Source organism: Chiloscyllium plagiosum, unplaced genomic scaffold (genome assembly GCF_037043375.1).
Source record: "Chiloscyllium plagiosum isolate Xiang-an unplaced genomic scaffold, Cpla_swu_hap1 HiC_scaffold_22, whole genome shotgun sequence".
In the NCBI taxonomy this organism is placed as follows: domain Eukaryota; kingdom Metazoa; phylum Chordata; class Chondrichthyes; order Orectolobiformes; family Hemiscylliidae; genus Chiloscyllium; species Chiloscyllium plagiosum.
This window is the reverse complement of record NW_028270160.1, coordinates 15330795-15402883: the sequence shown is the minus strand read 5'-3', so window position 1 is coordinate 15402883 and position 72089 is coordinate 15330795. Positions and strand designations below refer to the sequence as shown.

General features: G+C 43.2%; 2 protein-coding genes and 1 long non-coding RNA gene across 3 annotated transcripts; all 3 read left to right on the top strand.

Moving 5' to 3' along the window:
• The first annotated feature begins 25794 nt into the window (after positions 1-25794).
• LOC122560980 (uncharacterized) lies at positions 25795-27064 on the top strand. Its single transcript, XM_043712225.2, has one exon. It carries the CDS (start codon positions 25863-25865, stop codon positions 26838-26840), a length of 978 nt encoding a protein of 325 aa, XP_043568160.2. The 5' UTR covers positions 25795-25862; the 3' UTR covers positions 26841-27064.
• Positions 27065-27833: 769 nt separating this feature from the next.
• Positions 27834-30368, top strand: LOC148145938 (uncharacterized). The gene has a single exon (XM_087999184.1). The coding sequence runs from the start codon at positions 28923-28925 to the stop codon at positions 29922-29924; it is 1002 nt and encodes a 333-aa protein (XP_087855310.1). The 5' UTR covers positions 27834-28922; the 3' UTR covers positions 29925-30368.
• Positions 30369-33851: 3483 nt separating this feature from the next.
• LOC148145937 (uncharacterized) lies at positions 33852-41778 on the top strand. The gene is made up of 2 exons (XR_015760877.1): positions 33852-34114; positions 38531-41778. It is a non-coding gene; the product is annotated as an uncharacterized LOC148145937 (long non-coding RNA).
• The last annotated feature ends 30311 nt before the right edge of the window (positions 41779-72089 follow it).

The following is a 72089-nucleotide window of genomic DNA, read 5'->3' as shown; positions in this document are numbered from 1 at the left end:
AGGCAGGTAGGACAAGTCATGGGGACTGTGCTAAGCTGGAAGTTTGGAACTGGGGTGAGGTGGGGAAAGGGGAAATGAGGAAACTGTTGAAGTCCACATTGATGCCCTGGGGTTGAAGTGTTCTGAGGTGGAAGATGAGGCGTTCTTCCTCCAGGCGTCTGGTGGTGAGGGAGTGGCAGTGAAGGAGGCCTAGGACCTCCATGTCCTCGGCAGAGTGGGAGGGGGAGTTGAAATGTTGGGCCACAGGACGGTGTGGTTGATTGGTGCGGGTGTCCCAGAGATGTTCCCTAAAGCGCTCTGCTAGGAGGCGTCCAATCTCCCCAATGTAGGGAGCAACGGATACAATAAATGATATTGGAGACAGGAGTGTTCCCTCCCAGTAGGAGAACACTTAAGCCGTCTGGGACATTCGCCCTCAGAGCTTCGGGTGACCGTCCTCTCAGGCAGACTTCGGGACAGGTAACAATGCAAAGTGGCTGAGCAGATAGCCAGGTTCTGTACCATGGGGATGGCCTAAACCAGGACCTTGGGTTCATGTCACACTACAGGTGACCTCATTGCACTACACACCACACAGATGCACACATACACACTCCTACAGACCCATACACTCATGTAGACCTTCTCTCATACATTCATATATACACTCCCACACTCACGCACACATGCACCCTCTCACAGACTTACACCCCCTTACACTCTCTCTCTCTCTCACACACACACACACTCTCTCATAACCCCCCCAAACACATATAAGGTTGTGGGGTGAATTTGTACTTGGAGAATTACATTTTATTTTGCTCCATGTAAGATTCTATAAATCAGTTTTTCAGATTAGAATTAGTCTGAACATTGTGGCACAGACAGACTCACATAGGGTACTCACACCTTAAATGCAGTGTCTGAGCCGACATGACACGAATTGTTAAAAGTTCACTTGAGAATGTAACTTTAAAAACGTTCTGCGATTTACAAATGAAAGAACTGAAACCAACATGTTCATTCTAAAAGATGAGAGACTTAACAAACAATCCAGGTCTTTTTCAATATATAATTTCAGTTACATCACACTGTAAACTTTTGCTATAAATTCTGTCTTACCATCTTATACTCGACAACCACCTGATGAAGGAGCAGCGCTCCGAAAGCTAGTGCTTCCAAATCAACCGGTTGGTGTGTTAATTTTAAACTTTGTACACCCCAGTCCAACATCGGCATCTCCAAATCATTCCTGTTTTAAGACACTCTTTTGATCGCCCCGTTATGAGGCTCTGCCATATTTCTTATAATGCCTCTTTAAATCAAATTAGAAAATGCTACCATATTTAATCCACTACGAAAATAGACTTTATTGTTCAAAATCATGAGGCTTTTGATAACGTAAATAAGGAGAAAATATTTCCACACTTTCCTTTTTATGTATAAATAGTAATAATGCTCTGAAACGTCCAAGCTGTTTCATAGGAAATGTACAAAATAAAGTTGGTGCATTGGAAAGAGTAAGGACTAATTGGATAGCTGTCAAACAGCATGATGAATCGAAAGGTCCCCATCTATACGGTGTAATTCTATATTTCTTTGTTTATACTTATGGAGCTTTCTCCAAATTCCAACAGAAGTACATTAACTGATTTCAATTATGAGCGATGCAGCTTGGAAGGCCACACGCAAAGTGGAGGAACAAAACCTCATATTCCGCTTCGGAAGCTTACAGTCCAATGGCCTTAACATTGCGTTCACCAGCTTCAAAATTTCCCCGCGCCCAACCTCATGTCCAGCTTTCCGTCTCCCCTCACCACCACACCCCACACCACCTCCTTGACCTGACCTAATCCGTCCATCTTCCTTCTCACCTTCTCACCCATTACCATCCCGCCTACCATTCCCCCAACCCCACCCTCACCCTGTATTTATTTCTGAGCGCCCTTCCCGGTCCTGCTGAAGGGTCCCGACACGAAAAGTCGACCTTCCTGCTCCTCCGACACTAACCTACTGCGCCTTTCCAGTCCCACTTTTTATCGACTCGGAAGGCTATATTGGCCTCGAGGTTAGAAGTGTGTCGACTCATCAAAATGATACTCTAACTAGAAGGTTGGTTTATGAAAGTAGGTTGCATAAGCTTGACCTTGCATTCTCTTGTGTAGATAAAATTGAAGGGTGACCTGCTTTAAGTGTTTACAACATCAACATGATTTCATATGACAAAATGAAACCAGTTCCCTCTGTGAGGATGCGGTGGGTGCGGGGGGGACTACTACATAATACTAAAACAAAACTGAGAACACAATACTTTCCACAACCCTCGGAGTTTAACTTTGCAGTTGCATTGATATAATCACGGGGTCGTGAATATCTGGAACTCCATTGAATGGGCTACAGAACCCCATTCACCTATTGTACTTTTTACTACCTTCTCCCCACCTCCACCCCCATTTATCTCTCCATCCTGGAAGCTCCCCGCCTCCATTCCTGATGAAGGGCTTGTGCCCGAAACGTCGATTTTCCTGCTCCTCGGATGCTGCCTGGCCTGCTGTGCTTTTCCAGCACCACTCCAGTCTAGACTATAGATTAAAAGAGTGTTGCAGTTTTCGAGCCTGTGATGGGTGGAGTTTTGCTGGATAGGATGTGTAGACGTGTGGCGGGGAGGTGGATTTCTATCACCGAATTAAATAGTGGAGCAGGTCAGGCAGGCTGACTGAAGTGGATAAAAACAATGACTGCAGATGCTGGAAACCAAATTCTGGATTACTGGTGCTGGAAGAGCACAGCAGTTCAGGCAGCATCCGAGGAGCAGCAAAATCGACGTTTCGGGCAAAAGCCCTTCATCAGGAATAAAGGCAGAGTGCCTGAAGCGTGGAGAGATAAGCCAGAGGAAGGTGGGGGTGGGGAGAAAGTAGCATGGAGTACAATAGGTGAGTGGATGAAGGTGATAGGTCAGTGAGGGAGGGTGGAGTGGATAGGTGGAAAAGAAGATAGGCAGGTAGGACAAGTCTTGGGGACAGTGCTCCGATGCAGTCTCCTCTACATTGGGGAGACTGGGCGTCTCCTAGCAGAGTGCTTTAGGGAACATTTCCGGGACACCCGCACCAATCAACCACACCGCCCTGTGGCCCAACATTTCAACTCCCCCTCCCACTCTGCCGAGGACATGGAGGTCCTGGGCCTCCTTCACCGCCACTCCCTCACCACCAGACGCCTGGAGGAAGAACGCCTCATCTTCCGCCTCGGAACACTTCAACCCCAGGGCATCAATGAGGACTTCAACAGTTTCCTCTTTACCCCTTCCCCCAGCTCAGCACTGTCCCCATAACTTGTCTGGACTTGTCCTACCTGCCTATCTTCTTTTCCACCAATCCACCCTCCTCCCTGACCTATCACCTTCATCCCCTCCCCCACTCACCCATTGTACTCTATGCTACTTTCTTCCCACCCCCACCCTCCTCTAGCTTATCTCTCCACGCTTCAGGCTCTCTGCTTTTGCCCGAAACGTCGATTTTGCTGCTCCTCGGATGCTGCTTGAACTGCTGTGCTCTTCCAGCACTACTAATCCAGGCTGACTGAAGTGATTAGATTAGATTTACAGTGTGGAAACAGGCCCTTCGGCCCGCCGAAGCGCGACCCACCCATTCCCCTATATTTACCCCTTTACCTAACACTACGGGCAATTTAGCATGGCCAATTCACCTGACCTGCACATCTTTGTGACTGTGGGAGGAAACCGGAGCACCCGGAGGAAACCCATGCAGACACGGGGAGAACGTGCAAACTCCACACAGTCAGTCGCCTGAGTCGGGAATTGAACCCGGGTCTCTGGTGCTGTGAGGCAGCAGTGCTAACCACTGTGCCACCGTGCCGCCCGAATGCAAACCCAATGTTAAACTCTCGTCATTGTCCACACGGGAAATGGTCTCGAGTTTGATTTCCACCAACGACCGGTAGTATTGAACTTGAGTGTATAGCTAGTGTAAAACTCCAATAAAATAACTAACCCTTATTACAAACTACACACTGTGCTTTTTTTAGTTCACAAACTGACCATTCACTCCATTATGTACTCGATGGTTCTTTGCAAACTTTATAATCTATGCTTTATGTGACACTACAACAGGGAAGATTTGAAGTTAAACATGAAAGCACTGCACCTCTGGTAGCAGCTGTCAGTTTTCACCGATTGCACCTATCCACTGGATAGGTGTGGTGAACACAGGCTCATTAAATGCTTCCATTTGATGTTGTGAAAGTCAAAATGTCATTTGACATGATTTGATACACGCAGTTGTGTCAAACAGTTGAGTTATCCAGTGCCTCCTGTTTGCTCTAGATTGCAGCCAGGACTAATGAACGTTCAATTGTACTCTATATGTATTCCCAGTCACTATGTTTCCGGGTTGGTTAAGTGTTGAGCAACTCTGTGCAAAACACAATCCTGTACAAGTTAAAGAAAAGGAAGACCGAAACACACCAGAGCCAGTTGATTGAAATGATCTTCGGCTATTTGACAGAATAACACGATAATACCATAACACTAAATTCACCATCAATAGATAATCAGAAGTGCAATATATGGATTTGATACACACACAACCTCCTCGGACTTCTTCACTTGGCGTGACCTATAGTTCAAGGTCTTCTTATTGCTTTTCCTTCAGAATCTTTGGATGATCCCATTCAGTTTGACAATTTGTTAACAGAGTACAAATAACATTTTTGATAACCTTATAAGCTGCTGGCCTATGCAATGTTTCAAACAGCTCCTCCCAAAGTGATTTATAGCTTCTAATTCTAGCACACAAGAGGGAGTTGGGTCATTTTGAACAGAGATAAGGGTGTAGCTATGGGTATAAAAATTAGATTCTCGGGATGATCAAGAGCAAGAATCTCAGGGACCAACGCGCAAATGAGGAATCCTGAGTCAGGGACTCAGTGCCAGAATCAAGATCGATCAACTTGGCTGGATATGGATAATACTGTATTTGAATTGTGAGGTTTGCATATTCTCTGTAACTGGCTTGTTACGTGATTCATTAATAAAACATATTGTCCTCAGCATTGGTATTTGAAACATTTGCTGCTTTTCCCTGTTGGCTCTTAAGGAACATATAGGTATCTCCTACATTTCGGCCGTTCCCCTCCGCTTCCCCTTCCGCCCTGCCCCCTTTCCGCCTTCCCGACCCCTCCCTCCCTTTGCTCCCGCAACAGCGACAGTGACCCCCTTGTCCTTATCTACTATCCCACCTGCATCCACATTCAGAGAATCATTAGCTTCCACTTCTGACACCTCCAACCAGGTACCACCACCAGATACATATATATTTCCTTTCTGCCCCCGTCAGCCTTCTGCAGGGCCCGTTCCCATCTGGAGTCCCTGATCCACTCTTACTTCCCACAGCCCTGCGGCATCTTTCCCTGCAGCCACAGAAGGTGTAACGCTTGTTCGTTTATTTTCTCCCTTCTCAGTATCCAAGGGCCCAATCACACCTTTGCCTGCACTTCGCACAATCTAGTCTACTGCATTTGCGTAGACTTGGTGACACTATTGCGGAACACCTACATTCTGTCCGCAAAAAAAGACCCTGAGCTTCCAGTTTCCTGCCACTTCAACACACCACCCTGCTCCCTGGCCAATATTTCTATCTCAGCTGAAAATGTGTTGCTGGAAAAGCGCAGCAGGTCAGGCAGCATCCAGGGAACAGGAGAATCGACGTTTCGGGCATAAGCCCTTCTTCCTGAAGAAGGGCTTATGCCCGAAACGTCGATTCTCCTGTTCCCTGGATGCTGCCTGACCTGCTGCGCTTTTCCAGCAACACATTTTCAGCTCTGATCTCCAGCATCTGGAGACCTCACTTTCTCCTCAAATATTTCTATCTCAGGCTTGCTGCAGTGCTCCAGTTAAGATGAGCAAAAACTGAAAAAACAGCACCTCATTTTCTGCTTGGGAATTCAATGGCCTTCTGGACGCAATATCGAGTCCAACAGTTTTAGGGCAAAAGTTCTTCCTATGTCCTTACCCAACCCCGACACACCAGGTTTTGTTGTCACCTGGTCTACGATTAAACACAACCCTTGTCAACCACTAATTGTACCCATTAGCAGCTATTCATTCTCCTAGGCTGATTCTTATTCACTCCTTTGTCTGTCAGACTGATCTCTCTTTGGGCTCTGTCTCCACCTGTCATTTACTCTTTACCATCACCACCACCACTCCCCGCCCATCACTGGTCCCGAAACGTTAATTCTGTCTTCTCTCCACAGATATTGTCAGACGTGCCGAGCATTTCCATCAATTTCTGTTTTTGTTTTTGATTCCCAGCATCTGCAGATCTTTTGGTTTTTATTAAGTGGTATTATGATGTTTGTATTCAAATCTTTGCAATTGTGATTATAAAGTTTGTAAACCTTCACCTCCCAATGTGTTGAAATGCACATTTTTGAGCTGTAAACATGCAGTTTGTAAGGTTTATTATTCTGTCTGGTTTTGGAGTGGTACACAATGTAACTGACAATGATTACACCGTTCAGGGAACCTAACTGAATAATAGCTCTGTAAACTGGGAAACGCCACACATTGTCAGAGATAATTTAGGACTAAGACTTAGATTGGATGAGCACTCAGTGCAGGTCACAGACCTTAATCCAATGTATACTTCATGTACATGAGAAATATTTATGGGCTATATGTTTAATATAGTGATAATAAACGCTTTCCGTTTCTTGAGAAAGGAAAACAATAAGGGCAGGACTCATTGTGTTTCAAAACCTGGGCTCTACTAAACAATTAAAGAGGGATTGTGGTTACCGGAAATAAATTAACAAGTGTAGACCAATGAGAATGACAGAACAGAATCAGCTGCTACCATTGAGTTGGTGAGGTTTTGTAAATCTCTGCTGAAACCTTGAGTGAAAAATAAGAACTCAATGATTGGATTGTGGAACAAAAACAGGATTTCCTAGCAAAGCATGGCAGCATCTGTGGGGAGAAAGCAGAGTTAACATTTTGAGAATGGTGGCTCTTCATTAGAAATGATAGTAACCACAAAAAAGTGCTATTTATGCTGAAGATGAGGTTGGGGTAGTGGGGAAGGAGTGTGCGGATAGCTGGGGGATGGAGCCCAGAGAAAGAGAGGTAGGAAAGAAGTAGGCAAAGGATTGAATTATTAAAAACAAAAATCCCAATTTTCTGCATTTGTCCCGTATCCTTGAATGTTATGATAGTTCAAGTGCTCATTTGTGTACATTTTAAAAATTGTAAGAGTTCACCTCTAATGCCCTCCCAGGCAGTTCATTCCAGATTCCTACCACGTATTGGGTAAAAAAAAAAATTCCTCTAACCCCTAGAAACCTCCTGCTCTTCACCTTCAAATAATGCCCCCTCATTACTGACCTTTCGACTAAGGAGAACAAATGCTTCCTATCCATCCTGTCCAGGCCCCTCATAATCTGATTCACCTCAATCAAGTCCCCCCTCAACCTTCTATTCTCTAAAGAAAACAACCCAAGCCTAACCAGCCTTTCTTTATAGCTAACATGCTCAAATACAGTGTCCCGGTGAAACTCCTTTACAGGTCATTCAATTCAAAATTTCTCTGTTCCACTGAGTTTCCTCATGTCTTGCCATTCATTGGGTACTCCTTTTTCTTGTTACTTATTAGAAAATGCTTCATGTCACACTTTTCTGGGTTAAATTCCACCTGCCACTGATCTGCCCACATGACCAATCTTGTCCATATCTTCCTGTAACCTTAGGCCTTTTTCACTATTAACGATCTGGCTAATCTTCATGTCAATCGCATAATTACTCAACATTACCCCCGTATTATTAGCAATATCATTTATGTATATAATGATCAATAAGGGACCCAGTATTGATCACTGTGGCACGCCACTTGATAGCAGCCTACAATTAGACAAGTAGCCTTTTACCACCACTCTCTGTTTATACAGTCATAGAGTTATAGAGATGTACAGCATGGAAACAAGGTCCTTCAGTCCAACTTGTCCATGCCAACCAGATATCCTAACTCAATCTAGTCCCACCTGCCAGCACGCAGCCCATAATCCCTTCCTATTCCTATACCCATCCTTTTAAATGTTGCAATCATACTAGCCTCCACCACTTCCTTTGGCAGCTCATTCCATACATGTCCACCCTCAAAATGAAAAAGTTGCCTCTTAGGTCTCTTTTATATCTTTCCCCTCTCACCCAAAACCTATGCCCTCTAGTTCTGGACTCCCCCACTACAGGGGAAAGACTTTGTCTATTTATCCTATCCATGCCCCTCATGATTTTATAAACCTCTATAAGGTGACCCCTCAGCCTCTGAAGCTCCAGGGAAAACAAACCAGCCTATTCAATCTCTCTCGATAGCTCAAATCCTCCAACCCTGGCAAGATCCTTGTAAATCTTTTCTGAACCCTTTCAAGTATCACAACATCCTTTCAATAGGAAGGAGACCAGAATTGCACACAGTATTCCAAAAGTGGCCTAACCAACGTCCTGTACAGTCGCAATATGACCTCCCAACTCTTACACTCAATACTCAGAACAAAAAAGGAAAGCACACCAAATGCCGCCTTCACTATCCTATCTACCTGTGACTTCACTTTCAAGGAATGATTCTGGGTAATCCAAGATGGAAGACGGGAAGCATTTCTGGCTTAACAGCTGCTCCTTTTTTGAGGTATTTTAGCTGCTGCAGGTGATTTCCTCGAATTCCAGGAGCAGCAATTACTGTTTCATTTCCTGTTGCATTGTCTTGGAATTTTGGAAAAAAAAGTCAAAAAAACAGTTTTAAAAGGGAGAAGAACAGACAAAGGGAGCACATGGTGAGGTCATTGCAGGAGAGAGAGAGAGAGATGCATCTGGGAAAATTAACAAACAGTGAAATTCATAACTGATCTTGGAGGAACTGTTAGGCGAAGTTCACAGCACAGAATCAGATAAGTTAATTATTGTTTTAAGTGTGGCCTACAGAGATTCTGCAGTAGTGAGTAGAGTGGGTTCTTTCTTGACTATGTTTTTGGAGATATATCTCTTAATTAAACTTAAAATATAAGCCATAACTATTCATTTAACCTGAGGCAGTGTTTGTAGAGGAATAAGACGGTGTTAATATCTGTGTCTGTAGATTGTGAAGGAGCAAAAATGACCTTTAATAGAATGATATGTACTTCTTGTCAGATGTGGGAGTTTAAAGAGAGTTTAAGTGTTACTGTGGATTACATCTGCCATAAATGCTGTTGGATGTGAATCGTATCAGACCGAATGAATCGGTTAGAGAGACAGTTAGAAGCAATGAGAAATTTGCAACAGCAACAGTATGTGATAGATCGCAATTATAGGAAGGAGGGAAAATCTCAGATACAGTCACATAGATGGGTTAACTCCAGGAAAGGTAGTGCAGCTGGTGCAGGAGTCTTTTGTGGATATACCCATTTAAAACAGGTATGCTGCTTTGGAAAATGTAGGGGCTGGTGGATTCTCAGGGGAATGTAGCACGAACAGCCAAGTTTCTGGTATTGAGACTGGCTCTAATGCAACGAGGGGTACGTTGGGTTCCAAGAGATCAATTGTGTTAGGAGATTCTCTAGTCCAAGGTACAGACAGACGTTTCTGTGGCCAGCAGAGAAAAAGCAGAATGGTGTTGTGCTTCCCTGGTGCCAGTATCAAGGATGTCTCAGAGAGAGTGCAGAATGTTCTCACAGGGGAGAGGGGCCAGCAAGAGGTCATTGTCCACATTGGAACCAACGACATAGGAAGGGAAAAGGTTGAGATTCTGGAGATTACAGAGAGTTAGGCAGAAATTTAAAAAGGAGGTCCTCGAGAGTAGTAATATCTGTATTGCTCCCGGGGCTATGAGCTAGTGAGGACTGGAATAGGAGGACAGAGTAGATGAATGCATGGCTGAGGAGCTGGTGTATGGGAGAAGGATTCACATTTTTGGATCACTTTTGGGGTAGTAGTGACCTGTACAAGAAGGACGGCTTGCACCTAAATTAGAAGGGGACTAATACTTGCTCGGGAGGGTGTGTGTGTGTGTGCCTATCCCCCAGGGAGATAGTGCGGAAAGACATCAACCTGAAACTGCTACAGTTGAGAACAGAAGCGAGTCAAACGGTCAGGGCAGGCAGGGACAAGATAGGACTAATAAATTAAACTGCATTTATTTCAATGCAGGAGGCCTAACAGGGAAGGCAGATTAACTCAGGGCATGGTTAGGAACATAGGACTGGGATATCATAGCAATTACAGAAACGTGGCTCAGGGATGGGCAGGACTGGCAGCTTAATGTTCCAGGATAAAAATGCTACAGGAAGAATAGAAAGGGAGGCAAGAGAGGATGGGGTTGGCATTTTTGATAAGGGATGACATTACAGCTGTGCTGAGGGAGGATATTCCCGGAAATACATCCAGGGCAGTTATTTGGGTGGAACTGAGAAAAAGGAAAGGGATGATAACCTTATTGGGATTGTATTATAGACCCCGCAATAGTCAGAGGGAAATTGAGAAATAAACTTGTAAGGACATCTCAGCTATCTGTAAGAATAATTAGTTGGTTATGGTAGAGGATTTTAACTTTCCAAACACAGACTGGTACTGCCATAGTGTTAAGGGTTTAGATGGAGAGGAATTTGTTAAGTGTGTACAAGTAAATTTTCTGATTCAGTATGTGGATGTACCTACTAGAGAAGGTGCAAAACTTGACCTACTCTTGGGAAATAAGGCAGGGCAGGTGACTCAGATGTCAGTAGGGGAGCACTTTGGGCCTAACGGCCATGATTGTATTAGATTTAAAATAATGATTGAGAAGGATAGACCAGATCTAAAAGTTGAAGTTCTAAATTGGAGAAAGGCCAATTTTGACAGTATTAGGCAAGAACATTCGAAAGCTGATTGGGGGCAGATGTTCGCAGGTAAAGGGACGGCTGGAAAATGGGAAGCCTTCAGAAATGAGATAATGAGAATCCAGAGAAAGTATGTTCCTATTAGGGTGAAAGGAAAGGCTGGTAGGTATAGGGAATGCTGGATGACGAAAGAAATTGAGGATTTGGTTTCGAAAAAGGAAGCATAGACAGGATAGATCGAGTGAAACCTTAAGCATACTCCTCCTTCCTTTATACTCGAAGAGGGTAAGCAGGAGGGCAAAAAGGGGACATGAGATAGCTTTGGCAAATAGAATTAAGGAGAATCCAAAGAGTTTTTACCAATACATTAAGGACAAAAGGGTAACTAGGGAGAGAATAGGGCCCAAAGATCAGCAAGGTAGCATTTGTGTGGAGCCGCAGAAAATGGGGGAGATACTAAATGAGTATTTTGCATCAGTATTTACTGTGAAAAAGGATATGGAAGATATAGACTGTAGGGAATTAGATGGTGACATCTTGAAAAACGTCCGTATTACAGAGGAGGAAGTGCTGAAGGTCTTGAAATGGGTAAAGGTGGATATATCCCCAGGACCTGATCAGGTGTACCCGAGAAGTCTGTGGGAAGCTAGAGAAGCGATTGCTGGGCCTCTTGCTGAGATATTTGTATCATCGATAGTCACAAGTGGGGTGCCGGAAGACTGGAGGTTGGCTAACATGGTGCCACTGTTTAAGAAGGGTGGTAAGGACAAGCCAGGGAACTATAGACCAGTGAACCTGACGTTGGTGGTGGGCAAGTTGTTGGAGGGAATCCTGAGGGACAGGATGTACATGTATTTGGAAAGGCAAGGACTGATTAGGGATAGTCAACATGGCTTTGTGCGTGGGAAATCATATCTCACAAACTTGATTGAGTTTTTTTGAGGAAGTAACAAAGAGGATTGATGAGGGCAGAGTGGTAGATGTGATCTATGTGGACTTCAGTAAGGCGTTCAACAAGGTTCCCCATGGAAGACTGATTAGCAAGGTTAGATCTCACGGAATACAGGGAGAACTAGCCATTTGGATACAGAACTGGCTCAAAGATAGAAGACAGAGGGTGGTGGTGGAGGGTTGTTTTTCAGACTGGAGGCCTGTGACCAGTGGAGTGCCACAAGGATCGGTGCTGGGTCCTCTACTTTTCGTCATTAACATAAATAATTTGGATGCGAGCATAAGAGGTACAGTTAGTAAGTTTGCAGATGACACCAAAATTGGAGTTGTAGTGGACAGCAAAGAGGGTTACCTCAGATTACAACAGGATCTTGACCGGATGGGCCAATGGGATGAGAAGTAGCAGATGGAGTTTAATTCAGATAAACGCGAGGTGCTGCATTTTGGGAAAGCAAATCTTAGCAGAACTTATACACTTAATGGTAAGATCCTAAGGAGTGTTGCTGAACAAAGGGACCTTGGAATGCAGGTTCATGGCTCCTTGAAAGTGGAGTCACAGGTAGATAGGACAGTGAAGAAGGCATTTGGTATGCTTTCCTTTATTGGTCAGAGTATTGAGTACAGGAGTTGGGAGGTTATGTTGCGGCTATACAGGACATTAGTCAGATCACTGTTGGAATATTGCTCCTTCCTATCGGAAAGACGTTGTGAAACTTGAAAGAGTTCAGAGAAGATTTATAAGGATGTTGCCAGGGTTGGATGATTTGAGCTATAGGGAGAGGCTGAACAGGCTGGACTGTTTTCCCTGGAGCTTTGGAGGCTGAGGGGTGATCTTAGAGGTTTACAAAATTATGAGAGGCATGGATAGGGTAAATAGGCAATGTCTTTTCCTTGGGGTCGGGGAGTCCAGAACTTTAGGGTGAGATATAAAAGAGACCTACGGGGCAACTTTTCACACAGAGGTTAGTACGTGTGTGGGATGAGCTGTTAGAGGAAGTAGTGGAGGCTGGTACAATTGCAACATTTAATAGGCATTTGGATGGGTATAGGAATAGGAAGGGGCTGGAGGGATATGGGCTGGGTGCTGGCAGGTGGGTCTAGAGTGGGTTGGGATATCTGGTTGGCATGGAGGCGTTGGACCGAACTGTCTGTTTCCATGCTGTACATCTCTAGACTCGCTATGAGCTATCAACCTCCACTCCAAGGTCTCTTTGTTCAGCATCTCTCCCTAGGACCTGACCATTAAGCGTACAAGTCCTGCTAAAATTTGTTTTCCCAAAATGCAGCACCTTGCACTTATCTAAATGAAACTCCATCTGCCACTTCTCAGCCCATTAGCCCATCTGGTCAAGATCCTGTGCTAATCTGAGGTAACCTTCTTCACTGTTAACTACACCTCCAATTTTGGTGTCATCTGCAAACGTACTAACTATACCTCTAATGCTCACATCCAAATCATTTATATAAATGACGAAAAGTAGTGGACCCAGCACTAAGCCTTGTGGCACTCCACTGGTCATAGGCCTCCAGTCTGAAAAACAACCCTCCACCACCACCCTCTGTCTTCTATCTTTGAGCCAGTTCTGTGTCCAAATGGCTAGTTTTTCCTGTATTCCATGAGATCTAGTCTTACTAACCAGTCTCCCATGAGGAATCTTGTCAAATGCCCTACTGAAGTCCATATAGATCACGTCCACTGCTCTGCCCTCATCCATCCTCTTTGTTACTTCAAAAAACTCAATCAAGTTTGTGAGATATGATTTCCCACACACAAAGCCATGTTGACTATCCCTAATCTGTCCTTGCCTTTCCAAATACATGTACATCCTGTTTCTCAGGATTCCCTCCAACAACTTGCCCACCACCGATGTCAGGCTCTCTGGTCTATAGTTCCCTTGCTTGTCCTTACCACCCTTCTTAAACAGTGTCACCATGTTAGCCAACCTCCAGTTTTCTGGCACCTCACCTGTGACTATCGATGATACAAATACCGCAGCAAGGGGCCCAGCAATCACTTCCCTAGCTTCCCACAGAGTTCTTGGGTACACCTGATCAAGTTCTGGGGATTTATCCACTTTTATGTGTTTCAAGACCTCCAGCACTTCCTCCTCTGTAATATGGACATTTTTCAAGATGTCACCATCTGTTTCCCTATATTCTATATCTTCCATTTCATTTTCTACAGTAAACACTGATGCAAAATATTAATTTAGTATCTCCCCCATCACACACAACTCCACACAATGGCAGGCTTGCTGATCTTTGTGGGGCCCTATTCACTCCCCAGTTACCCTTTTGTCCTTAATGTATTTGTGAAGATCCTCTGGATGCTCCTTAACTCTATTTGCCAAAGCTATCTCATGTCCCCTTTTTGCCCTCCTGCTTACTCTCTTAAGTGTACTCCTACTGCCTTTGTACTCTTCTAAGGATTCACTTGATCTATCTTGTCCATTCCTGACATATGCTTCCTGCTTTTTCTTACCCAACCTCAATTTCTTTATTCATCCAGCATTTCGTATACCAACCAGCCTTTCCTTTCACCTTAACAGGAATATACTGTCCCTGGACACTCGTTATCTCATTTCTGAAGGCTTCCCATTTTCCAGCCGTCCCTTTACCTGGGAACATCTGCCTCAATCAGCTTTTGAAAGTTCTTGCCTAATGCCGTCAAAATTAACCTTTCTCCAATTTAGAACTCCAACTTTCAGATGTGGTCTATCCTTTTCCATCACTATTTTAAAACTAATGGAATTATGGTTGCTAGCCTCAAAGTGCTCCCCCACTGACACCTCAGTCACCTGCCCTGCCTTATTTCCCAAGAGTAGGTCAAGTTTTGCACCTTGAGCTAATGAAGGGCTTTTGCCCACAACATCGATTTTCCGGCTTCCCAGATGCTGCACGACCTGCTGTGCTCTTCCAGCACCACACTCTTGACTCTTACCTCCAGCATCTGCAGTCCTCACTTTTGCCAAATTTTGCACCTCCTCTAGTGGGTACAAATTAGAAAATTTTCTTATACACTCTTAACAAATTCCTCTCCATCTAAATCCTTAACACTATGGCAGTCCAAGTCTATGTTTGGAAAGTTAGAATTCCTTACTATAACCACCCTATTATTCTTACAGATAACTGAGCTCTCCTTCCAAATCTGTTTCTCAATTTCCCTCTAACTATTAAGGGATCTATAATACAATCCCAGTATAGTGATCATCCCTTTCTTATTTCTCAGTTCAAACCAAATAACTTCCCTGGATGTATTTCCAGGAATATACTCCCTCAGTACAGCTGTAATGCTTTCCCTTATCAAGAATGCCCCTTTCCTGCCCTTGCCTCTCTTTCTGTCCTTCCTATAGCATTTCTATCCTGGAACATTAAGCTGCCAGTTCTGTCCATTTCTGTCCATCCCTGAGCCACGTTTCTGTAATTGCTATGATATTCCGGTCCCATGTTCCTAACCATTCCCTGAGTTCATCTGCCTGCCTCATCTGTTAGGCCTTTTGCATTGAAGTAAATGCAGTGTAATTTATCAGTTCTACCTTGTTCTCTGCTTTGTCCCTGACTGTTTGTTTGACTTGCTTCTTTTTTTAGATTACATTACAGTGTGGAAACAGGCCCTTCGACCCAACAAGTCCACACCGACCCGCCAAAGCGAAACCCACCCATACCCCTACATTTACCCCTTACCTAACACTGCGGGCAATTTAGCAAGGCCAATTCACCTGACCTGCACATCTTTGGACTGTGGGAGGAAACCGGAGCACCCGGAGGAAACCCACACAGACACGGGGAGAATGTGCAAACTCCACACAGTCAGTCGCCTGAGGCGGGAATTGAACCCGGGTCTCCGGCGCTGTGAGGCAGCAGTGCTAACCACTGTGCCACCGTGCTGCCCACAACTGTACCAGTCTCAACTTTTCTCAACTGTACCAGTCTCAGACTGATCCCTTTCCTCACTATCTCCCTTGGTTCCAACACCTGCCCCCCCACCCCCCGACCTTAATAGTTTAAATCCTCCTGAGCAGCTCAAACAAATCTCCCCGCCAGTATATTAGTCCCCTTCCAATTCAGGTGCAATCCATCCTTCTTGTACAGGTCACTTCTTCCCCAGAAGAGATTCCAATGATCCAAAAATGTGATTCATTCTCCCATACACCAGCTCCTCAGCCATGCATTCATCTGCTTTATCCTCCTATTCCTACCCTCACAAGCTCGCATCACCTGGAGTAATCCAGATATTACTACTCTCGAGGATCTCCTTTTTAAATTCCTGCCTAACTCTCTATCTTCTCCTTTCAGAATCTCATCCTTTTCCCTTCCTATGTCAATGGTTCCAATGTGTACAATGACCTCCTACTGGTCCCTCTCCCCTTTGAGAACATTCTGCACCCTCTCTGAGACATCCTTGATACTGGCACCAGGGAAGCAACACACCATTCTGATTTTTTGCTGCTGGCCACAGAAATGTCCATTTGGGCCTCAGACTATAGAGTCCCCTAACACAAGTGATCTCTTGGAACCTGACACATTAGAACCAGTCTCAATACCAGAAACTTGGCTGTTCATGCTACGTTCCCCTGATAATCCATCACCTCGTACATTTTCCAAAACAACACACTTGTTTGGGGATAGCCGCAGAAGACTTCTGCACTACCTGCCTACCTCTCTTACCTTTCCTGGAGTTAATCCATCTATGTGACTACCTGCAACTTTTCTCCGTTCCTCTTACTGACATCTATCACATCCCCTTGCTCTTGTATATTCCTCATTGCCTCTAACCGTCTCTCCAACTGATCCATTCAATCTGATAGGATTCACAACCAATGGCCTTTATTGCAGATATAATCCTCAGTAACATGTAAACTCTCCCGAAACTCAAAAGAGCATATCACTCTACTAAAGGCCATTTTTGCTTCTTCCAGTCTACAGACCCAGAAAGTAGCACTGCTATCCCTTCTACCAGGGAGAAGGCAATGCTGGATCCGGTGTTGTGTAACAAACCGGATTTGATCAGGGACCTTGAAGTAAAGGAGCCATTAGGAGGTAGTGACCATAATATGGTGAGATTTAATCTGCAATTTGAGAGGGAGAAGGGAGAATCGGAAGTGTCAGTATTGCAGTTGAACAAAGGGAACTATGGAGGTATGAGGGAGGAGCTGGCCAAAGTTCCATGGTTCAATAGCCTAGCAGGGATGGCAGTGGAACAACAATAGCAGGTATTTCTGAATATAATGCAGAAGGTGCAGGATCAGTTCATTCCAAAGAGGAAGAAAGATCCTAAAGGGAGGCAGGAGTGGCCATGGCTGACGAGGGAAGTTAGGGACTGTATAAAGATAAAAGAGAAGGATCATAACACAGCAAAGATGAGCAGGAAGCCGGAGGACAGGTAAATTTTTTAAGACCAACAGAGGATAACTAAAAAGGCAATATGCAGAGAAAAAATGAGGTACGAAAGCAAACTGGCCAAAAATATAAAGGAGGATAGTAAAAGCTTTTTTAGGTATGTGAAAAGAAAAAAATGGTTAAGACTAAAATTGGGCCCTTGAAGACAGAAACGGGTGAATTTATTATGGAGATCAAGGAAATGGCAGAATAGTTGAATAGGTACTTTGGATCTGTCTTCACTGGGGAAATCACAAGCAATCTCCCAGATGTAATAGTGGCTGAAGGACCTAGGGTAATGGATGAACTGAAGGGAATTTATATTAGGCAGGAAATGGTGTTGGATAGACTGCCAAGTCTGAAGGCTGGGACCTGATGGTCTGCATCTCAGGGTACTTAAGGAGATGGCTCTAGAAATTGTGGATGTATTGGTAATCATTTTCCAATGTTCTAGAGATTCAGGATCAGTTCCTGCGGATTGGAGAGTGGCTAATGTTGTCCCACTTTTCAAGAAATGAGGGAGAGAGAAAACAAGGAATTATAGATCAGTTAGCCTGACGTCAATGGTGGGAAAGATGCTGGAGTCAATTACAAAAGATGAAATTACGTCTCATTTGGAAAGCAGTAACAGGATAGGTCAGAGTCAGCATGGATTTACAAAGGGGAAATCATGCTTGACTAATCTTCTAGAATGTTTTGAGGATGTAGCTATGAAGATGGACAAGGGCGAGCCAGTGGATGTAGTGTACCTGGACTTTCAGAAAGCCTTTGATAAAATCTCACATAGGAGATTAGTGAGCAAAATTAGGGCACATGGTATTGGGGGCAAAGAGTAGTTATAAATGGGTCCCTTTCGGAATGGCATGCAGTGACCAGTGAGGTCTACATTAATGATATAGATGAAGGCATTAAAAGTAATATTAGCAAATTTGCTGATGACACAAAGCTGGGTGGCAGGGTGAATTGTGTGGAGAATGTTATGAGAATACAGGGTGACTTGGACAGACTAGGTTAGTGGACGGATGCATGGCAGATGCAGTTTAATGTGGATAAATGTGTGGTTATCCACTTTGGTGGCAAATACAGGAAGGCAGATTACTATTTAAATGGAATCAAGTTACGTAAAGGGGAAGTACAATGAGATCTAGGTGTGATTGTACATCAGGAGAAAGTGAGGACTGCAGATGCTGGAGATCAGAGCTGAAAATGTGTTGCTGGAAATGCGCAGCAGGTCAGGCAGCATCCAAGGAGCAGGAGAATCGACGTTTCGGGCATGAGGAAAGTGTGCCAAGCAGGCTAAGATAAAAGGTAGGGAGGAGGGACTTGGGGGAGGGGTGTTGGAAATGCGATAGGTGGAAGGAGATTAAGGTGAGGGTGATAAGGTGAGGGTGATAGGCCGGAGTGGGGGTGGGGGCAGAGAGGTACGGAAGAAGATTGCAGGTTAGGAAGGTGGTGCTGAGTTTGAGGGTTGGGACAGAGACAAGGTGGGGGGAGGGGAAATGAGGAAACTGGAGAAATCTGAATTCATTCCTTGTGGTTGGAAGGTTCCTAGGCGGAAGATGAGGCACTCTTCCTCCAGCTGTCGTGTTGTTATGGTCTGGCGATGGAGGAGTCCAAGGACCTGCATGTCCTTGGTGGATTGGGAGGGGGAGTTGAAGTGTTGAGCCACGGGGTGTTTGGGTTGGTTGGTCCGGGTGTCCCAGAGGTGTTCTCTGAAACGCTCCGCAAGTAGGCGGCCTGTCTCCCCATATTGAGGAGGCCACATCGGGTGCAGCAGATGCAGTAAATTATGTGTGTGGAGGTGCAAGTGAATTTGTGACGGATATGGAAGGATCCCTTGGGGCCTTGGAGGGAAGTAAGGGGGGTAGGTGTGGGCGCAAGTTTTGCATTTCTTCCGGTTGCAGGGAAGGTGCCGGGAGTGGAGGTTGGGTTGGTGGAGGATGTGGACCTGACGAGGGAGTCACGGAGGGAGTGGTCTTTTCGGAACGCTGATAGGGGAGGGGAGGGAAATATATCCCTAGTGGTGGGGTCCGTTTGGAGGTGGCGGAAATGACGATGGATGATACGATGTATATGAGGTTGGTGGGGTGGTAGGTGAGGACCAGTGGGGTTCTGTCCTGGTGGCGATTGGAGGGGCAGGGCTCAAGGGCAGAGGAGCGGGAAGTGGAGGAGATGCGGTGGAGAGCATCGTTGACCATGTCTGGGGGGAAATTGCGGTCTTTGAAGAAAGAGGCCATCTGGGTTGTTCGGTATTGGAACTGGTCCTCCTGGGAGCAGATGCGGCGGAGACGAAGGAATTGGGAATATGGGATGGCGTTTTTACAGGGGGCAGGGTGGGAGGAGGTGTAGTCTAGGTAGCTGTGGGAGTCAGTCGGTTTATAGTAAATATCCGTGTTGATTCAGTCGCCTGAGATAGAAATGGAGAGGTCTAGGAGGGGAGGGAGGAGTCCGAGACAGTCTAGGTAAATTTGAGGTCGGGGTGGAAGGTGTTAGTAAAGTGGATGAACTGTTCAACCTCTTCATGGGAGCACGAGGCAGCGCCGATACAGTCATCGATGTAGCGGAGGAAAAGGTGGGGGGGGGGGTGGTGCTAGTGCAGCTGCGGAAGATGGACTGTTCCACATATCCGACGAAGAGGCAGGCATAGCTGGGGCCCATGCGGATGCCTATCTCTACTCCTTTGGTTTGGAGAAAGTAGGAGGATTGGAAAGACAAGTTGTTCAGAGTGAGGACCAGTTCAGTCAGTCGAAGGAGGGTGTCAGTGGAAGGGTACTGGTTGGTACGGCGGGAAAGGAAGAAGCGGAGGGCTTTGAGGCCTTCGTGATGGGGGATGGAGGTGTACAGGGACTGGATGTCCATGGTGAAGATAAGGTGTTGGGGACCGGGGAAGCAAAATCAGTCAATGTACATCAGTCAACGAAAGCAAGCATGCAGGTACAGCAGGCAGTGAAGAAAGCTGATGGCATACTGGCCTTCATAACAAGAGGGATTGAGTATAGGAGCAAAGAGGTCCTTCTGCTGCTGTACAGGGCCCTGGTGAGACTTCACCTAGAGTATTGTGTGCAGTTTTGGTCTCCAAATTTGAGGAAGAACATTCTGGCTATTGAGGGAGTGCAGTGTAGGTTCACAAGAATGGTAAGACTATCATATGTTGACAGATTGGAGAGACTGGGCTTGTATACACTTGAGTTTAGAAGGATGAGAGGGGATCTGATTGAGACGTATAAGATTATTAAAGGATTGGACACTCTGGAGGCAAGGAGCATGTTTCCACTTATGGATGAATCTAGAACCAGAGGACACAGTTTAAAAATAAGGGGTAGGCCATTTAGAATAGAGCTGAGGAGAAACTTTTTCACCCAGAGAGTGGTGGATATATGGAATTCTCTGCCCCAGAAGGCAGTGGAGCCAAGACTTTGGATACTTTCAAGAAAGAGATGGATAGAGCTCTGAAAGATAGTGGAATCACAGGTTATGGGGACAAGGCAGGAACAGGATACTGATTGTGGATAATCAGCCATGATCATAATGAATGGTGGTGCTGGCTCGAAGGGCTGAATGGCCTACTCCTGCGCATACTGTCTATTGTCTATTAAGGATAAAAAACCTGCCCATACACTATCCCCCTCACCTCCATCCATGGCCCCAAAAAGTCCTTCCAGGTGAGACAGAGGGTCACCTTCCTCTCTTCCCACCTCGTTTATTGCATCAGGTGCTCCCGATGTGGTCTTGTCTAAATCGGGGAGGCTGAATGTAAATTTAGGGAATGGTTCACCGAGTATCGCAGCTGGACCCGCGGGGCCGACTGGATCTCCCAGTCACTGCCCATTTCAACTCCCCTAACCACTCTTTCTGACATGACCATCTTGGCCTTCTCAATTGTCAAAACGAACCACAGCACAAATTGGAGGAACAACACCTCATCTTCCGTCTGGGCAGCCTACAGCCCAGAGGACTCAACATTGATTTCTACAATTTCAAATAACCTCCTCTGCATCCCCGGATTCCCTTTCCAGCCCCTCCCCATCCCTTCCACTGCTCCCTGCCACCAACCGGATTCATTCCTCCCATTGATCAACCAAGTTGTGCCCTCTATCTGTCTTCACCGATCTCCCTTCACCACCCTGTCCCAACCACCCCCTTTATGTGCAGCTCCGCCCACACCCACCCCCAATCCTGAAGAAGGGTTACACCTGAAACATTGACTTTCCACCTCCTCATGCTGCCTGGCTTGCTGTGTTCTTCCAGCCTCCTGCCTGTCAAATTTCCACATGTCAACATAAACCTGGATACTGCCTAGGTCATATTTCATTTGGACATGGACTACAGATTCTAAGGAGTGGTGAATGGTGCTGATTATGCAATCATTGATGAACATCCCTACTTCTGAACTTATGATGGAAGGAAGATCATTGATGAAGCAGCTGAAGATGGTTGAGCCTAGGACAATACCCTGAGGAACTCCTGCAGTGATGTCCTGGATTTGAGATGACCAAACTCAACTACCTCAACCAAACAACCACAACCACCTTCCTATGGGTCAAGTATGACTGTAATCAATATGCTTTTAAAAAATATATACCCAACTCCTTTACCAACTTTAAACAGTGGTAAAGTCAAATAGAATACCTGCAAAAAATATTTCCATTAACAGTATAGATGTATGGGTGTACAATAGAGATCACAGATATCAAATAGTGACTTTTTGTTTTTTTTATTTATTTTTCTTTTCCATTCATTCCAGTTTTATAAGGGCCCCTTAATGCTATGCTCAGTCAAATGTGGCCTCGATCAATGGCTGTCACTTCCATCCAATTCTCTGGAATTCAGCTCTTTTTTTTCCATGTTTGAACCAAGGCTGTAATGAGATTAGGAGCTGAGTGGTCCTAGCAGAAACCACACTGGGATCAGTAAGCAGGTTGTTGCAAGACACTATTGATGACACCTTCTGTCACTTTACGGATGATTGAGAATAAACTGATGGGGTAGTAATTGGCTGGATTGGATTTGTCCTGCTTCTTGTGTGTAGGATATACTTGGGCAATTTTCTGCACTGTCGGGTAGATGCCAGTGTTGTAGCTGTACTGGAACATTGGCTGGGCATGCAGCAAATTCGGGAACACAAGTACTATTGCTGGAATGTTTTCAGCACCCATAGGCTTTTTAGCATCCAGTGCCTTCAACCATTTCTTGATATCACATGGAGTGAATTGAATTGGCCAAAGATTGGCATCTGTGATGGTGGAGACCACTAGCGATGGCAGAATGGCTCATCCATTCAGCACTCCTGGCCACAGATTGTTGCAAATGCTTCAGCTTATCTTTTGCACTGATATGTTGGGCTTTTCCATCAGTGACAATGTTTAAAATCACACAACACCAACAGATTTATTTGGAAGTACTAGCTTTTGGAGCGCTGCTCCTTTGTCAGGTAGCTCGTGCTAACATGAGGGTATTTGTGGAGCCTCCACCTTCAGTGAGTTGTTTAATTGACTGTTACCATTTATGACTGGATATGGCGGGATTGCAGGGCTTAGATCTGATCCGTTGGTTGTAGGATTGCTAAACTCTGCCATCATTTGCTGTTTATGCTGTTTGGCATGCAGATGTTCTCTTTGATAGCTTCTCCAGGTTGACACCTTAGTTTTAGATGTATGGTGCTGCTACTGTATGGTCTCTTGCACTGTCCATTGAACCAGGGCTGATCCCTTCCACAGTGAAGGAGGGGTGACCTGATTGAAGTTTATAAGATTGTGAATGGCATGGACAGAGTGAGAAATGAGTATTTTTCCCGGGAAGAAAGTGTCAATTATTAGGAGACACAGGTTCAAGGTGGGGTGGGGGGGGGGCAGAGTTTAGAGATGTGACAGGCTGGTTTTTCATGCAAAGGGTGGTGATTGCCTGGAATATGCTGTCACAGGAGGTGATGGAAGCAGACAGAATAGCAGCATTGAAGAAGCACCTGGATGAATACATAAACAGGAAAAAGGAATTTGGATCCTGTGAATAAAAACCGTTTTAGTATGGAAGGGCAAAATGTGTTGGTGCAGGCTTGGAAGACCGAAAGGTACTGCTCCTGTGCTGTATTGTTCTTCGTTCTCTTTGTTCTTATGGTAATGATTGAGTGGGGAATGTGCCAGGTCATGAGGTTGCAGATGGTGTTGGGTGTACAATTCTGCTGCTGTTGATGGTTCACAGCACCCAGTCTTAAGTTGCTAGATCTGGTCAAAGTTTGTTCCATTTAGCATGGTGATATTGTCATGTAAACATTGGAGGGTATTCTCAATGTAAAGGTGGAACTTGATCTACACAAAAACCGTGCAGTGGTCTGTTTTATCAATACTGCAATAAACAGATGCATCTGCAGCAGGCAGATTTTAGAGGATGAGGTCACGTATGTTTTTCCTTGTTGTTGGCTCCAATACCACCTGCCAGTGACCCAGCATGGCAACTATGTAATTTAGGACCTAACTAGCCTGATCAGCAATGCTGCTGCCCGGCCACTCTTGGTGGTAGACATTGAAGTCCCAACCCAGAGTAAATTTTGTGCTTTTGCCACCCTGAGTGCTTCCTCCAAGTGTTGTTCAACATGGTGGTACAGATTCACTAGCTGAGGAAGGACTGTATGTGGCAATCGGCAGGTTTCCTTGCTCATGTTAAATCTGATAATATGAAATTTCATGGGGTTCACAGCCAATGTTGAGGACTTCAATGGCAACTTCCTCCTGATTGTATACCATTGTGCCACCAACTATGCTGATAAGACAGGATATATCCAGGTATGGTGATGTCTAGGACATTATAAGGTATGATTCTTTGATTATGATTATGTCAGGTTATTACTTGACTAGTCTATGAGACAATTGCTCCAATTTTGGCACTAGCACACAAATATTAGTAAGGAGGACATTGCAGGGTCAGCAAGGCTGTTTTTGCCATTGCCGTTTGCAATGCCTACATTGATGCCAGCTGGTCCATCTTCATTGAGACGGGATCATGATTAAAACAATTGTGTGGCTTCTAGGCCATTTCTGAAGGCAGTTGAGAGTCAACCATATTGGCATGGTCTTGAATTACATGTAGGTCAGACCAGGTTAGGATGGCATATTTCCTTTCTTGAAGGGAATTAATAGATTTTTCTCACAAGTGTCAGTTGGTTATGGTTATCATTAGATTTTTAATTCTAGAAATTATGTTGAATTCAAATTCCACTCTCTACCATGGCAAGATTTGAACTTGGATCTCTGAAAGATTTTTCTTTCTGGTATAAATTTCATTATTCCGCTTAAATAATAGACATTTATGCTTTCATGATAGCTTCCTTCTTCAGTTTTGGCAACTGGTGCTTGATTTAGTTTCTAATGTTCTAGGTCTTCATGACTTTGTAGCAATCAAAGTTATCATTTGGCTCCGTTTGCATGTGCTTTAAATTTCATTGTCCAAGGGGTGGCTACCCTTTTCCTAATGATTCTTCTAATTTACTCAAGCAGCTTTTACAAACTTGCGACAAACACCATGCCAGATTTGAATCTTGAAGTCAGTAAGTTGCATTCATTTAAATGGCATTCTCTGTCATTTGACTTCACTGCAAGGTCCATCCACTACTGTTATCTTCTGGTCAATAATATTGGTAATTACCACCAGTTGGCTTGTAGACCATTGCGGCTGTCGACCAGCACTGTCTAGCAGTATTATTATTGCCATCGCCAAATGTTAGGGCTTTCTCGTAGCAAAGTTTAGATCAGAGTGGTGCTGGAAAAGCACAGCAGGTCAGGCAGCACTACAACCCCCAGGTCATCTCTTCCTGCCTCTATTCCTGATGAAGGGCTTTTGCCCGAAACCTCGATTTTCATGCTCCTCGGATGCTGCTTGACCTGCTGTGCTTTTCCAACACCACTCTGATCTAAACTCTGGTTTCCAGCATCTGCAGTCCTCACTTTTGCCTAGGTGATTTTAACCTTACTGCAAATCCTCTTGCAAGGATGCCTACCTTGAAGAAGTTCTCCTCCTCTCTCCACAAGAATCTCAGTGAGTCTCTCTCTCTCACTGCAACCCCCAGGTCATCTCTTCCTGCTTCTATTCCTGATGAAGGGCTTTTGCCCGAAACGTCGATTTTCCTGCTCCTTGGATGCTGCCTGACCTGCTGTGCTTTTCCAGCACCACTCGAATCTAAACTCTGGTTTCCAGCATCTGCAGTCCTCACTTTTGCCTTTCTCGTTCCAAGTACAATCCAAGTATGGGTTGGGGAAGGGGAGAATAGGATATGAAAGCAGTGTTTTAATATATAAATAAAGGCTTTTCGACTTTCTGTTTCATTTTCGGCTATTCTGGGGCAGCATTAGTGAGACTTCTGCTTAAATACAACCAATCACCTGCCACATTTCTGGCAGCTGCGGTGGTCACCTAGGATCAACTTCAATGGAATACTGCCGGGATCTGTAAATAATCGAACCCAAACCCATGCAAGATCGCCGACACGCCTTATTTCTTACCACTTCCCAATGACACTACACATAAAAAAAATGCTGTGAGTTGCTTGGATGTTTCCATATTAGAACAACAGTGTACGTGATGTAAGGAGATGGCGGACTGCCAATTCCGCCCATTTGTGGCACAAACAAACCTTGAGTTTGTTATTGGGTTGCACACAGAGTTCGATTTCACTTGTTGCTCTTTCTACGCAATAAACCATGTTCACTGCTCGAGAATGGCAGCGAATTAAGTCTGGGTATCGTGGGCCTGAAGACTTCTACCCATTGAGACATGTCGGCATCCGTGAATGGGGCAGGGGCTTCACTCTTCCGGACTCCGCTGTCTTGGGTGCAAATATCGACGTTCTCCAACCGGGGAGGCATACTGAGTTCTCCATCACAAATCTCATTCATGTCACCGATTCAAATGGAGCCCAAGGTATTCTCAACGATCAATGCTTGAAGAAAGCAAAGGTAAAGCAGATTGGAGAAGAGCTCAAGGTTCTCTTCTCGTGGTGGAGCATCCAAGTCAGCCCGCAAGAAGTGGACAGGGAAAAGGAAGTTAGGAGAAATATTATTGAAGAACAGCTGAGGCAAACCATCCAGGAGCCTCTACCCCAAAATGTAAGATGTTTGCAGGAAACCCTTTTGAAGCAATATATCAGCTCTCCCGCTTTCTTGGAACAATCCTATTACGGAAATTTCAAATTCACCTACAATATCAATGATCTAATCGGTGAATATAAAAAATCGGTTTGTCAGGGTAAAGATCCCGTGTTCAGCGTATTGGGAACTTTCAGATATAACATCGAAATCATGCACACCGTGGCAGTCCATCCTCCCGGTGTCAGAATATTTGAGCAATGCCCTCACCTCCCTTCTGAAGTGATTTCCCAGGAAGGTACCAAATGGGTCTGGAGACCAGAATCCACAGGTTCTGAAATCCGAGTGCTCAAGCAGAATGACAGTGGGAGCTGGTGGGTCGATGAGTGTTATCCAGACTGCCGGCGGTGGGAATTCGTGAGCTTTGCTTTCTACCTGCCAGATGAGAATCCGGAGTTCCCGGTCCGGCTGGAGTTCAAACACCTCACTGTCTGCGATATGGAGGAAAGTCAACGATTTCGGCCGCCTCATACGTACATGACCCGGGAAGAAGCGGAGAATCAGTTATTGCGCTGGCGTATTAGACAGCTGTAAGCAGCCTTTATCTAAATATTATATTTCTGTCTGTACCGGTTACATTGAATACTTTTACTTTTTTGGAAACGTGATAAATAAATGTTGAATCTAAAATCTAATCGGGAATACAGGGAATTGTGATTATGTCGCACTCCATTTTGAGTTGATAGATTATGAATGATAATGTCGCCAATGAATGTATCTTCAATGAACTGGAGTACAAATAAACAAATATAATCTGATCTGTGCATTTTTAAAATATGTGACGTAAAAATGAATATTTTTGAAAAGCAGTGTTTGCTGACATTCGCAACTGTGGCAACTACGCATGTACGCTAATCTGGAAACGCGCATCCTCACGATAAAAAATACTGCATTCTGGTGGGAGCAAAACCGGCGCTAACAATATGAAGGATCAAAAGTAAAAAGGACATCAACACAGTGAAAATATTCAGTGACTTGCTAGCTACATAGGATAGATTAACATTACTCTCCTTGTCAAAATCGTATGAGAAGGACTCTATATTCTAAATTTATAACGCAGAAAGAATCATGTTGTTAATTGGCAACTACTTGTTAAGCCATGTCACCCTCTGGATAGATTCAAGTTCAGGCTTGACAGATAATCCAACTGCAGTGTAGACTATAAGACATAGGGACAGAAACAGGCTATTCAGCCCATCGAGTCAGCTCTGCCATTCAAATAGATCATGAGTCAAAAGAAATACTGGAATAGATATTGGAATCCAAAGTAGACAAACAGACAAACTAGAAGAACACAGCAAGCCTGGCAGGATCAGGAGGTTGAGAAGTCAATGTTTCGGTTATAACCCTTCTTCAGGAATGGAGGTGAGGTTGGGGGGTGGGGAGAGGGGGGCAATGGTGAGGTGGTGATAGGTGAGCACAGGTGTGTTCGATGGGAGGAATGAATCCGGTTGGAAGCTGAAAGGAAGGGTCGGTAGGTGCAATGGAAGGGAGGAGGCAGGGCTGGAAAAAAGTCAAAGACTCGCTTTAAAATCGTCGGCAGAGACATGGTGGGCCAAAGAGCCTGTTCTGCCGTAGAATATGATCAATACCTCCGTCGCAGGGATCTGGATAATGGTCAATGGATTAACAATTAGCTACAATAAAGTCCCCTCTTCTTTCGGCTGCTCCTGTTTTACTTAGGGTTCGACACAATGCGAGTTGATTCACTCTTGTCTACCTCGTCTTGTCAATCACATTCAAATTATATAGTGTAACACCGCTTAGATCCATTATTCGCTATTGTGAAGAGTGACGGATTCATCGTCAAATGTCTTCAATGATTCCTTCGCAACGCCCTATAGTGTCGCCTCAGCGTGGCGACTGCCTAATAGTGTTATCTGTAGACTATTAATCCAGAGACTCGGCTAATGTTTTGGAAACTCAGGTTCAAATCCTGCCATGGCAGATGGTGGAATCAGAATTCAGTAAATAGCTGGAATTAAGAGTCGAGTGATGACCATGAATCAATTTCTGATTGTTGGAAAAACCCAACTGGTTCACTAATGCCCTTATTGGGTGGCTCAGTGGTTAGCACCACTGCCTTACAGGGTCAGGGACCCAGGTTCAATTTCACCTTGAGGCGTCTGTCTATGTGGAGTTTGCACATTCTCCCCTGGTCTGCGTGGGTTTCCTCCCACAGTCCAAAGATGTACAGGTTTGGTTTACTGGCTATTCTAAATTGCCTATAGAGTCCAGGGGTATAGAAGGTGGGATGTTCTTCGGAGAATTGGTCTGGACTCGATGGGTTAAATGGCCTACGATTCTGGTAGAACTATTTCTAGTAATAGAATTCACAGAATTCAGCCCTACCAATTCTCAAAGCCACTCCCTCTCCAAATCTGTAGAAATACTTTCGTTTAAAGCTGCCATTTAAGGGCATCTTCATCAGCTTGTGGTGAGATGATGAAAATTGATTGGCTCTACCCATGCCTTCGAACCATACAAGGATTACTATTGGAGTTGGCTTGCTCCAGAGAGCAGAGATTCAAACCAAGCAGAAGTGAGACATTCCACCTTTCCTGTCTGTTTCTCCACTTGATACGTTGCCCCTTACCTCTTCGGCTGGAGTAAGCCATGTACACTGCGCAGAAATGGCATCGGATTAACGTGGGGTACGGCGGTCCTGAAGATTTCTACCCCTTGAAACATGTGAGTCACAAAAAATGGGGCAGGGTCTTCACTTTTCCCGACAATGCTTTACCTGATGTAAAAGTTAATGATCTCCAAGATAGCGAACGTAGCTCGTTCTTCATTACAAACGTTACCCATGTCACTAACTCCGATGGAGCCAAAGGCATCCTCGCTGACCAATGCATGAAGAAAGCTAACCCAAAGAACATAGGAGAAAATTTGAACGTCCGGTTCTCGTGGTGGCATGTCGAAGTGAACCAGAGGGAAAAAGAGGAACAGAAGGAGAAATACAAAGAAGACACGGAAAGGTGGCTAACAAAAAGAACAGGACAGCAGCCCCAATATGTACGGAATTTACGGGACGCCCTGTTGGAGCAATACATCAGCTCTCCTGCTTTTCTGGAAGTATCCAATTACGGTAATTTTAAATTCACTTATAATATCAATGATCTAATCGATGAATATAAGAAATCAGTCTGTCGGGGTGAAGATCCCGAGTTCAGAGTGTTGGGAACTTTTAGATATGATCTCGAGTTGATGCACGCTGTGGCTGTCCACACTCCCGATGTCAAGATATTCGAGCAATGCCCTCCCGTCCCGTCTGAAGTGATTTCCCGGGAAGGTACCAAATGGATATGGAGACCAGAATCTACAGGTTCTGAAATCCGAGTGCTCAGTGATGGTGGTGAAGGGAATTGGATGGTCGATAATTGTTACCCAGACAATCGTTCCTGGGAGTACCTGAGCTTTGCTTTCTATCTGCCAGATGAGAAACCGGAGTTCCCGGTTCCACTGGAGTGCAAACACCTCACTGTCTGCGAAATGGACAAGAGTCAAAGATTCCGCAAAGTGTATCTAACCCGGGATAAAGCGGAGGAGATCTACAGATCTCTCTGTCCCTCGAACAGAAGAGGAACTGTGGCGAAAGAAACAACTCGGAATTGAATAGACTGTCTTTATCTTGCTGGAATATTTGCGCACCGCTTGGTAATTTAAAATATTGTCTTTAAAAATATTAGACACTGTATTTCTCTTTTTGGTATTTTACTGACTTATTAACCACTGTCGTGTCCTGCAGACTCTCTGCAGTGTCAGGACAGTTTATTTAAAGGGTTAAATGTTTTGAGAAGTGAACGAAGTATATGTTCTGTTTTTCGGCCCGATAAGCGGCGTTTCGGCAGCACTTTCAGTATCAGAGCTCCAACATCGCAGTTCTTTGTTTTACTTCAGTTTTATTTAAAGGTGGCTCCTCGGATGCTGTGGTTTTCCAGCACCACACTTTTCGACTCATATATATAAGTACTGGGGCGTGGGACAGCATATTTCAGTTTACTTAATTTGCAAATATTAAATTCACTGAAATAAAGTTAAATAAAAAAATTCAACCTGCTTGATTCTATTAGACATTTCGTAAAGCGGCGATGTTTAAGCATTAAGTTAAAAATCACAACACGAGGTTATAGTCCAACAGGTTTAATTGGAAGCACACGAGCTTTCGGCCAGCCGTTCCTTCATCAGGACGTTGAGGGCACAAGCGGGGCGTCTGAGGAGAGTTGTAGCTGGGTGTTTGTGAGATAAGCACGTTAACTAATAAATACTCGTTAATCTCGAAATTTATCCAACTTTTCCTGAATAACTACTGTATTGAATTTGATCGGAACCATCTCCGCGTCCAAATTAAACAGAAACTTTCGGAGGGTTGCAAGCACAGTGGAACTGGCCATGGAAAATTAAATTTCATGCTAAAACGGCAGATCCGCACGGACCCATATGCAAACCTAACTGCGCTGGTCTGGACAGCAGAAAATCGAGGCCAATGAGCTCGTTTACCGTTAAAGGAAAGAATAGCATCAAGCCGTGATGCTCATTTAGGGAGTCGCTGCAGAACTGGTAGGCTGAAATGACTCATTCTACACTTAAAAATCACACACCACCAGGTTACAGTCCAGCAGGTTTATCTGGAAGTACAAGCTTTCGAAGCGCTGCTCCTGTTTGCATTCCAAGCTTGCGACAAACTACTTCTATTTCCAAAGTAGAAATTTATAAAATGTCACATGGGCTGACTGCCAACAGATTGCGTGCTTTTTGAACAAAATACAATGTATCTGCAAATACAAATCTACCCCATATAAATGTTGACTGTGAGTATTCAGATCTAGATGCTTTGACACAGAGGTAGTGATATTATCACTGATGCAGTGGCCACCCTTTTGTGGGATGTATAGCTGAAGCCAAATTCTTATCCTCATGCCCAAAATTCTCCTTGAACTCTTCTCTCCATGTCTCTGCAACTGTCTCCAACTGCACAGCATTCCAAAAACTTTGAATTCCTCAACTCTAAATCCTTTCCGCCAAAGCTTCATTCAGCTGATCATTAAAGGGCATACCTTCAGTTGCCTAAGTCCTAAACTCCAGATCAATTTCCCCAAATATTCCTCTTCCTGTAAGAAATTCCCACTGTTCAAGGAGGTTTTGGTCATCTGCCACAATGTCTCATCTCTTTTAGCTCTGCGTCAATATTTGTTTTATTGCACCTCTGGGAAACATCTTGGGAAGTTTTACAAAATTAAAGATGACCTATAAATAATGTTAGAATAACAGATTCACTTGGTTGGACAATAATTATCGGTATAAAGAAAGTGGTACATAAGTGTTATGGACCAGTCATCCACAAAATATTTTAATAAGGTAACTGAGACCCTAACTTTTTCTTATATTAAAGGCAAATAGAAGTGCAATGTTCTAGATGCAATGCCACTGGTCAAACTCCTCGATATTAAGCAAAAACATATTTTATTTAAAGATTATAGTTAAAATACAAAGAAAGAACTTAGAATAACTTTATTGGAAAATTTAACCAAATAATAGATACAGTAACATTAATAATTTACTGTTCCAATATAATATAATCCCATAAACACATCCCTTGGCAAAAAGGCAAATTCAGACAGATTCTCACACGCAGTTCTCTAATCCAGGAGAAAAAGACATCAAGACATAATTCAGAGAGAGTAATAGCCAGGAGACGCTTACTGAACCTTCCAACTCCTTTGAGACCTCAACATCTTCTGGATCTTGAAAACCAAAACCCAAAAATCCTGATCTGAGAGAGTTGGTTACACCCATTCAGGCTCTTAAACAAAAACCCAAGGCCTTCCAATGTGTTTATTCAATTGGTTTTGGTACACTGCTGGGTGCCTGTACCTTACAACCGCTCTTCAACAAAACAAAACCAGGTTAAAATAACCTCTTAAAGCCACAGCATTGTCACATAATAGGCATATAGAACTGGACTACAAATGCTTAGTTGCTGTTGGATAGGAACTCAGTAACTGAATTCATAACTTACAAAATTGCTTTGAAGCTCTTCAGTAGACATGTCAATGGTTACATATGCCTATAGGTAGCTGCAGTAATCAAGACAGAATTAGTCCAGGTTTTAGCAGAGAGCTGGAAACTGGATCTATATCCGAAGGTAAAAAGACATTGAAGGGCCAGGAGGCCTGGGTTCAAGCCCTATGTGCTCTGGGGGTGTCACCTAACACAGCTGATTTTTAAAAAAAAAGACACTTATTTTCTCCACGTCAGTATAATTTTTGGCCTTGCAACTGAAAAGTGATCAAAATCAGTAAAACACGGAATAAAGAATTCACAAAAATTATTGCAGTAAAGGGCACGTGAGCTTTCCCTGCAAAATGATGATACCGACACCATTGGCCGAATGGTCTCCCCCACTGCTGCGACTATCCTTTGATTCCGTGCTAACTTTGACCATTTACCAGATTTCAACTGTAGGAGAAAATGACAAAACGCATCAAAGTTTCAAGCCTCACCAGGTTCCACAGTTTGAGGCCGGGAAGAGAGCCGCAATGTTCGTGAATTTTAACTTCGTGCGAAAAACCTGCGTTCCTCGACCGTCACCGCGACTTACTGCCGACACCTGACATTAAAAGAGCTTCCAGAACATTCGCGCGGGAACCCGAGGGAAGTTCGAGAACTTTGTCGCTGGGGTTTCCAATCAGGAGGGTCCGAGGAAGGGATAAGATGGAGCTGAGGAGAATTGCATAACTTTCACAAAACTGAAGTGTTGTGATTTGCAAAGTCACCGCTGTTCCCTCAGAAAACGGGACGAAAATTATCGAAGAAATTAAATTCTAACAGACACGGCCGGCAGTGACGTCATTACGTAGTCCGTGTACGTCATGCATCATACGCAGCGTCCGCTCTGCGTGCCGCCATTGAAACGCACTGAGCGATGGAGTGGGGACTGCCGCGGAGAGACAGACAGATAGACAGGACAGGGCAGGGCCTCGGTTGCTGCGACACGTTTTATCCTCGCCACCCCCACCCCCGATCCGGCACCCGCTTCCTCTCCCCAGTCCGACCTCTTTCCCCAACCCTCTTCACGGACCGATCCCTTCCCCTCCGTCCCGATCTCTTTGCCTTCACCAGTCCGATCCCTTCCCCCACTCCTCCCCGATCCCCACTCCCTTCCCCATCCCGATCTCCCCTCCCCACTCCTCCCCCAAACCCCTCCCCTACCCCGAAACCCACTCGCCTCCCCCACCCAGCTCCCCACTCCTCCCCGATCCCCTCCCCCACCTAGATCCCCTCTCCTCTCCGAACTCCTCCCCATCCCAGATCCTCTCCCCCACCCAGGTCCCCACTCCTCTCCGAACCCCTCCCCATCCCCCACTACTTCCCGGTCCCCGCCCGATCCCCACTCCTCTCCGTCCCCACGCCTTCCGAATCCCTTCCCGTCCCCTGAAGCTTTTCCCCACACCTCCCCCCCCCCCCCCCACCCAGATCCCCACTCCTCCCCCACCCCCCGAAACTTTTCCCTTCCCCAACGCCGTACCCAACCTGATGACTTCCCCACCGTCGCCGGCCAGATGCCCTCATCCTCTCCAGTCCGATCCCTTACCCCACCATTCCCGGGTCGATCTCTTCACATCCTCCTCTTTCATGGCTGCATCCGTTAAATGCGCATGCGCCAAAACGTTCAGCGTGCTCAGCCCATTTGGTGTAGGTGCCCATTTGGTGTAGGTGTAGACGTTGGAGATAGTGCCATGTTGTTCAGAATCTTCGTTAGCGACTGTAAAGGAACGCTGATATATTTCCAGAATGTTTTGCAGGTCTGCTGTCATTGTCTTTCTTGATTGTCTAGGTTGCATGTTGGAAGGTTCTGCGGAATCAACGTGCGTCAGTTGCGGTGCATTTGTAACCGTCAATTGGTGATGGGAGTGAATGTCGAAGGTCGTAGATGGGGTATCAATGATGTGGGCTGCTTTGGTTTGAGTGGTGTCAAGCACCCCCAATATTGCTGGATTTCTACTGATCAGATCAGCCATGATTTAATTGTAGGGCAGAAGAGACTGGATGGGACAAATGGCCTACTTCTGCTTCTACATTTATGGTCTTAGTGACACTCTGGGTTCAACCATTATGCAGTTGAAGTGGAGAAAGCGAGGACTGCAGATGCTGGAAAGCAGTGTGGTGCTGAATAAACACAGAAGGTCAGGCAGCATCGGAGGAGCAGGAGAATCGACGTTTCGGGCATAAGCTCTTCTTCCTGAAAAGGGCTTATGCCTGAAACATTGATTCTCCTGCTCCTCCGATGCTGCCTGGTTTGCTGTGTTCTTCCAGCACCACATTTTTCAACTGGGATACTAACACCCAATCGAGTTTGGATTTATTGTTTTGCCAATAAAACAATTAGACGATCTGATGTTGGGGGGGGGGGGGGGCGGGGTGAGTTATAAAGTGCAGACATTTTGAAAATTGGTCAGAGAGCAACTGCTGTAGTGAGAGAAACTCATGGAGAACTGACATGTTGCTCTCAAAGAAATGAGAAACATTGTCTATCAAAGGTACCTTTTTCATGTGAAACATATTCACAATAAAAAGAAAGAAGACAACCCAGGGAGATCCTAATCTGGAAGAATGAAGACACAGAAGAAGACAGCAGCTGTATGGTTTTGAAATTAAGTGGATGTAATTTTAATAAGTGTCTTATTGGAACAGCGTATTGTCATCTGCAGACAATAAACAGTTAAGAGAAAAGGGGGCTTAGAGTTATGAATAGTTGTTGAATATTCACTGTTAAATAATAAATTGATGTTATTTTCTTTAAATTTTGGAATTTGGGAACTCTGTCACTGGTATTTTAACAGATTTCAACATGAGCTTTTCTGGACGGTTGGTTTAATTGACAGTGGTGTTCATCTCTGTGTCATCACGCAACCAAGACCACTGAGCTCCAGAACTCAGTACAGCCTTGGTCCAAACATTTGAAAAAGAAGCGCACTCCAGAGGAGAAAGAACATAGGACAGTGGTCTGAATGGCCTCTCTCAGCTGTATGATTCTAAGGAGAGGATTCCAGTCAAGTGGTGTGGATGAGTGAATCAGACCAAGCTACTAAGAAACTAAATTTAACATTTAAATTATATAGCTGTGTGTTGAGATTTTTGCCTTTTGTAAAGACACTCAGATTTTGAGCACTATAAATTCACATCATCACGACAGTATCTGCCCATTGTTGTTAAGATATCAAACTACAGGGTGCAGGATTTCGCATCCAAAGACCTGCTGGAATATGGATCCCAAACAATCTATTTTGGCTGAGTGTGACCAGCCAGTCTTGAGCATGCAGAGGACTCCAACTCAGCAGCCTTCCATAATCTGTCTGTGGTCTGTGATTTAGAATTTGTTAAATATTGCTGACATGTAGGAAATTTCAAACGTGCAGAAACTGACACCAATCGATCATTTTGCATCTTAACTTGAAGCAAAAACATTAATTCTCTTTCCACAGTTGTTGCCAGATTTGCAGAGTTTCTCCAGCTATTTATGTTTTTGTTTCAGTTTTCATCATTCACAGTTTTTTTTTGTGTGTTCTGTCACATTGCACTATTTTTTCCTGTCAGCTTTTGTATTTTGAAACATTGGTTATTGTTGAGAAATGAACTTGCACAATTTTCTGATAAGTCTGTAAATTGCAGTATCTTCCTCTTCACTTTTTATAACTTTAAAAAAAACCTAAATAGACTATGATGCAAATGAGACAAATTTAAAAATATTGTTAATTGGCATCCATGTACAATTTAAAATTCCAGCTTCAATCTGCGATATATGGCAACTTTTTAGGAGACACATTGGCACAATATAGATAAAGAAGTCCAAAATCCAGGAGCCTGTCTTGAGGAAGCAGCTATTAAGCAACCCGGCTTTGTGGTAGTAACTGAGTATGGAGAAGGTGTGTTGAGCAGGCCAGTAGATTGTTTACCAGCTCTAATTCCAGTGTCTTTCCAGTATTGACCTGTTCTTCTGAAAATCACACCACCAGCTAAGGAGTAGGATTCCACAATGAAAATGAAATTTGAATCAAATTACGTCAGCAAAACTATCTGCAAGTTTATCCTGATCCCTGAATGGATTAGGGGTGGAAAAACATTCACTATTGAATTACCAATCAGTTAAATCTGTTCGGAGCATGATTTTGGCCAAATGATCAGCTTTTGAAGTTTATTTCAAGTTTGTGTTGAAAGATTGACTGTGTAGCCAAGCATGATTCTGTTTCTGTACTAATGCTCTGTGACATACAGTTCGGTCATTTGCGACTGAAGTTGTGTCGAAGTTGTCATTCCTGGCAGAGTAGCAAATCCAACAGAGTGATGGACTGTGATAAATCGAAATGCCAAGCTGGTAACTCCAGTATAGCTGAACATGTGCCGGTTCTCACATGAACATGGCATCCAATCAAAGTGGAGTTACTGTATGAAATCACCTTGTTCTGTGGAAGCCATTATTTCGTCTCAAAAGTTTCCTGTGAAAAGACGTTGAAATGAAGAAATAAGACATTTACAAATAGATATGGATATGTTAGGTGAATGAGCCAAAGTATGCCAAATGAAGCTTGATGTGGATAAGTCTGAGGCTATCCATTTTGGTTGGAAGAATAAAAAGGCAATTTAATATTTAAATGGAAAGAAACTTCAAAATATTTTAGCGCAGAGGGATCTGTTCTGCTATAACTTATGTAATATTTCCAATACTTTTCTAACAATAGATGTTAGGCTCACTGATCTTTTGCTTCCCTTCTCTTTTGAATAGGGGTGTCACATTGGCAGTTTTCCAAATGTCTTGTATTTCTCCAGAATCCAAGGATTTTTTGAACATTACAATCATCACATCCATTATCTGTATAGCTACCCCTTTTAGGATTTTAGAACGCAAGCCATCAGGGCTAGGGACTTTATCTCTGACTTTGTTTAAAGGTAAACTTGCCATAGATGACTGGTATGGTTTTAACCTGAGGGTCATCGTGCCTCAGGTGAGTCAAGAGATTGAGAAGGAGAATCCTTCAAGGACATCTCAGCAGTTGTAGAAATTGAATCCACACTGCTAGCATCACAAATCTGCTGTCCAGCCAATGAAACAAACTGATGTCCATTAGCTTGTCTTCAATGATGGTGATGGTACTTAATTTTTCCCATGTATACTTAAGAATTAATGGTATGTTTGAAGTATCTTCTGCTGTAGAAGACTGATGCAAAACATTCTGTTTATCTTCTCTGCCATTTTCTTGTTCCCATAGTCTCCCCAGATTCATTTCCGAAGACGTGTATGTTCACTTTGACCTCTCACTTCATTTTGACATAGTTAAATAAGACCTTATTGTTGGTTTTTCAATCCCTCGCTAATTTTCCCTTGTAGTTTATTTTCTCTTCATTATATTAGTCTGTGAATTCAGTTGGATTCTGAATTTATCCTAGTCTTCAGAGCTATCATTGACTTTTGCCTCCTTAATTTGCTTGGTTAGCCATCATTGGATTATCCCTCACTTAGAGTTTTTCCTCTTTACTGAGATGTATTTTTGCTGAGAGACATGAATTACCTCTGCTTGTTTAATGTCATTTTGCTAACCTCTCTGACCAGTTCATTTCAACTAACTCTACCCTCATTTCATTGTAATTCCCTTTATTTAAGTTAAATACGGTTGTCTCCCATCCAAGTTTCTCACTCTTGAACTGAATATAAAAATTCTATCATGTTATGATCACCACTTTGAAGACAATCTTTTACTCTGAGGTGCTTTATTGAACCTATTTCATTACCCTTTGCCAGATCCAAGATAACCTGCTCCTTGGTTAGCTCTAAGACATACTGTTCTTGGAAACTATCCCTAATGCACTGTTTGGATTTGTTGTCATAGCTATCCTTTCCAATTTGATTAACCCAATAAACATGAAGATTAAAGTCACCCGTAAATATTACTTTTTTTTACATGTTCCCACTACTTGTTGATTTACAGTATAGCCTTTCCTACAGAATGGCTACAGTGTGGGGTCTGTGCAGTACTGCTGAAAATGATTTCTTTCCCTTGCTGTTTTTATTTAATCTCCATGGATTTGAGATCATATTAATTTACTTAAATTTGTGCCCTCGGTCCATCTACCTTATTTTGAATGCTTTGTGTATTAAGATACAGATCCTTTAAGTTTGTTCTATTATTGAATTTCTGTACACTTTTTTTGGTTTCTTGATGCAGTGCTCCACAGGAACAGGGGAAGCGGCCCAGCGTGGGAGCGAGAGCAATGACCCAGTGCAGTGTGTGACTGCAGCCAGTGGTTAGACCATATGGAGGCCTCCGCACTGGTCTGCTGTGCAGAACCCTTGGAGAGAAACTGATGTTTATCTTTTAACTTTGCTTCTTGAAAATTTTTCTAACCTATGGTTATATTATGTATAGCTCTAATGTAAGTTTTTTCTTCATTCCTCTATTCTGTAGCTAAGGATTGTACCTAGGTACCTTTGTAACTAAGATGGTACTGTGTGTTGACATTGTTACACTGTAACTAATCTTGTAACTGAAGAAGCTGTGCCTAGGTACCTTTGCACCTAAGATGGTGCTGTAAGTGGAAACTTAAACTCATGGATCATAGAATCTCTACAATGTGGAAACAGGCCTTTTGGCCCAACAAGTCCACATGACCCTCCAAAGAATATCCCACCCAGACCCATTCCCCATCTCTATTACTTTACATTTAACCTGACTAATGCACCTAATCTACACATCCCTGAACACTGTGGACAATTTAAAATGGACAATTTAACATGGCCAATTCACCTAATCTGCACATCTTTGGATTGTGGAAGGAAGCCAGACCATCGGAGAAAACCCACATAGACACTGGGAGAATGTGTAAACTCTACACAGTCAGTCACCTGAGGCTGAAATCATACCCAGGTCCCTGACGCTGTGAGGCAGTAGTGTCACTTTGTCACTTATGTGACAGTAAAACCAATTGAATTCAAATATTTTTGATTCTGCTTTGTACTCATATTCCCTCAGCAGACCCTCCTTTCTTGCACTTATATTGTTAGTACCTATGTGGACCATGACAATCCTGTCCAGTTCCTGTGCAACTCAGATGAGATATCCTGAACTTAGGAACCAGGCAGACAACAGAGTCTCACAATCCTGGTCACAAAGAACACAACCTATTCCCCTGATATATTATATTATTTAATCCCTGAATACAACTACAGTTCTCTTTTTTCCATCCTCCAGAGTGACTCCCCGTATCATGGTGCTATGATCAATTTTCTTATCCTTCCCACAGCTCTCAATGATGACCACACAGGGAGAAAGATCTTACATCTGTTAGACAAACTCAAGAACTGAGGCTAGTACTACCACCTAGACCCCCTACCTGCTCCCCATATAGTCACATCCTCCTGTCCCTGACCACTGGCCAAATTTGAGACAGTTAATTTAAAAGGTGTGACTGCCTTTTGAAACACCACATCCAGGTAACTCTCCTCATCGCTATGTGTTGCAATGCTTGAAGCTCAGCCTCCAGCTCATCAATTCTGAGCTGGATTTCATCAAGGAGCCAACACTTGCAACAGATGTGATCACTATGAATCAGAATGGGATCCACCAGCTCCCATATCATGCAGGTACAATGCATTGCCTGGCCATGTATCTAATAGTTATTGATTCTTTAACAAAATTCTTATTGGTCTTTTATCTGTAAATGTTTCTCCTTTTTCACCTTTGATCAAGAACTAACTTTCATTGGCAACTTTTATCAACCAAGAACTTGTGGCTTTCCTGTGATGCTACCATGTTGTGTGGGGTTCCCAATCCCAGGGTTCAATTTATGCTATTAAAAAGACCTTTCAAATTATGAACCAAAATGAAACAAAAAGCATCTCTCTCCCTCTCAATTAAATTCCCATGTTGCTCCAAAATTTCAGAAATATACTATCATTCAGGCTGTGACTTACTCTGTATGTAATCTCTCCTTGCTGATATGTGAATCTTATAGATAATGCACTTTCAGAAGACCATCTTTTTAATAGAGCTGAGGTAAGCTGAGTTAATGCATACTAGTTAAACTTCAATAGTTATCAATAACTACATGTATTTGGGCCCAATTCAGGATTCAGGTGATTGGTTAATAACCGTTCCTCAGCGCTGTCAGTTACCTTACCAATCTTTTAATTTGAAAACAACTTTAAACTTTTAAGAAAGAGGCAGAAAAGACATACCAGTTCTCTTCCCACACTGCTCCAAAATCCCAAAGATACACACTCACTTAGGTAGTGTCTTACTCCAGATGTGATCTCTTCTCAATAATCTCCAGCACACTACCCGCTGAGTCATAACAGGGTCTTAATGCTCATTATAGATTCATCTAGCTTTCATGGGATCATGTATAATCTATCTTTGTTTATAAAACTGTGAGCTTTTATAGAATCGTAGAATCTTACAGGACAGAAGGAGGCTATTTAAACCATCATGTTTGTGCTAGCTCCCAAAAGAGCTACGTACTCTACAGTCCTGTTGCTGTAGCCCGATAATTCATCACTTTCAAGTATATATCCAGATTTCTTTTGAAACCTCATAGCGCATTCCAAATCATAACAATTCTCTGAGTAAAGAAGTTTCTTCTCATCTCACTCCTAACTCTCGTTGAGAAATTGTAACCCCGAGTTACTGACATACCAACTAGTGGCAAAAGAATATCCTTCTTTACTCTTGTCAAAATTGTTTATAATTCTGTACACCTCCATATGATTACCTATTAAGCTTCTCTGCTCCATGAGAATAAACCCAATTTCTATAATCTGTACATGTATCTATAATCCCTCATTTCTGGTATCATTCTAATAAATCCCCTGAGCACTCTCCAGGGCTTTAAGATCATTCCCTAAATAGGTGACCAAAACTGAACGCAATACTTCAAATGTGTCTGACCAACTGTGACAATATTATGGCTTGAAGAGGTTATTTTGAAGAGTGGTTTTATGGTAGAGGTACCAGGCAGTGCTACCAGGCAGAACCACTAGAGTAAACACCTCGTGAGGCCTTGGGTGTTTTTAAAAGTTGGAACAATAGAAGCAGCATGAATGGTTGTGGTCAAGCTGTCACAGAACCAGGACTTTTAATGTTTTCAGCTGCAGTTGTTGCTGTGGTCTCAGCAGCATTGGAAGATGCAGTTAAGATGCAGTTTGCCAGCTCTCTCTCTCTCTCTCTCTGAGTTTTCTCTGGATGTTTTTCCTTCTGGGCTGCTGGAGTTGCATATGAGACAATTCTATTTTCTGAATTTGCCTTTTGCCAAGGAAGCAGTTATGGGATGTTACTGTATTGCAGCAGTTACTGTTTAGCAGTAAAATAATCAATTATTCTGTTAATTTTTCTGGTAGAAAAGTTATTCCAAGTTTTACTTTCTTTTGTTGCATTTTAACAATAATGTTTGAATAAATTGTGTGTTGCTTAATGTTGAATAGCTTGACCAATCAAATTGCATCTAGAATTTACATGCACCTTTAAAATAAGAAAATGTTAGGGTCTAGGCAACGTTTTTAATATATTTTGAGAAGATCTGGTCTAATCCAAACCAAACTGGGGGCTTTTATCGGGATTGAAATAGAGTCATAGCATCATAGAGATATACAGAACAGAGACAGATCCTTTGGTCCAACTCATCCATGCCACCCAGATATGCTAAATTAATCTAGTCCCATTTGGCAGCATTTGGCCCATATTCCTCTAAATCGTTCTTATTCATATACCCATCCAGATGCCTTTTAAATGTTGCAATTAAACCAGCCTCCACCACTTCCTTTGACAGCTCATTCTGTACATGCACCACCATCTGCATGAAAAGATTGCCCCTTAGGTTCCTTTTAAATTTTTCCCCTCTCGCCTTAAACCTATGCCCACTAGGTTTGGGTTCCCCTACCCTAGGAAAAGACCCTGACTATTCACCTTATATATGCCACACATGATTTTATAAAGTTATATAAGGTTACCCCTTAGCCTGTGATGCTCCAGGGAAAATAGTCCCAGCCTATTCAGCCTCTCCTGATAGTTCAAACCCTCCACCCTTGCAACATCCTTGTAAATCTTTTCTGAACCCTTGCAAGTTTTATGCCATTTCTATTGCAGGGAGATCAGAATTGAATGCAGTATTCCAAAAGTGGCCTCTCTAATTCCAGGTTGGGTTTAGAATAATTGGAGTAAGTGATAAGTGTTAGTGTCTTTTATTTTGTGTGTTGAATTTGGTTGGTTTAACCAGGCTGTGACTTGTGGAATAATGGCTCTTTCAGTCACTGTAAGTTTCCTGGGGGTGGAAGAAGTCACTTTTTACAAAAAATGGGCAAGGCAAGGTTTTTGAGATTGGTAAAAAATGTTGGAGTTTGGGTTGTCTGTCTGCGAGGAAAGGGGAGACAGTTGTGGAAATTGCACAGCATTTTCAATCATCAGGAATGCCATCAGAATCTTTGGAAATGGCTAAACTTCAATTGCAAATGAAGCAGCTTGAATTGGAGGCAATAGCAAGGTAAATAGAAAGGAAAGAGTAGTCCTGGCAGAATAAAAACAAAGGAGAGAATAGCTCTGCCTGAACAAAGAGAAAGAGAAATGAAAAGTTTGAATTACAATTGAAAGCAGAGGAAAATGAAAAGGAAAGGAAGATTCTGGATTAGTGGTGCTGGAAGAGCACAGCAGTTCAGGCAGCATCCAAGGAGCAGCGAAATCAACGTTTCGGGCAAAAGCCCTTCAGGAAGACCCTAGGAATCCTGATGAAGGGCTTTTGCCCGAAACGTTGATTTTGCTGCTCCTCGGATGCTGCCTGAACTGCTGTGCTCTTCCAGCACCACTAATCCAAAATCTGGTTTCCAGCATCTGTAGTCATTGTTTTTACCCACTGAGAACTCAAAGCTGACTTAAAAAGGCATAGGTAGAGGTGAGAAGTAGGAGTAATGATGAGCACAGTGATGGAGAGCAATCCCATTTTGCCAAAGGTCTGATCTGGGTCTGTTTAAATGTGTCCAAGTGTTGCCTAAGTTTGAGAAGAAAGATGTAGAAACCTTTTTCATTTCATTTGAGCAAGTGGCAAAACAAAGTTGATTCAAACATATATGGTCGGAAGAGCTAATGAGGTATTTGCATCACTATTAAAAGAGGTATCTGGGGAATATAATGAGGTGAAAAATGCCTTCTTAAGAAAAATGCTAGAACCAGAAGCCAACAGACAACATTTCAGTAATCTAAGGAGGGAACCTGGTCAAATTTACATTAAATATTAAAGGATCAAACAAAATAATTTTGATAGGTGGATAAGGGCATTGAAAAGAGATCAAACACATGACGTTCAAAAATTCAGTTTCTGATGTAGTGGGAACTCGTGAAAGAGCAGAGAGTTAAAACTGCAAGATTAGCAGTGGAAATGACAGACGATTATGAATTGATTCATAAATCAAAGTTTGGCTTCCAACATCAGTTTGAATCCATGAGTGATAGAAATTGAGCAAAGGAGAAATCCTTAGGAAAAAGGAGATCTCATTGAAGATAGTTTACCACAGGGTAAAAAGGAAACCCATGAGGGGAAAAGAGAAGTAAAAAAAAAGCTCAGGTGTTTTCACTGCAATAAAGTAAGCTACATGAAGTCGCAGTGTTGGTGGTTTAGAAAAAGCACTGGGAAGACAGATATGGGAAAGCCAGTGAGCTTTGTTGAAGTGGTAAAGGAAAAATTCTGTGGAAGCTAATAAGCTGCACCAGACTGGACAACCTGATCAGGGGTTGGTTAAGAAGGAAGTGCCAGACCTCTTTAAATAATTTGCATGGGTAATGTTTATCATGTGTGCAAAGAGGGAGCAGGTAAAGAAATTTAAATTTTAAGAGGTACAGGAGCAAGTCAGTCTTTGGTGAGAGATGAGTAGTTATGTAGTTCAGAATGAGCATTGCCAGAAAAGGTGGACATATATGGAATTCAAGATGAGAAGTGCAGTGGTCTATTACATAAAGTGAGGTCGGAGAATCTGGTGAAATGTAGAGAAGTGATGGTAGGAGTAACAGAGGAAATTTGTGGTTCCAGGAATAGAATTTATCCTTGTTAATGATATAGCTGGATCACAGCTGGGAGTGATATCTACTATGGTTGAAAAGCCAGTAGAGAATCAGGCAACTGAAGAATTATAGAAAGTATATCCTGGGATATTTCCTTACTGTATGGTAAAAGGTCACAAAGCCACAGTCGAAGCAGGAGGAGAGATCACAAAATAAACGTAAGGAAGTTGAAGTACATTTATCAGAGACCATGTTTGATCAAATGGTTGAGAAAAAGCAAGAACAGGTGGAGGACAAAGTAGATATTTTTAGTTCAAAGTAATTAATTGAATTACATCAAAGATGAAAAATTAAAACAGTTGTATCAAAAAGTATACACAGAAGTAGAATCTGAGTGTATCTCAGAATGTTACTATCTTAAAAATGACATCTATATTCAGGCAGGTGAGAAAAGGGCAGAAATTTATCAGGTATTGCCACTGGGTTATTGAAAGGATGTGTTGTGGGTAGTAAATGAATTACCAGTCATTTGGGAGTAAGGAAAACTCAACCCAAAATACAAAAACATGGATTGCATAAGGATGTGGTTGAATTTTGCTGCACATGTCATATGTGTCAGGTAACTGGGAAACCTCAGGAAGCAACAAAACCAGCACCCTGAATACCAATTCTTGCATTTCATGAACCTTTTAGAAAGGTCTTAATTGATTGCATAAGACTCCTACCTAAAACAAAAAGTGGGAATCTGTATGTGCTGACCATAATGGATGCGTCTACTAAATTTCCCGAGGTCATTCCATTACGCTAAAAGGATTGTAGAAAGTGTTACTCATTTTTTCTACTAGAAATGGGCAAATCCCAGAGATACAATGAGATTAAGGATCAAATTTTACATCAAAGTTATTCAAGGAAGCTATGGACAGTTTAAGAATAAAGCAATTCAAATCCACTGCGTACCATCCAGAATTACAGGGAGCATTAGAACGGTGGCATCAAACTTTAAAGACGATGTTGAGGGATTAAAGTCAAGACTATCCATTGGATTGGGATAAAAGAATTCCAATTGTATGTCTTGCAAGTAGGGATGCACCAAATGAATCTACAAAATTCAGTCCGTTTTTTTAGGCATGAGGTGAGAGGGCCACTGAAATTAATTAAGGAGAAATTGGTAAGTCAGAGTTCAGAGACCACATATTTGGTTTATGTGTCAAATTTTAGGGAAATATTAAATAGAGCAGGTGATTTAGCTAGACAGTATTTGAAGGTAGCACGGCATGTGATAATACAGGAAGCAGACAAGAAATCAAAAATTCTCAATTTTGCTAGTGGAGATAAAATGTTAATGTTACTTCCAGTGGTAGGTGAACCTTTAAAGGCAAGCTTTACTGGCCCTTATCAAATTTAAAGGAAATTGAGTGAGCTGAATTATTTGATAAAAATGGCAGATGGAAAGAAATCTCAAAGTTTGACATGAATGTGCTCAAAATTTTGATTTGGAAGGAAAACTAAAGGAGAATGTGTTACTTGTTACAATACAGAGTGAAGAACCAAGTTCAAATGATTCTGAATTGCACATTCCTCAAATTAAATTGGACAATATGTGGCGGTTCTCAAAAATTGAGATAAATTACTGAGTTTCCTTCCAGAGCAAAGTCAAAATGACCTGAAAGAATTAATACAATCACTTGGGGTGATATGTGGGAATAAGTTGGGAAGTACTAATCTAATTATGCAAGATGTTAATATAGGAAATGCTGTTCCAATTAAGCAACATCCTTATAGACTTATCCCTCTACAGTTGACACAGGTTCAAAAAGAGATTGAACACATGCTCAAAGACAACATAATCAAAGTGAGCAGCAGTGACTGGAGCTCACCTGCAGTAATGGTGACTAAACCAGTTGGTACCCAATGATTATGTATGGACTATTGCAAAGTCAATGCAGCTACAAAAGCTGATTCATATCTTATTCCATGTTTGGAAGTCTGTATTGAGAAGGTGGGACAAGCAACTTATATTTCTAAGTTGAACTTACTCAGTGGACATTGGCAGGTACCTTTATCCAAAGAGCAAAGACAATTTTGTCTTTTATGATACTGAATGTACAGTATCAATTTAAAGACATGCCATTTGGTATGAAAAATGTGCCAGCCACATTTCAAAGACAAACCAGTGAAGTAATTTTGAGGTTATCAATTATATTTGTGTGGTATAATTGACGACCTGGTGATTTTTAGTCTCACATGGAAGGAACATTTGCAGCATCTATTGGAATTGTTCAATCGATTTCGGGAGGCAGGCTTGATGATAAACCTGGCTAAGAATGAGTTTGCAAAAGCTCAGGTCATGTTCCTGCCATGTCATTGGGTATGGACAGATGGCCCCATGGAATGTAAAAACAAATATTATGAGGGAGTTTCCTGTACCATTGATGAAGAAGAGAATGCCACGATTCCTGGGATTGAGTGGTTTTGATCAGAAGTTCATATCAAATTTTAACAGGGTGGTTGCTCTACTGACTGACTTATTGAAGAAGTACAGAAAATCTCAGTAGACAGAGAACCGTCACAAAACATTTAACAGTCTGAAAGCTGTGTTAACTACTGCCCCAGTGTTAGCTGCATCTAATTAGCCATTCAAGGTGGCTATCGATGTGAGTGATGAGGGTGTTGATGCTGTACTCCTGCAAAGAAGGCGACGAGAAGACAGAAAGACCTATAGGATGTTTTTCCAGAAAATTGAGTAATCAGCATCAGAAATATTTCATGATTGAGAAGGACACCTGAACCTTGGTGTTGGTGTTGCGGCATTCTAACATTTATATTGCCAGTAATGTGTCTGAGACAATTGTATATACTGATCATAAACCCGTAAAATGTTTGGAGAAATTTAAAGACAAAAATTCCAGACTGTTTAAATGGAGCTGACTACTGCAGCCATTCAATTTGGAAAGTTACACATGTGGCAGGATGAGAAAATGTAATTGCTGATACATTGTCACAAATTTGATGAAGGAAGACTGAGGCGTTCAGTTGTGGGTAAATGGACTGAAAGAGTATCGTAGTGAATGTTTACATGCTTAGAATCAATGTAATGTACATGCATTGTGTATTAATAGCATAAAACTTTTAAATGTCTTTTTAAAAATGAAGCTGTCTTTATGTATTGATTCTTTTTAAGCTGAGGGGGTGGTTGTGATGATGCTATGTCTTTAAGATGTTATTTGGCCCTGGATTTTTTGAAGAGAGGTTTTAAGGCAGTCTACCAGAACCACGAGAGTAAACAGCTTGCAAGGTCATCGATTTTTTTTAAAGCTGGAACGATTGTAGTCAAATCTCATAACTGGGCTTTGTAGCTTTTTTTCAGCAAAAGTTGTTGCTGGGGTTTCAGCAGGATTGAACGCTGCAGTGAATCTCTCCTGGCTGCTACACTCCCTGTCTCTGGATGTTTTTCCTCCTGATCTGCTGAGGTTGCATGTGAGACAATCTATTTTCTGAATTTGTCTTTTGCCAAGGATGCATTTGTGAAATGTTGCTATATTGGAACACTTACTGTTTGGTAGTAAAATAAGCCTATTGTTCTGTTAGGTTTTTCAATAGATTTAAGTTATTCCAAGTTTCTCTCTCTTTTTGTTGCATATTAACTATAGTGTTTGAATAAATTGTATCTTGCTTATGTTGAATTGTTTGACCAATAGAATTGCACCTGGAACATAGCACCTTACATGTACCTTTTAAAATAAAAAAGTTAAGGTCTAGGTTACCTTCTTGATATATTTTGAGGGGGTCTGGTCTGGTTCATAACAGCAGTGATTTGTAAAGGTGTAACAACACTTCCTTGCTTTTATATGCTATGTCTCTATTTATAAACCCAAGGATCCTATAGACCATCTTAACAACCGTTTGAACTTGCTTGGCCATCCCCAAGATCTTGTTCAACCCCAAGATCCTTCTGTTTCTGTACTAACCTCAAACTTGTACCATTGAAACTGTTTTTCCATATTTCTGCTATTAAAATGCATTACCTCACATTTCTGTGCATTGAATTTCATTTGCCAGGTGTCTGCCCATTTGGCTAACTTGACAATGTCTCTCTGAAGTTGCTCAGTGTCATCTTCAATTTACTATGCTATCTAGCTTAGTTTCAACTGCAAATTCAGAGATTTTTGTCATCAATACCCATCTCTAAGTTGCAAATATGAATCAGGAAAAAACAAGAGTCCCAACACTGATCACTGGGCAACACCACTTTCAACTCATCTCCAATCTGAGAAATGTCCATCTATACATATCCTCTATTTCCTGCCTTTTTAGCTAACTTCTAATTTATGCTACTCAGGACCCATCAATCCCAATGATTTCTAATTGCGAACCATATGGCACCATATCAAGTGCTTTCTGAAAGTCCAAATGTACAACATCCACAGTACTACCCTCATTCACTGCCTGTGTCACCTCTTCAAAGTACTCAATCAAATTTGTCAGATATCACCTGCCCTTGACAAAGCCAAGTTGACTGGTATTAACTTATTTTTCTCTTAGTGTGTCTTTACCTTATCCTGTATATGGCCTCCATCAGTTTTCCCACTGCTGATGTCAAGCTGACAGCTCTGTAGTTTCCTAGGTTATCCTTTGCCCTTTTCTTAAATAACAGTATCATGTTTGCAATCTTCCAGTTGCCTGGGACTAATCCTGTGTTCAGAGACACCTAGAAAATTTCTGTAAACGGTTCTGCAATTTGCTCCTATACCCGTGTCAGCAATCTAGGCTGAATTCCACCTGGGCGTGGTGACTTCTTTACCTAGATGCTGTCAACCTTTTTAACACCTCTTCTTTCTCTATCATTACACTGCTTAGTTGTCCAACATCCACATTTTCGACTGAGCCATTGTCATCATTTTCTGATTTGGTAAAAACAGAAGTACTCATTTAGCACTTCTGCCATAACATTTGTTTCAGTGAGCAGCTTATCCTGCCTGTTCCTCATGTTTATGACTCTATCCTTCTCAAACCCTTTGCCATTAATATATTGAAGAAGATTTTACTATTTGTTTTAATACAACCTGGCAGCTATCCTTTCCTCATGCTCCCTTTTAGCCTTCCTTAAATCAGCCATAGCCTCTCTCCTGCATTTGAGATACTCTTCCTGATTTCAATTCCTATTAAATTTTCGGTATGCATCATACGCCTCCTTTTCATTTCTTATTTTCTCATTGGTATCCTTAGTCATCCAGGATACTCTAGCTTTGGATACCCTGCATTTATTTCTCATAGGTATTTACAAAACTTGCACTCCAACCGTCTCTCTTTTGATATTCTCTAATTTTTCATTCACTATTTCACACTGAGTTCCTAAATTCATAACTCACCTGTGAACATAATGACCACGGTTAAATGCTGAGCCTTTGGCCAATGAGAGCAAAGTTCTTGGTTATAATCAGTTGGTACCAGGATGATTATGTTAATGAAGGTCTGTTAGTAGTTGCCACAATCTAGAGTGAACAAGAATTAAATCAAATGCTGACAGAAATGAGGAGTGAGAAATTTCTGGTACCCAGATGTGTCAAATCCATTATAAATTTATTTCTGGTTGGCAGAATATCATCTGGAGACATTTACCTGTGCACTGAGTCGACCATGACACTTTGAAAGTTATTAGAATAGTTAAAATTGATGACAACTTACAGTTGCAACCAAAAAGCTGTAGTGTTTTGATTTTATTTATTATTGTCACATGAACATTGGTACAGTGAAAAGTTTTGTTTTGTATGCAGTACATGCAAATCATGACATTTAAATATCATAAAGTAATTGAACAAAACTAGGAATACAAAATTATAGTTGTAAGGAAGGTGCACAAAAAACAAAATCAACATTAGATTTGAAATTTGAGAGATCCATATTAGCATTCATTTTGAGAGGGCCAGAATACAAGAGCAGAGATGTACTGCTGAGGCTGCATAAGGCTCTGGTCAGACCATTTGGAACTTTGTGAGCAGTTTTGGGTCCAATGTCTAAGAAAAGATGTGCTGGCATTGGCGGGAGCCCAGAGGAGGTTTACAAGAATGATCCTGGGCATGAAGGGCTTGTTATATGAGGAGCGGCTGAGGACTCTGGGTCTGTACTTGATAAAGTTTAGAGGATGAGGAGCGTTTTCGTTGGAACTTATAAAATACCGAGGGGTCTGGATAGAATGAATGTGGAGACGATATTTTCACAGTAGGAGAGACTGCGATCTGGGAGCTCAGCCTCAGAGTGAAGGGACAACACCTTAGAACTGAGATAAGGAGGAACTATTTCAGCCAGATGGCAGTCAATCTATGAAACTCACTGCCACAGAAGCCTTTGAGATCAAATCATCGAGTGTATTTAAGATAGAAATGGATAGGCCCTTGATTAGTAAATGGTTCAAGGATTAAGGGAGAAAGCAGGAGAATGGAGTTGAGAAATATATCAGCCATGATCAAATGGTGGAGCAGAGCGGATGAGCATATGGCCTAATTCTGCTCATATATCTTATGGCCTCATCTAAAAATAGCTGAAAATTGAATATTTAACGTTATCTGTGAATAGAATATCCACCGACATTTATAGTGTAGTAATAGTGGATCAGTCATGACCATGTGAATTGGCAGAGCAGCTTGAAGGGCCGAATGGTAAACTCCTAGTTTCTATGTTTCTAAAATAAAGTATTAGCATAAAGCCATGAGCTTTAATCTGTAGGTTTATATGATTAGCACTTTTAACTGTTTGCTTGTAGCTAGATTCTGATTACTTGTAACAACTATTCTTGGCACATAGAGAGACCTGTCCATGGTTTCTACCAGTCTAGGTTGGAAATCGGAGGAAGTGGGGAATTGTGTACAGTTACTTTGACATCTTTAAGACCATAAGACATAGGAGTGGAAGTAAGGCCATTCGGCCCATCAAGTCCACTCCGCCATTCAATCATGGCTGATGCGCATTTCAGCTCCACTTACCAGCGTTCTTACCAGCGTTTAACTTTTTTATTGCAACTGAACAGAGCCTTTTTGTACTTTGACAGAAACCTTAGACCATGGTCTTTCCCCACTGTGCCTTGGTGGCAGTTGCCCCAAACTTAGTGCATCCCTCAGCATATAGTCCTAGACCTTGGAAGTGGCCACTCTGCAACACTCAGCTGAGGTCAACTCTTTGCACTGGAAGACCAACAGGTTTTAGGTTTAGCATTGTTAACCTTTGGTATGACTTCAGGAAGAGCAGGGTTTAATTTGCAGCACATGACCCTAGAGAGTCATGACAGCATCTTAAATGCCCAGTATAGGTTCCTCTCACTTTCATGTCATGCTATATTGCTTAAACTTATTTGTTAATTATTCAGTGAAGATTTCTTTATGAAGCTGTGAGCCTTCATCTGGTCAATTTAACATGATTTGCTAATTTGGATATGAAAAAGCCATTTCTTTGTGGAGAAATTTTAAACAACCATGCACATTATTATAATTAAAGGTGGGTCTTTCGAAACCAAAATCAGGAAACAACTGTTCCACAACATGTAAATGTGGAACCTCTTTCCATAAGCTCTGGGTTCTAGGACAATTGAGCTTTCACCTTTTCAAGCCTGAGATGAATAGACTATTGTTGACTGAGCTGTGGATCAGTGGCGTGACTCTATTTGTACATGCACCATGATTTAATTCAATGCTGGAGCAGGCTTGTGAAGGTTAGGTGGTCTCCTCCTGTTTCTAGGGGGGAAATTTTAAAAGGAATCTAAGGGGCAACTTTTTCATGCAAAGGGTAGTGCGTGTATGGAATGAGCTGCCAGAGCAAGTGGTGGAGGCTGGTACTATTACAACATTTAAAAGGCATCTGGATGGGTATATGAATAGGAAGGGTTTAGATGGATATAGATATGGGGCAAGTGTTGGATAATGGGACCTGATTAATTTAGGATATCTAGTTGGCATGGGTGAGTTGGACTGAAGGGTCTGTTTCCGTGCTGTGCATCTCTATGACTCTATGACTCTAATGAGTCTATGTCATTGAATGATCAGTGATTACGTCAATGCCCTGTTGAGCAAGTTGGGAAGCCACAAAGAGATCAGTTCCATGTTTTACTTCTCTTTCAAGGCATACTGGGGACTTAAGGGTTAAACATTCCACTTCCAAAGAGACTCACTGCAGTATCAATTGCATGTCTGTCCTCTTAGAGAGGAGGCTGACTGAATCTTAGAGAAGGAATCCATTAGACCTACACACGTAGATTCCTTTGCAGCCTCAGGCAAAGGTATTTGTCCTCCCCAGACAAGACTGATGGCCTTGGCCACAATCCTGTTAAACTGCCTTGTGCTCCCCTCTTACTTCCCCTTTGTATTAGCATAGGTACGTGAATCCCCCATTGAGAACAGGCAAAACCTTTCTGTTTTAATCTCTTCCCAACAAAACATGATCATGAAGAATACAATAATCAGTCCCTGTAATTTACTCACTCGTTATCACAGGACATCAACATTAAAAAATATTGTCTTTTTGTGTAGAGCAGAGATTCGTGGAAAAGTGTCACCACAAGTAGACGCATGACTACTTTTGGGAACATTGAGAATCTCTCGCCGGCTGTCCAATAATAAAGCATCTACCATTGTACTGAAACTTGTGTTGTCCGGATTTGTGGAACAAAATATACATTAACAGTGATGGGAAACACTGAAATGGCAGTGATGCTCTATCAATAGTTTGCCTCAGTTTTCATAGAGTGGGACCCTGACATCATCTCAATAGTAACAGGTATATGGAAGTTATGAAAAGAGAGGAACTTAGAACAGTCATCATCAGTAAGGAAATTACCAAGGAAATTATTGGGATTGAAGACAGATAAGTTGCCAGGTCCTGATGGCCTGCATCCCAGCGTCTCAGTGGCATCAGAGATGGTGGATCCAGAAAGTCAGAAGTGTTATGAATGTGAACTAGTTGTCTTATGTCTCCTGCAGTAAGTACAAATACTTGAAAAAGAAAATGAAGGGACTGCACATGCTGACAAGCTAAAAGGAATATTTCAGTTAACTGTGTAGGCAGGGACCATTGAACAGCTTTCCCAGTCTTTCCTTCTGTCATGGCACCTATGATATTTTTCTGTCTGCAATTGTGTATAGAGTGTGCTCATAAATATTAACTAGTAGTGTTTCATATATTGATGGTTCACCATTATTTAGCTGTGCTTAGAACTTATTCATTTGTATTGAGTAGCAATTTTTGTTATCTATGGAAACCTGGCTCATGCTTTCTGTCAACCTGGATATAAAGGACAGATAAACCAGGGAATGTTGCATACTTTACATTGTCTTGCACTTTTTTCCAACTTGTGAACAATTTGACTTGTGAGTGGACTCAAGAACAGAACCTGTGTGCAACACCAGGGCAGCCTAGATATACTTACAGGTAAGTGCAGGTGAATTATTATGCTAAGAACATGCAGGCGTTTCAGCACCATGATGTGTTATGCTCAAGAACTGGCTGCTGTTGGATGTTGCATTGCTTAATCGAGGGAAGGCTGGTGCTTGCCAGCAACTACAGAGAATGCTGAAAGGAAAGCAAAACCTGGCTCTGACTGGGATTTTGGACAGAAGGTGTATTGTTTTGAAACTCTTCTGAAGTCTGAGTCCTGAGCTTTCTTCTTCTTCCAAAGTAATTGGAGTATTGTGTGCAGTTTTGGTCTCCAAATTTGAGGAAGGACATTGCCGTTATTGAGGGAGTGCAGCGTAGGTTCATGAGGTCAATTCCAGAATAGTAGGACTATCATATGTTGAAAGATTGGAGTGACTGGGCTTGTATACACTTGAGTTTAGAAGGATGAGAGGGGATCTGATTGAGATGTATAAGATTATTAAAGGATTGGACACTCTGGAGGCTGAAAACATGTTTCCGCTGATGGGTGAGTCCAGAGCCAGAGGACACAGTTTAAAAATAAGCGGTAGGCCATTTAGAACAGAGTTGAAGAGAAACTTCTTCACCCAGAGAGTGGTGGATATATGAAATGTTCTGCCCCAGAAGGCAGTGGAGGCCAAGTCAACGGATACTTTCAAGAAAGAGATGGATAGAGATCTTAAAGATAGTGGAATCAAGGGTTATGGGGATAAGGCAGGAAGAGGATACTGATTGTGGATGATCAGCCATGATCATAATGAATGGTGGTGCTGGCTTGAAGGACCAAACCGTCAACCCCTGTATCTATTGTCTATTGTCTATTGACATTGGACTCAAAACATTAACTGTGTTTCTCTCTCCACAGATGCTGCCAGACCGACTGAGTTTTTCTGACACTTTCCATTTTTGTTTCAAATCTCTAACAGGAGCCCTTATTCACTGGTTGGTATACTAGCTGATAGGACCTTCTGCATGTGGGATCATGTGAGCCTTGCTTTCTATCACCCCAAGATAAAAACCTGACCACGTAGTTCAAGATGCCAGAAATCGGGCTGCCTCTTACATATTGTGAGATAGATACAATAAATCTCAATGGTGCTAAGCTGACCGTGGCTGAAATTAATGCGTGCAGAAAGAAATTACTGAAGATCTACAACAAACAGCATCAAAATTAGAAAATGTCAAACCAGAATCGTGTGAGGGAAAAGCCAAGTTATCACCAAATTGGGACAGAGACATTACATTCCAATCTTTGTTCAATTCAGCGCTAACTTTCAAAATTTATTCCATCAAAAAACTTTGTTGAACTTTCAATCTTTCAACTTTCTTGCTCTTCACACACTTACCATTGTAAGATTTTGACAGCAGTCATTCAAAGGACAGGGCCGGCCTGTGGTGCTGTGGTCTGGGTGCAAGGAAAACTATGCGGAAATATCAGTGAAATGGGGACCTGATTAAGGAGAACTTTTCCAGTCTTAACTGGAGGATGTCTGTCAACACTTACAACATTCTGCAGACATTCATTGGAGTAATTCCGTCCCTGATATATTTTATCCAGAGAGATATAAGAATGCTCTTGTATGATTATGGTACTGAGTCATGAAGTATTAACATGAAAGATTCTTCACCTTTCTCTTATGAACTATTAATAATCATGACAATTTTGTTGCATTACTGTGTGAAACAGGTAGAGGCAGTTTGAGATACTACTTGGTCAATGATGCACGAAGTACTGGAATATCTCCAGGTGATATATTAATTTAGTCCTTTCTGGGTTTTGTTATAGAGGTGAATGATATTAACTGTATGGAAATAAGTTGGATACATCGAGTTGAGACTTAAATCAGGTATGATCTAATTCATGGCGGGACAAGACTCCAGTGATAGTCAATTGAGAAAGGAGATAGAACTTGGAATTCTCCTCAAAGATGCTCAGTGGAGACTAGTTTACACCAGCCAATACTGGCTACAAGTTGTTTCCAATGACTTGGATCTTTCACTGTCTTCATTAATGGTCAAACCGCTTGGACTTACCATTCACTCCTTCTTGAATGGTTAATTTTTTACTACAGCAGTAGTGCTTATTTTTCCCCACAGCACTCATGTTGTGTGTTTGTGCATTTAAGTGCAGGAACTTAGTAAAAACACCTTATGCAAAATAATTTTATTCAACATTTCCACCACCAGTAAAATTACCCATGTGGCCAGAGAACCAGTAACAAGCAAGGCCAAGTAGGGGCAGTACTGACAAAGTGAAGGGGGGAAGATAGGTTTTCAAATCCAAATCGAGTTAAAGAGTGGAGTAAAACACTCCAGCCCCTGTGATGCCCACCTCTCCCGAAAGGCATTGGTGTGCACTATGTGCTCCATCTCCAAGAACACTCAGCTGGAATATAACTGTAGAAGAGGGGTAGGCAGGAGACCAAAATGACCCCCTCCAAGGCTCACTGCCTGGACCTGTTTATAGCCAGCCTGGCCAGGCACAGGAGCAGACCCATAAGCATCCTGTCACCTGGCCGCAACCCTCCACATTGGGTGCCCGAAGATTAGGAGTATGGGGCTGAATGAAACCAAAACAAAGGAGAAGGTTCATCAGGTAACTAAGCAAGGAGTGTAAACTCCCACAATAAGTGGTGCACAGACTCCACAGCACCTCAAAGCAAGGGTAGAGAGGGGATGTTCTTCAGAGATTTAGCATGGACTTATTGGGCCAAATGGCCTGTTTCCACATTGTATAAATTCTAGAAAAAACATTTGGGCTGAGAGTTCGTGAACCACCACAATCTGTGGTTACAATGGCCTGCTGCTTGTAGCACCCTCCTGAGTGAAAGAGGGAGAACTCCTGCAAAGAAAACCCTCTACTAGGGATCCCCACTGCCCAGTGGTAAACAGACGCTGCAAGGCATGTCCGGGTGATGGATAAAGGAGAAGAGGTGGATGTGTGCAGCAGCAGTCTGTACATGGCCTGCCATTTCACATTTCTTACTACAAGACTTACTACATAAAGGAGATGAGTGGTACACCAGCTGATCCCCTGTAAATCCTCTGGCAGAGAATCTACCCACCATGAACCAACCAGGAGTCTGGAATATCTGGCTCTTAAATGGTTCAATGAATTCCCAACAACTATAACTTAGATTTATTCAGCAACTTAAACATAATATAACATCTCAAGGCGCTTTATAAAACAGAATTTGGAGCAGAAATATCCAAGGAGATAATCGGCAGATGATCAAAACCTTGGCCCAAGAATTAGGTTCAAATCAGTGGCTTGGAGGAGCAGGGAGAGGGAGAGAGGTTTCTGAAGGGAGTTCCAGAAGGTAAAAGGTCAGGCATACTTGGGATTGCCAGTGCTGGAGCCATTAAACTTAGGGATGCTTAGGAGAACTGAGAAGCAAATAATAGAATTGAAATGTTGAGCAATTATGTTAAACTTTTTTATTGAAGCTTGGTTAGATAGACCTGGGGTACTGCATTCAAGTATGGTTACCATAGCATGAAAAGTGATACCAAGGCACTGGAGAGGAGATAAAAGGTTGACAAGGATAATACCAGGACAATAAATGTATACTCAGCGGGAGGTGATGAACAGGCTGGTTCCCTGAGAGACTATAGCACCATAAGATGTAGAAGCCATTTGGCCCATCAAGTCTGCTTTGCCCTTCAATGAGATCATGACTGATCTGACAATTCTTAACACCTCCTTCCTGCCTTATCCTCATAACCCATGATTCCATTCCCGATTAAAAATCTGTCTCAAACTTGAATGAACTTAATGAACCAGCCTCAACAGCCCTCAGTGATAAATAATTCCACACATTCTCTATTTCTTGAATTATCAAGGGTTTCTCTCATGTAGAAAGAGAGAATGTTTGCACTTATGAGGAAGGACAAAACTCGTGACCATCTACATAATATAGATACCAAGAAATTCAAAAGGAAATTAAGAAATATCTTCTTTACCGGAGTGTGGTGAGAATGTGAAACTTGCTGCCACAAAGAGTGGTTCTTCTTCCTCTTTTTGTAGTTCTGGTGTACTGCAATGTGGCCTATACAATGTATTCACCAAAAACGGATACCCCCGCAATTTCATCAACAGATGCCTAAGGGAAATACAACGGAACAAGGACATGCCACAACCCAAAGGACTAGCCACACTACCATATATCAAGAGCATTTCCGAACTGACAGCCAGACTACTGCGACCACCAGGACTCATTACAGCACACAAACCAACAGCCACACTCAGACAACAACTCACCAGGACAAAGGACCCGATACCCAGCATGAGCAAAACCAATGTAGTGTACAAAATCCCATGCAAGGACTGCACAAAACACTATATAGGACAAACAGGAAGACAGCTAACGATCCGCATCCATGAACACCAACTAGCCACGAAACGACACGACCAGCTATCCTTAATATCCACACACGCAGAGGACAAGCAACATGAGTTTGACTGGGGCAACACTACTATTATAGGCCAAGCCAAACAGAGAATAGCCAGGGAATTCCTAGAGGCTTGGCACTCATTGACAGATTCAATCAATAAGCACATTGACCTGGACCCTATATACCGACCATTGCAGCGGACAGCTGGAACTGACACCCGGAAGCGGCAGATTCAAACCACTACAAATGCCAGAGGAAAGATCATAGAAGCGCTTCACAGGAGGCTCCCAAGAACTGAGGATGTCACCTAGACAGGGGATGAAACGTCTGCACCAGAAATTCCCAGCTCGGCGAACAGAACCACAACAACGAGCACCCGAGCTACAAATCTTCGCACAAACTTTGAATTTCCTAGCCAATGCCCTTGAGACCATGCAAGAGCCTGGTGAAGCTTCTCTGCACTCTCTCCAAAGCTTCCATGTCCTTCTGGTAATGTGGCGACCAAAACTGCACACAGTACTCAAAGAGTGTTCTAACAATGGTTTTATGTAACTGCAACATGGTTTGCCAACTCTTGTACTCCATGCCCTGGCCGATGAAGGCAAGCGTGCCATTTTCCTTGTTGGTCACCTTGGCACCTGTGTTGTGACTTTTGGGAACTGTGGACCTGCACATTTCTGTGCAATGCATCCTGTGACAGAAGTAAAAATTTGAGAAGTGCCGAAATCTGTGAGGTTTGCAGGTCTGGAGGAGATTATAAAAATACCGTGGTGTGAGGCCATTGAGGAACTTGGAAACTGAAAGGTTGATTAATGAGTGCCAATTTAGATTAGGGAGTTCAGGGCTGGTTGGTTAGTGGGACTTGCTGCAAATAAGAACATTGGGCAGCAGAGTTTCAGATGACATGAGGTTTATGGAGGTTAGTTGGGTGGTGACGAGCCAAGGGTGATTGGAATAGTTAAGCCTAAAAGTAACAAATATATGGATAAGAATTTCAGCAGGAGATGAGTTAAGACAGGAGGCACATTGTGACTGAGGTGAAAGTAGATACTGTTAATAATAGTGAGAATGTGTGTTTGAAAGCTCATCTCAGGTTCACACATGACACTGAAATTGCAATGAAAGCAGCAGTGGTACAGGACAGTAACATTGGGATCAGAACCAGGACACTGGTATGTTGTAGAGCAGATACCTCAAGATACACAGAGAGACATGTAGCAGGGAGCATGAGGGAAGTGGAAAGCACTGTCAAGCTATGAGAGAAATTGCTGCTGTGGGAAAGGGGAGATTGCAAAAGTATTTCACAAATTTGGCAAATATATTAAAGAGACCACAGTGCAGAAAACACACCGCTGATGAACAGAAATAAACAAGGAATCAAATATTAGAAGCAAAATTTGAGATTTGGTGACTCAGGTCATTGTATTGTTAAGCACTCAATAAGATTAAATATTTATCTATAAATCTAATGATACATTTCAAACACAAAGTTCATGTAACTGTGATTTTGAATATGGTTATGGCATTTTCCAGCTTTCAATTTAATCTGCAGCCCTTATTCCTGAAAGTCATTTCATTTTATTTCCCTCCGCCCAAATACATGTAGGAAGAGGAAAGCATATTAGCTCTTTCCAGATGGCAGCAAAGTGCTTGAAGAGTATGAACCCTCCGATGACCAACTCCCATAGGTAAAGACCATGTAGGAACAGGATTGGGCCTTTCAGCCCCTTGAACCTGCCCCACTTTTCAATAAAATCATGGCTGGTCTATGGCTTAACTGCATATACCTGCCTTGGGCCCATATCCCTTGATACTCTGGCTTAATAAAAATTTAACCATCTCAGATTTAAATTTAACAATTGAATTGGCATAGTCACCATTTGAATAAGAAGGCTCCAAATCTCCACCATTCGTTGCACTTGGAACTGTGTTCTAACATCCTTCCTGAATGGTCTGGCCCTAATTATCAGACTGTAGTCATTGAAGCTAGGGCTAGGTGGATTTCATTGACTGTGAGATCCTTGATTGGGGTTGTTAACCTGGGCCAATCAGGGAGCCCTGGTTAACACATATAAACAGGAGATGTTTAATCCCTGCCCTCCCATAGAACATAGAACATAGAACAATACAGCACAGAACAGGCCCTTCGGCCCACAATGTTGTGGCGAACATTTGTCCTAGCTTAAGCACCTATCCATGTACCTATCCAATTGCCGCTTAAAGGTCACCAATGATTCTGACTCTGCCACTCCCACAGGCAGCGCATTCCATGCCCCCACCACTCTCTGGGTAAAGAACCTACCCCTGACATCCCCCCTATACCTTCCACCCTTCACCTTAAATTTATGTCCCCTTGTAAGACTCTGTTGTACCCGGGGAAAAAATCTCTGACTGTCTACTCTATCTATTCCCCTGATCATCTTATAAACCTCTATCAAGTCACCCCTCATCCTTCGCTGTTCCAATGAGAAAAGGCCTAGCACTCTCAACCTATCCTCGTACGACCTATTCTCCATTCCAGGCAACATCCTGGTAAATCTCCTCTGCACCCTCTCCAAAGCTTCCACATCTTTCCTAAAATGAGGCGACCAGAACTGCACACAGTACTCCAAATGTGGCCTTACCAAGGTCCTATACAGCTGCAACATCACCTCATGACTCTTGAATTCAATCCCTCTGCTAATGAACGCTAATACACCATAGGCCTTCTTACAAGCTCTATCCACCTGAGTGGCAACTTTCAAAGATCTATGAACATAGATCCCAAGATCCACCTTACTAAGAACCCTACCGTTAACCCTGTATTCCGCATTCTTATTTGTCATTCCAAGATGGACAACCTCACACTTGACAGGGTTGAACTCCATCTGCCACTCCTCAGCCCAGCTCTGAATCATATCTAAGTCCCTTTGCAGCCAACAACAGCCCTCCTCACTATCCACAACTCCACCAATCTTCGTATCGTCTGCAAATTTACTGACCCACCCTTCGACTCCCTCTTCCAAGTCATTAATAAAAATTACAAACAGCAGAGGACCCAGAACTGATCCCTGCGGAACTCCACTTGTAACTGGGCTCCAGGCTGAATATTTACCATCTACCACCACTCTCTGACTTCGACCGGTTAGCCAGTTCTCTATCCAACTGGCCAAACTTCCCACAATCCCATGCCTCCTGACTTTCCGCATAAGCCTACCATGGGGAACCTTATCAAATGCCTTACTAAAATACATGTACACTACATCCACTGCTCTACCCTCATCCACATGCTTGGTCATCACCTCAAAGAATTCAATAATACTTGTAAAGTAAAACCTACCCCTCACAAATCCGTGCTGGCTGTCCCTAATCAAGCAGTGTCTTTCCAGATACTCATAAATCCTATCCCTCAGTACCCTTTCCATTACTTTGAGGAGAAAGTGAGGTCTGCAGATGCTGGAGATCAGAGCTGAAAATGTGTTGCTGGAAAAGCGCAGCAAGTCAGGCAGCATCCAGGGAACAGGAGAATCGACGTTTCGGGCATAAGCCCTTCTTCAGGAATGAGGAAAGTTTGTCCAGCAGGCTAAGATAAAAGGTAGGGAGGAGGGACTTGGGGGAGGGGCGTCGGAAATGTGATAGGTGGAAAGAGGTCAAGGTGAGGGTGATAGGTCAGACTGGGTGGGGGCGGAGAGGTCGGGAAGAAGATTGAAGGTTAGGAAGGCGGTGCTGAATTCGATGGATTTGACTGAGACAAGGTGGGGGGAGGGGAAATGAGGAAACTGGTGAAATCCGAGTTCATCCCTTGTGGTTGGAGGGTTCCTAGGCGGAAGATGAGGCGCTCTTCCTCCAACTGTCGTTTTGTTGTGGTCTGGCGATGGAGGAGTCCAAAGACCTGCATATCCTTGGTGGAGTGGGAGGGGGAATTGAAATGTTGAGCTACAGGGTGGTTGGGTTGGTTGGTCCGGGTGTCCCAGAGGTGTTCTCTGAAACGCTCCGCAAGTAGCCGGCCTGTCTCCCCAATATAGAGGAGGCCACATCGGCCGGCTACTTGCGGACTACTGCACTACTGCAACTAAGCAGTAGTGTGGGGGTAAGAAAAAAAATGAAAAAAAACAAGGGTGTTGAACATCCTGTTCACTCTGAGAGCTGGCTCTGAGGGAGCTGGATCAGTGTGCGTGCAAGGACTCTCCTCCTTGACAAAAAAAAATAAACAGAAGATGTTTAATCCCTGCCCTCCCCTTCACGTTTTTGGTCACGCAGCATTGCCCTTTGATGTGAAGGGCACTGCTTGTCACTGGCCGTTCGGGTGTTTCCTTTCTTCCTGGTGGTGGAAACTGAACAAAGATTTGTGCACCTTGTGTCTCTTACTGTGTCTCACACCTGCACACACACACCATGGGTGCTGGGGGAATAAAAAGGAAAAAAAACCAGGAGCGTCAGGAGTTCTGCTCACACTGAGAGCTGGCTCTTGAGGGAAAAAAAGAAAAAGAAATATAAGTTTTAAAAAAAATAAACAGGAGTGTCAGACATCCTGTTCACTCTAAAGAAGGATAAACAGGAGCTGTTTAATCCCTCCCCTCCCCTCCCCTTCACTTTTTTGATCACGCAGCATTGCCCTTTGATGTGAAGGGCACTGCTTTTCACTGGCCATTCGGGTGTTTTCTTTCTTCCTGGTGGTGGAAACTGAATAAAGATTCGTGCACCTTGTGTCTCTCACTGTGTCTCACACCTGCACACACACAACATGGGTGCTGGGGAAAAAATAAGCACTACTGCAGTTAGGTGGTAGTGTGGGGGAGAAAAAAAAGAAAAAGCATAAAATAAATAAACAGGAGATGTTTAATCCCTCCCTCGCCTTCATTTTTTTGATCACGCAGCATTGTCCTTTGATGAGAAGGGCACTTGGGTGTTTCCTTCCTGGTGGTGGAATATAAATAAAGATTTACATACTTGTTGTTTTTTACTGTGTCTCACACCTGCACGCACGCAATATGGGTGCTGGGAAAAAAATAAGCACTACCGCAGTTAGGCGATAGTGTGGGGAAAAATAGAAAAAAAAGAAAATTATATTTAAAAAATGACAGAAGTTCTGTTCACTCTAAAAAAGAAATAAACAGGAAATTCAAAAGGTGTCCTCAGTGTAGGGGCAGGCTTTGAGCTGGCTGGTCACAGCCCATGTATTGTGTACATGTAAATAAAGGTGACTTGATGATGGATACCAGCCTCTGTGCTGTCATTTCAGTGGCAATGAGAGAAAACGGTATGTGTTTGAAGAAAAGTTGCTCACAACAGTCGTCTTTGAGTTGTGGTAAGCAATTCTGGCATCATGCCTTTATTTGGGAAGCTTGACCCATTTGATCTTGCCATCAAACACTGGGCCCAGTATATGGAAAGAAAGCGATATTTTTTTCCAGGCAAATGACTTTTGGGGCAGTTGAAAAGCAATGAGCGTAATTCTTCCGACTAGTTGTGGACCTGCAGCATTTTTGGTTATTTGGAGCTTTCCCTGAGGCACTAGATACTAAAACCTTTTAAGAGTTAGCGGATTTAGTTAGGGAATATTATGATGTCAAAGCTCCTCTAATCTGAGATGCTCTTGGTTTTACTAGGCTGTTTGAGAACCACGGGAATCCGTATTAGGATTTCTGATGTAGTTAAAATGACTGGCAGAGGTATGTGATTTTGGGTTAACCTTGAATGAGATGCTGAGAGACTGTTTGGTATGTAGGATTAATGATGCAATCGTGCAAATGTGCGTACTAGCTGAAGCCCAACTGGACTTCAAATAGGCACTACAACTGGCTTTGTCATGAGAAAATGTAGTAAGTGGAACATGGTAGCTACAGGGCATCCTGAGGAAGTGGACATTCTCACCTGTCCGACTGAGCTTGGGGAACACCACTTGAGTGTAGGTAGCTACAGAGCGTCATGCAGGGCATATCCTGAAAAGAGGGACCCCAGGTCAGGCTGCAGCTAAACCCCAAAACAAAGCTGAGCCTTGGCCAAATGGCTAAAATGTTCTTCAGGATCCAATCAGAGGCATTTAATCAATTAACCGAATAATCAATTATCCGAACGAACCATCTTGCTCGGATAATCGGGGTTCTTCTGTACATAATTTCAGTTACATCACACTGCAAACTTTTGCTATAAATTCTGTGTCTTAGGATCTTATTCACCACAACCACCTGATGAAGGAGCAGTGCTCCGAAAGCTAGTGTGCTTCCAAATAAACCTGTTGGACTATAACCTGGTGTTGTGTGATTTTTAACTTTGTACACCCCAGTCCAACACTGGCACCTCCAAATCATGACATATTATGGCAGACAACTATCCCAGACACACTGTGGAAATTTGCAATCTTTTTGGCAGATGCATATCTATCTCTCCCAGTCTATGTTAAAATTGCCCTCTAACACTACTCTGATGTATAGTTTCCTAATTTCCTAATTATATTTATATAATCTAGTAAGTAGTAGCATCACCAGCAGTGAGAGCCTTTCAGACACTTGATGAAAACTTGAAGCATTTCAGTTATTGCAGGACTGCCATCAGCTTCACATTGGAACCTATTGCAGCACCACTTTGTGGCCATTATGGTGAATTGTCAATCAAAACATTATAGACTCCTGCAGACATTTTAACAACAACAATTTACGTTGTTGTTAAAATGTCTTTAATGTATTAAAACATCACAATGCACTTAATGGGAACGTCATCAAACAACATCTGACACTGAGTCACATACGGCAAAGTTAGATGAGAAGAAATGAGTTAGTTTTAAGGAATGGACAAACAGGAGGCTGGAAGAACAGAGCAAGCCAGGCAGCATCAGAAGGTGGAGAAGTCAACATGTCGGGTATAACCCTTCAAGCATGGAGATGGGGGTAGGAGAGCTACAGATAAAGACAGAGAGGGGTGGTGGGGTCGGGAGAGTATCAGAATGGTGAGTTAGTGATCGGTGAACACAGATAGTGCATACAACCTCATTTGTCAACGTGAGGGATGATTCTCGTTGGTGGCTGGAAGGAAGGGTTGGTAGGTCAAATGGAAGGGAGGAGGCGTGGCTAGAAAGGGAGCTGGGGGGTGGATGGGAATGTTCTTTGAAATTCAAGAAATCAATGTTAAGTTCTCCGGGCTGTAGGCTGCCCAGGCAGGGGAAGATGAGGTGTCGTTCCTCCAATTTGCATTCTGATTCACTGTGGCAATGGAAGAAGCTGAGGATGGACATGTCGGAGAGAGGGTGGGAAGGGGAATTGAAATGGGAGGTGAGGCTGGAAGTCTTGGGTCAGGTGAAGATACTCAGCAAAACAAGGTTAAAAATCACACAACACCGGGTTATAGTCCATTAGGTTTAGTTGGAAGCTCGAGCTTTTGGAGCGCTGCTCCTTCGTCAGGCGGTTGTGGAGTACACGATTGTAAAACACAGAATTTATAGCAAAAGTTTACAGTGTGATGTAAATGAAACTATACATTAAAAAATACCTTGATTGTTTGTTAAGTCTCTCATCTGTTAGAATGACCATGTTAGTTTCACTTCTTCATATGTAAACCACAGAACCTTTTTAAAAACTTACAATTCTCAGGTTAACTTTAACAATTGGTGTCATCCCAGATATTGTGTTGAAGGTGTTGGCGGAGAAAGTGAGGTCTGCAGATGCTGGAGATCAAAGTTGAAACTTTATTGCTGGAACAGCACAGCAGGTCAGGCAGCATCCAGGGAACAGGAGATTGAAGGTGTTGGCCCCCTGTGTGTTGCTGTCTGTGCCATAATGTTTAGACTGATTCTAATCTAAAAAATGAATTAACAGAATCTTACATGGATTCATGAAGTTTTTGAGCAAAGTACAAGTTCACCCCACAAATGTATATGTGCATGTGGGTTTGTGGTGTGTGTCTGTGTGTGTGTGTGTGTGTGTATGTGTATGTCTGCGGTTGGGGGGTTGTGAGTGTCTGTGAGAGAGAGTGTATATGTGTGTGTGTGAGTGTAAAGGGGACTAAGTCTGTGAGAGGATGTGTGAGTGTGGGAATGTGTGTATCTAGGAGTACATGAGTGTCTGTATGCGTGTCTGTGTATACAAGTATCTGTGTGCGTGTGAGTATAGGAGTGCCTGTGTGTCGGAGTGTGTGTGTGTGTGTGTGTGTGTGTGTGTGTGTGTGTGTGTGTGTGTGTGTGTGTGTGTGTGTGTGTGTGTGTGTGTGTGTGTGTGTGTGTGTATATAGTGCAATGGTGGGCCTGCACCTGCACTGTGACATGACGGTCCCAGTTGAGGCCCTCCCTTTCTGTACCGAACTTGGCTATCAGCCTCTGCTTGGCCATGTTTCGCTGTTACCTGTCCCGAAATCTGTCTTGGAGGATGGTCACCTGAAGGTCCGAGGTCGAATGTCCTGGACCGCTGAAGTGTTCTCCAACTGGGAGGGAACACTTCTGTCTGTTGATTGCTGTGCAGTGCCCATTCATCCATTGCTGTAGCCTCTGGTTGGTTTCCCCAATATACCATGCCTCAGGGCATCCTTGCCTGCAGCGTATGAGATAGACAACGTTGGCTGAGTCGCATGAGTACCTGCCACATACATGGCGGGAGGTGTCCCCATGTGTAATGGTGGTATACATGTCCACACTCTGACATGTCTTGCAGCGCCTACAGTGACAGGGTTGTATGGAGGTTTCCTGAAAGCCGGGCAGTTTGCTACGAACAATGATCTGTTTAAGGTTTGATGGTTGTTTAAAGGCGAGCAATGGAGGTGTGGAGAAGGTCTTGGTTCAACCTCATTGATAATGTGTTGCAGGCCGTGAAGAACACGGTGTAGTTTTTCGGCTCCTGGGAAGTAGTGGACAACGAAGGATACCCTGTCAGTTGCAGCACGTCTCTACCTCCTGCGGAGGTCATTACTGTGGCATGTTGGAACTGGCGATCGATGAGTTGAGCATTGTACCCCGTTCTTATGAGGGCATCCCTGAATACTTCCGTCACGTTCCTCCTCATCTGAACAGATCTGGTAGGGCTTGTCCATAGGGAATCTGTTTCACGAACACCTTCCACCCTGACTTTAAGTTCACTGGGACCATCTCGGACACCTCCCTCCCCTTCTGGACCTCTCTGTCTCCATGTCTGGCAACAGACTCAACATGGACGTCAATTTCAAACCCACTGACACTGGACTACACCTCCTATCAAACCCCTCCTGTAAAAATGCGATCTCTAACTTCCAATTCCTCTGCCTCCACAATATCTGCTCCCAAGAGGAGCAATTCAACTCCAGAACTTCCCAAATGGCCTCCTATTTCAAGGACCACTATTTCCCCTCTCACGTGATCAACAATGCCCTCCAGTGCATCTCCTCCATTCCCTGCACCTCCGTCATTGAACCCCACACCTCCAGCTGTAACAAGGATAGAACTACCCCAAGCCCCACCCCCACTCCATCCCCCTGCCCCATCCCGGTCCTCTGGATACAGAGCATTATCCTCTGCCATTTTTGCCACCTACAATCAGACATGACCACGAGAGACGTATTTCCTTTCCCACCCCTAACTGCATTCCACAGAAACCATTCCCTCTGTGACTCCCTCATTGGGTCCACATGCCCTCCTCCAAACCACCCTCCATTCCCGACACCTTCCCTTGCCACCACAAGAGGTGTAAAACCTGTGCCCATACCTTCCCCCCTCATCTCCGTCCAAAGCCCCAAAGGAGATTTTCCTGCACATCCAAGGAACTCATCTACCATGTCCGTTGCTCTCGATGTGGTCTCCTCCACATTGGGGAGACAGGACAGCAACTCATGGAATGTTTCAGAAAACATCCCTGCGACACACGTACCAAACAACCCCACCACCCTGTGGCCAACTTCAACTTGCCCTCCCACTCCGCCAAGGACATGCAAGTCCTGGGCTTCCTCCACCACCAAATCCAAGACACCTGATGACTGGAGGAAGAATGCCACATCTTCTGCCTTAGGACCCTTCAACCACATGGCATTAACATCAACTTCACCAGTTTCTTTATCTGCACTCCCTCACCTCTTCTCAGATCCAACCCTCCAACTCAGCACAGCCCTCTTGAACTGTCCTATCGGTCCATCTTCCATCCCAACTATCCACTCCACCCTCCCGTCCAACCTATCAACCCCACCTGCATCGACCTATTGCCTTCCCAGATAGCTTCTCCTCACCCTCACCCCACCCCCACCCTCCTCTATTTATCTCTTAGCCCCCTTTCCCCACCCTATATTCCTAATGAAGGGCTTATGCCCGAAATGTTGATTCTCCTGCAGCTCTGATGCTGCTTGACTTACTGTGTTTTTGTAGTGCCACACTTTTCGACCTTATTAGATAGTACATGACACTGACACAGCTGGCTCAGAGCCGGCTCCTAGAGTGACCAGAATTCTTGACACTCTTGTTTATTTTTTTTAAGCAGTGCTACATTGCCTGAGGTACCATTTTCTATTTTCCCACACTCCCGCCTAACAGCGGCAGTGCTCAATTTTCCCCGGCACCCATGTTGTGTGTGTGCAGATGTCGGACACAGTGAAGAACAACAGGTATGTAACAACAGGTGGCCAGAGACAAGCAGTGCCCTTCACATCAAAGGACAATGCTGCATGATCAGACAAGTGAAGGGGGTGGGGGGAGGGGCAAGGATTAAATCAAAATAGAGTTGGAGGGGGAATAATACACACCACTCACTCCCTGCGGTGCCCACCTTTCCCTGAAAATCTCAAGGGTGTTGGTGGACTCTGCATGCTCTTTCTCCAGGGAAACCCGGGCTCTAACATAACCGCGGAAGAGGGGCAGGCAATCGGCCCTAACAAGCCCCTTCCACGGCCCACTGCCTGGACCTGTTTATGGCCAGTTTGGCCGGGCCTAGGAGCAGACTCACGAGGAGGTCTTCTGACCTACCCTCCGCACCAGATACTCAAAGATCAGAAGCGTGGGACTGAAGTGCAGACAAAAGCAGAGTAGAAGGTTTTTAAGAAAATCAAAAAGAGGGTGCAATATGCACATGGTCCATGGACTCCACAGCACCACAGAACAAACAGTTGGGCTAGCAGTCCATGAACCATCATGATCTGCAGTTGCAGAGGATTGCTGTGTGCTTCACCCTTCACACCAGATCCCGGAGAGAAAGGGGGAGGATTCCCACATAGAGAGCCCTCCATTGAGGATTCCCACTGCCCGGTGGCAAATGGGCACACCAAGTGGTGTTCGGATGGTGGATGAGGGAAAAGAGATGGATGATGTGCAGCAGCAGTCGATACAGCATCCACTGCCATTTTATGTTCCTACATTCTTGTTTATCTGTGAGTTAGGACATCCTGATTGGTCCAGGTTAACAGCCCCAATCAGGGATCTCATATTCTAATAGGACCACTTGGCTGCGTTCATTCCATTAACCACAAGAGAGCCACTAGAGCAGAGTCTCAGACACTTGCACGGATGTTGAAGGGTGCAGAGATTGGGGATTATAGGCCATGAAGTGATTATAAGATATCACTGACTCTCACACGCACAGTGGGTATGCAAGAATGCCACAGGGAGAGATGGGATAGGGGCAGCAGATCCTTATCAATCACCACATAAAATAGGGCTGAGAGCTCATGCTAAAACTGAAAAGACAAAGTTTGTGAAACATTAAACAAAGTGTGAAGGTTCAGTTGACTTTGGAACAGTGAGGTTTGTCCATGGTAAGCCTAACTGTGATGACCTGTAACTGTGATAGTTATTGAATGCTCAGTGTTGGTCAGGGCACCAAGGGAATCTTATAATAATGCCTGAAAATGACATTTCTGACTATGCAGAGCCTTGGTTTTTGTGGTGAAGTCCTGGAATGGAATTGAACCCCTTACCATGCCATTCAGTGGCAAACTGAGGCTAGAATGTTGCCAGCTGATTGCACACAATGATATGGATGCGTGATGTTATGTTTCTGAAAGATTGAATCTTAATTTGGTCAAGTGTCAGCATTTTGTTTTCTTGTCTCATCTGTATTGGAGTCTATTTATCATTTCAAATAAAATAGTAATGACAAAGAAACTGAGACTGGACTGACTCTTGGGAAAGTCAGATATCAACCACGATCAACCTGTTCATTTCCAAACAATTAAGATGACTCAGACCTGCAGCAACGCATTCCAGAAGTAGCATTGCAAATACACCCAGAAAACAAATTAATTATGGACTCTGTTTGTGTTTCATAGAACAGTGATATGTGTCAATATTAAAATGATGAGAAGTGTCTCTTGTGGTGCAGTTCTCATGTCCAGACCTCTGGTCCAGAATGTCCGGGGTCAAGTCTCCCTTCGCATGGAAGTGTGTCAGGACATGTCCAAACAGGTTAGTCAATTGCAACCCAAAAGAGAAAATGCTGGAAAATCTCAGCAGATCTGGCAGCATCTGTAAGGAGAGAAAAGAGCTGATGTTTCGAGCCCAACTGACCCTTTGTCAAAGCTTTGACAAAGGGTCAGTTAGACTTGAAATGTCAGCTCTTTTCTCTTCTTACACATGCTGCCAGACCTGCTGAGATTTTCCAGCATTTTCTCTTTTGGGTTCAGATTCCAGCATCCGCAGTAATTTGCTTTTATTTATTTACTTACAAGGTGGCACAGGACATGTCCAAACAGGTTCGTGTCAGGACATGTCAAACAGGTTCGTGTCAGGACATGTCCAAACAGGTTCGTTCGTTTCAAGCTGATGAGAAATGTGCTAGTTGATGCTATTATTGATAGTATGCAGGACAGCAGTAGATCAAATGTTTACCTAATGTTGTCAAATATTTCTAGGCAATGGAGGTTTTACCAAAAAAATTGGTAAACGGAGATTTGCTTATCAAAACCAAAATAAAGATATGAGAGCATTGCAGGCAAAGTGGTTTCATAAGGTTTGTAAGGAAAAAACCATTTCTCTAAAGTTTACATTGTGCTTACTTCCTCGAGCAGTCTTTCTGTCCTTAACATGATGTCGGACTGAGACACTTAAATTATATGCATTATTTCCATTTGGAACATATAATTTCTCATCATGGTTCCATTGCAGAAAATAATGCTTCACCAACATTTATCTTAGGAAAGGTAGCAACATTTTTGTTGCTTTTTGCCCAAATGTAAGTACACTGTAGGGACAGATGGTCAAAATTGGGGAGTCAGAGGGATACCAGAGCAGAGTCTGATAAAGACTAGGACAGTGTGTGTTCTCATGAGAATTGTGGGAGAATTGCCTGATGCCCAGCAAGGCCTCTCTCACATTTTGTTGTCTTGAGATCTGGGTACGTAGATGAGATTCTTGCTAAGGAGCAGTGAGATGGTGACTTATGGGTGCAATTGCATATTATGACCCTCATTAATAAAAGCTCTTTCCTCATTAATATGCAGCTTCCTTCTGTACCATGAGACAAACAAATACTAGTCACTGAGAATTCCTGACATGAAAGGCAGAGTGTGTGCTTGGTGACTGCAGCTCACTGCTTGCTCGTCTAGACCTCCATATTGGACACTGATGCCAACATCTCTCTCCACGTTCTAGGCTGTGGCTGCAGTGCCCCATGTCCACTGACCTTGGCACCTAATACATGCCAACTTCTCGGCAAGATCAGGGCATATCTGCAATTCATTTACAGTATGTTTCTTCACTTCAATGCAGTACCCACATTTATCATTGGAAGGCTGCTGCAAGGACACTTTATCCAGCTGACTGAGTGGATCTGGTTGCATCTCAGGGCTGCTCTTTTACCACTCAGTCACTTTGTACCTGTCAGGATGTTCACAACAATTCTTCCTGGCCTTGCCTTCTAATGTTTTGCCTCTTCAGCCAGGGCCAGCAGGTACTCGTGCTGCTGTATAGATTTTTCTTTTCGTTCGGACACATTGTCAGGCTGCTTGTACTGGTTGTCAGCAGGCACCAGTCCAGGGGATTGATATGTTGCTCCATGTCACAGTACTACATGAATGTTATAGCTACACCATGAGCCAG

What these genes read in the sequence shown, in the direction of transcription:
- LOC122560980 (XM_043712225.2), top strand. Translation starts at nt 25,863, where the DNA reads ATGTTCACTGCTCGAGAATGGCAGCGAATTAAGTCTGGGTATCGTGGG.
- LOC148145938 (XM_087999184.1), top strand. Translation starts at nt 28,923, where the DNA reads ATGTACACTGCGCAGAAATGGCATCGGATTAACGTGGGGTACGGCGGT.